General features: G+C 44.1%; 1 protein-coding gene across 2 annotated transcripts; it reads left to right on the top strand.

Moving 5' to 3' along the window:
- Positions 1–14,417: 14,417 nt before the first annotated feature.
- On the top strand, positions 14,418–60,973 carry EVA1A (eva-1 homolog A, regulator of programmed cell death). 2 transcript variants are annotated; one of them, XM_029937681.1, is made up of 4 exons: positions 14,418–14,693; positions 36,850–36,972; positions 43,481–43,651; positions 59,700–60,973. In XM_029937681.1, exons 3-4 carry the CDS (start codon positions 43,606–43,608, stop codon positions 60,071–60,073), a joined length of 420 nt encoding a protein of 139 aa, XP_029793541.1. In that variant the 5' UTR covers positions 14,418–14,693; positions 36,850–36,972; positions 43,481–43,605; the 3' UTR covers positions 60,074–60,973. The 2 variants fall into 2 exon arrangements, with proteins under 2 accessions (XP_029793541.1, XP_029793542.1); XM_029937682.1 differs by lacking the exon at positions 36,850–36,972.
- Positions 60,974–71,883: the final 10,910 nt, after the last annotated feature.

Genomic DNA, 71,883 nt, shown 5'->3' with positions numbered 1-71,883 from the left:
TGAGTTTGATCCCCACATTGGGCTCTGTGCTGACAGCTCAGAGCATGGAGTCTGCTTTTGATTCTGTGTCTCCTTCTCTCACTGTCCCTTCCTCCCTCCCACTCTATCTCTCTCTCTCAAAAAATAAGCAAACATTAAAATTTTTTAAAAAATTTAAAAACTGTTTTTACTATCTTTGGAGCAGAAGGGAGAATTTCAAGCCAAACTTACATGTACTATGCATGTTTCATTGACTGAAAATCCCCCAAAGTTCTGGCTGGAATATCTGTGATCAGCTCAGCATCACCACCACCCACTTCCACCCACAGATTCCCTGCATTGCCCAAGGAGAAACCAGGAATGACATTTCCCAGAGTTCCCTTCTCTTTATGATCCCAGGGTCTTGTTGGCCACCGGGCGGCATTTGCCGAAGCTTGGAAAGCAGGGGAGTAGGGAAGTCCATGCTCACTGGAGGCCAGTGTGAAGTTCTTGGCATCTGCGGCGTACTCTCTTATGAACTAACTTCTTGGGTACAGTAGTCAGTTGCGATTGTCAACGGTAGTCCCTAGAGAATCTCTTGCTTCAGAGTTGCTGGCTAAGATGGATGGTAGGAATTTCTCAAAGTTTTCTGATATCTGAAGCACCTTCCAAGTAAGCTCTTCAGACCCTCTTATGATGGTGATGCAGGCTGAGATCATCACAAATAGCCTCCTTGACCTTTGCTCCCTTGTCCTGCAAACATATGTGAAAGCCTCATAAGCCCTGCTTTAAAGCCTTTATTACTTAGAGTAGATGGAGGAATGTGGTAGCTAGCCCTTGAGAGAGGTCCATGACTGCTTTCTCTTGGTATTCACGACTTCATGGAGTCCATTCCAGCCTCAGTCAGGGATGGCTCTGTAACCCAGAGTCAGGTGGGAGCGATGGTGTATGACTCCTAAGACTAGGTCATAAACAGCATTGTGGCTTCTGTGTTGGCCTTTTGGGAGTCTTGCTCTGGAGAAAGCCAGTTTTCCAGTCACCAGGACACTCAAACAGCCCTCTGGAAAGGCCTACCTGTTGGGGAACTGAGACCCCCACCAATAACCAGCATCAGTCTGCCAGCTGTGCAAATGGAGTGGAGCCCCCAGTTCCAGATAAGTCCTCAGATGACTTAAACCCCAGTCAACCTCCTGAGAGACCCCGAGCTACTGCTTCTCAATTGAGCCACTTCCAAATTTCTAGTCCCTAGAAATCGTGAAAAATAATAAATGGTTATTGTTATTATAAGTCACTAAGTTTTTTTGGGGGGAGTGATTATGCAGAAAGAGATAGTTTCTAATTTCCTGACCTATCCCTTATTTAAAACTTTTCATTCTTATCTTTCTTATATTGTCTTATGTACCTACTACACAGTCACTGAATAATGCAGTTAGACTCATTGCCATTTTTTGGCTTGGATTTGACAAGCCCAGGCAGTTTGCTGTGTGTGTGTGTATGTGGGGGGGGGGTGTATTTGTTAAGTAGACTCCATACCCGATGTGGGGCTTGAACTCATGACCCTGAGATCAAGAGCTGCATGCTCTACTGACTGAGCCAGCCAGGCACCTCAGCTTCTGTATTTCAAACCAGCTGCCAGTTTCCAGCTGGAAGTGTTGTTTGTATCTCCCAAAATTAGCAGCATGCCAATTGCTTATTCTTTTTGCAGGAAGAAGATGGTAGATTTGTGGCTGGTCAGGTGTGACTTGTTGAATCCCAACTTTACTATTTTTTTTTATGCCTGTATAATCTTAAGCATAGTTCTAAAATTTTCTAAATTTTAGTTTTCTTGACTATTAAATATGAATAATAGTACCTACCACACAAGTTTAAAAGCAGGTTAAATCTTAAGAGTATATTTAAAAATTACAACCTAGTGTCTGGCACATAGTGATCATTTACTAACAGTTTTGATGATGGTGATGACAATGGCGATGACGATGGTGACACTTATGATGAAGCATACACTTGGTGTTTAGTGTTCGAGGCCTCCCGTAAGTACTTTCCTGTTTCAATTATCTATTGCTATATAACGTGCTACTCCAAATCTGTATCTAACAGCAGGGGCCATTTTATTATTTCTCACTCTTCTGTGGGTTGGCCGGGATCACTTGAGTGGATCTTCTGTTCCATGTGGCATCTGGGGGCTAGACGGGCTTGGGATATGCAAGATGGCTCACTTACATGGCGAGTCTTAATACTGTCTGTTGGCCAGGAGCTCAGTTGGGGATTTGATCAAAGAGCCTACACATGGCTTCTACATATGGCTTGAGCTTCTCACAGCATGGTGTCTGGATTCTAAGAGACAGTGTCTTAAGAGCAAAAGTTCCAAGAAGCAGGAAGAAAAAGCTGTTGATTCTTAAAGGCTAAATCCCAAACTGGCACCGCATGTTTCTGCTACCAGCTCAGATTCAAGAATAGGAGAGGGCTACCTCTCTGTAGGAATAGGGACAAAGAATTTGCCATCGTCTTCAATCAACTGTATTCCCCAATTTCCTTTCCAAATATCTCCCAAAATTCCCCTAAGGGGATCCAAAGGAGTGTAAGTCTCTTAGGATTTCCAAAATAAGTCTTGTTCTTTGCCTCTTTGTTCAGAGCAAGTCCACCCCTCTCCATAAAACTTTCCCTCAGATACCTCTACCCTCTGGGGGACCCTGGGAACTGACTGTCAGGACCAGCCATTGATTAGTGCCTCCTGCATAGATTTATGACAACACATGTGCCTGTTACTTCCACCCATTGAGTGCGGTTTTTCTACTCCTTGGCTTTCTCTGTACGCCTGGATAGGTCTTGCCATTAATCAGCGCTTAGTATTTTCTGATTTGAATGACAGGCTGTGGGGAGACAGTGGTGATAGGGAACTGGCATGTATTCACCACTTAGAGTCAAGCATGATGTGATACACACACCACTTTATACCTTTTCCACGACTGTCCTATAGGGTAAGCATCATTCCTGTCCCACAGCCGAGGAAACCGAGTACTAGCCTTACATCAAACCGAGTAAGGGGAAGAACGAGAACTGAGTGCAGGGGCCTGTTCGACGACAAAGCCCTCGTCTTTCACTGGTATTGTCCTGCCTACAACTTCCTTGAAATGAAGCTACCTGGGAAGAGGGAAAACTATGTAACTACAGACTGTGGTTTTAGAACATTTGAACCATAAACCCCCCATGGAGAGGGCATGTTCTTGCCAGCCTCTCTGCGTGCAGGCATTTACCACCGCCTGGGACCAAAGCTAAACATTAACCCCCGCCAGCTCTGCTTTTCCTTTCCGTTTGCAAACTGTCATGGCTCTCAGCGGCTTTGGTCACAGACCCTCTCTTTTATGATTCTCTTTTAAACAGCTTCTGGGCATCGTGGTGACATGTTTGGAAATACCGTGGCATATTTGTGGTGACTGAACCTCGCTGAAATGCCTGGGTCCTCAGCTCCCACAGGCGCCCTGGCTCCAGCATCACCTGGGAGCCCCGACTTTATGCCTCCGTTTGAGGAATCTCAAGGGGGTGCTTGTGGCTCCTTCTCCCCAGCCTCAGAGGGGAGAAAAAAAATGCTGGCCAGGCATTTCCAGAGGGTTTCATGGGGATCAAAGAGAGAAAAGCAAACACTGAGGGAAAATGTGCTATTGATTCTTGGAACAAAGTTACATTGGCAGCTTTCTCCTCGCCAGTAATGCTTGTTTTCCTGAAAGGATTATACACGCGTTTGCTTCCTCCCACAGGATTTAAGCACCACTCAGCTCATGACCTGCAACTTCTACCTCCCGCCCCTCCCAGCCATGCTCTCTCCCAGTTTTCTCACAGGCTGAGCAAAAATTAAAGAGATTAAAATCATCCATGAGAGAAAGTGGGTTAGTGCAGCTGCTGTAAATGCCCGTGTCAGCAATCCAAGTCAGCAGCTCAAATAAACTTGGCCATGTGAGTGGCGTCCTGGGCCACAGATGGGACGATCCCAGAGACTTTTAGGTCTCCCTCTTTGGGGCAGAAATAAGAAGGCTTAGTCTGAGTGAGGAGGGCTGGGAGAGGGAATTCACTGTTGTTTTTCATGGGCATTTCTGCTTTTAATTAAGTGATTAAATTCACCGAAGGTTGTGGCAGAATAATTTATCAAGATATTCTTTTGTATCATGTTCTTTTTTCTGTGTTCTTCTTTCCTCTGCCTCAAGAAGGTAGGAAGACCCTGCTGTGTGCTTGTTCTGGGGGGCTCTTGTCTTTGAAAACAGACTTTTTAGGAGAAGACATCCTTATTCCTATTTTTTTTGTTTTAGCTGCCTACATTCACTGAGGGGAACTGCATTGTTCTGTGCCGGGGTGGGTGGGGTGGTGAGGCGTGGAGGGGAAGGATATGGAGGTGCGGTGAGGGGGAAGGTGTGGCTTTGAGTTTCTGAGGTTGTGCATCCTGACTGGAGGCTAAGGGAGTCCCTGAATAGGGAAGAATGAACGGGATCACTGGGGTGTTCGGGAAGTGTGAACACCGGGACCCTGCTCTCCCACAGCACCCACACCGGGGGCTGCTGGAAGGTGGAGAGGGTATGTGGAAACAACCAAACATTAAGGGCTGTGGCCTTAAGAACATCTATGCCAAAAAGGTTCAAGGCCCAGGCCTCAGGAGAACCTGCCCCCTGGTTCCATGCAGGATTTGGACAATAAGCCTGGATGTGGTAACAAGTGTGGACAGAGTCCAGAGGGCCCTCTTTGCAGGCTCTTTACAGATTATATCACCAGGGACATTCCCCTGACCCTGGGGAGATGGCTTGCCCCAAAGATGACTGAGATTACATTGCCCTATGGAGACAGGCAGAAGCTCAGAACAAATTTGATTCCGTTCAACGCAAGGAAATAAGTGTGTGATGTCCCCTGCACCCTAATCATGCAGTAGCACCTACGAAGGGCCAGGCCCTGCGCCACAATCTGCAGAACCAGCCCCCACTACCCTGGCAGGAGTGGGCCTCAGGTGAGGCAGCACGGGGCAGAGCTCAAGGTGTAGACGTGCCACTGATGCTGCAGACTCAGGGGCCTCCGCCTCAGTGTGGGGGCAGGGAAGGCCTCTCAGAATTGCTCACCTTTGTTCTGAGTCTTAAAAGATGAGCTGGAATTCCTCAGGGGAAGGATGGGGGTGGCGTCGAGAACATTTTGTACAAAAGGTACAGAAGCGTGAAACAGCATTGACATGTTTGGGAGACTGTAAAGAGGCTGATGGGGTGAAGGCATGACAGGTTGCTACTGAGTGAGTGGGAGAGGCAGGCGGGGGCCCACCTGAAGGGCTTGGCATCCCAGGCTAAGGAATCTAGACTGTATCCTATGAGAGGCGGGAGACCCCTGAAGGATTTTAGTAACAAGAACAGATGTGTTTGTTATGAAGCAAAGCCAGCTGAGGAAGGTCACAGAGGAAAAGGGATCACAAAGGTAGGAGGAGATCTAGGAGATGGGGAAGGGCAGAAGTGAAGGGGAAAGGGAAGGGTGTGCTGCGGGAAGGGCCAAGAGTGGACAGACCCAAGAGTGGAGAGGTCACCGGCACAAGTTCAGGAGCAGCAGCTCGATTTTGAAATCTGAGGACTATTGATGACTTGAATGAGGGCAGTTTCAGTGGAGTGCTGGGGACAGACCCGGCTACAGTGAGTAGAGTATTGAATGGAGGTTATGAAAGTAATGATGGTAAACACACCCATTTGTTTGAGACTTTTGATTGTGAAAATAAATACAGTAAAACCTTGCTTTGCGAGCACAATTCGTTCCGGAAACATGCTTGTAATCCAAAGTACTTGCACATCAAAGCAAATTTCCCCATAAGGAATAATGGACACTTAGATCATTTGTTCCACAGCCCAAAAATATTCATATAAAACTGATTACAATGCTGTAATATAATATGAAATAATAAAGAAAATACAAAGTATAAAGAAAAATAAAATTAACCTGCACTTACCTTTGAAAACTTTCATGGCTGGTGTGAGGGAGACAAGAGGGTTATTGTGCAGGACAACTTTCACCATCACTAACAGAATCACTGCTACCTCTTGGCTCAATGGAATATTTTTCTGCATGGTGGCCATTGCATATGCTCACACGGATACTGACTATTAATAAACTCTTGTCATATTGTCATATACTGTACTGAATATAACTAGCAATAAGGCAGGAGAGGAAAGGGTCTATATCAGCCGGCAGTCTGACCTAGAATAAAGCAATGCATTCCTAAGCTTATTCTTGTATGGAAAACCAAAGGACCGCCCCTAGATGCTTTGAAGTGACAAAAAATACACTAGTGCCAGTTGAGGGCACCTTCCAACGTTCTGAAAAATCACTGATTTCTGCCAAACACCATGGCCGGAGACCAAGCATCGAACATGGGTGGGAAATGGTCACCCACAATCCCACAGAGAGAGAGAGAGCCAACCACTAGCTCAGTTGTGATCATGTGACCTACAGTGTCAAGTACTACTCGTGCAAGACATCACTCATTTATCAAGTTAAAATCCACTAGGAATGTTTGCTCATCTTGCAGAACACTTGCAGAACAAGTTACTCGCAATCCAAGGTTTTACTGAATTTAGAGAAGTATCAATAAATGGGTTTATTATGTAGAAGGTTCATTTAACAATAATGTGGGTTTTTTATTTGAGAGAGAGAGAGAGAGAGAGAGAGAGAGAGAGAGAGAGAGAGAATCTTAAGCAGGATCCACACTTAGCACAGAGCCCAATGTGGGGCTCAATCCCACAACCCTGGGATCACGAACAGAGCAGAAATCAAGAGTCAGGTGCACAATGCACTGAGCCACCCAGGTGCCCCTATTAATATGTTTTAAACGATGGAGCAGTTTCAGGCATGTTCAAGGTTGAAGGGAAGGAGACAGGGGGAAGATCAAAGACAAGGGAAAAGGAAGTAGAGCAAGGAAGGATGTTCTGGCAAGCAGGGGTTTGAAGGGCAGAGAAGACCCCCTAACCTGACCAAACTTCCTGCGTGCCCAGGGGCTTTAGGCCACTAATCTGTGTGGAAGCTCTGTCACCCTGCACATCTCATTACAAGTGAACCGTGTGCTTCTGAGACGTGCATTAAACCATTAGAAATAAAGCAAATGGGCCATATTGTAAATACATTAATCAAACTCACTAATTTAAAGAATTCCAAGTGTGGACTTTTAGGTGAAGCTAATGAATCAAGGCTTTCATTGATTATCTCTTCTTCTGTTCGGACCATAATCTTAACTCCTCGTTGGTACCCAGAGTAGATCCAAACTCCATCAGCTGTGCACAGAGAAGGCTGCCTGGCTGCTGGTTGCACAGACCAGGTGAGTAATACAAATCGCTCTAGTTTAAGCCCTAGGTTAGTGCACTCTCTTCAAGGAACTGAACAGTTTGGTACATTTTGTTGTCTGTCCTGTTTGCCCATGTCTCTCTCGGACCAACTCGCTATAATTTGTCTATGATTTTCTCAAGCGCACCCCTTTCACGGTTATAGGACACAAGTCTTGGAGGGATTTGCTATCACTGCAGGTCGTCTTGTGAGGCCACAGTGTCTAGTTCGGTGACACTGTTAGGTTGAACACTTTAAGTTTTAGACTCTGCTTTAAGCTCTAGTACTTCTTATTCCTCCAAAAATGTGACTTTTAATTTGCCACATATGAAGTGTAATTTTTTTAATGTTTATTTATGTTTGAGAGAGAGAGAGAGAGAGAGAGAGAGAGAGGCAGAGCATGAGCAGGGGAGGGGCAGAGAGAGAGGGAGACAAAGGCTCCAGGCGCTGAGCTGTCAGCACAGAGCCCAATGCAGGGCTGGAACTCATGAATTGCAAGATCATGACCTGAGCAGGTCAGATGCTTAACCAACAGAGCCAATCAGGTGCCTCTAAAGCGTAATTTTTTAAAAATGTGTACTTATTTTGAGGAAGAGGGGCAGAGAGGAAGGAGAGAGAGGATCCCAAGTAGGATCCTCAGTGTCAGCACAGAGCCCACTGTGGGGCTCCAGCACACAAACTGGGAGGTCATGACCTCAGCGGAAATCAAGAGTTGGATGCTTAACCAACCTAGCCACCCAGGTGCCCCAAAGCATAATTTTCAAATAGGTAATGAGACTAAAATTATAGTAAGATGTCTCAGTTTTATAATGAGTCCATGGTATTTTCAATATAAAAGTAGAAAGATACTTATCTTTTGGATAACTTTTTAGGGTCATATATATCATGGCTAAAAGATCTAACTTGCATTTTCTTAAAGGACAACTATTAGCAATTTCACTAGGCATGCTTCACAGTTTCATCTTTTCATCTTTTTTTAATAATTGCAACCTCTCACTTTTACAGTGGCTTGCTGTTGTTTAGAGAGAGTGTTTGTATGGATGATTTACTCAAGTTCTGTTCATGTTTATTTACCCTGTTGGCAGAGATGAAGAAAGTAAAAGAGGTGTCAGCCTGGGCACAGGAATCTCCTCATGGAAAATGGAGGGGGAAAAAAAAGATGCAAAGTTTATACTAAGCTATGTTTATGGTTTAACTGGTGGATATGTTTCGATGGCCACGAGCCATCATTAATCAGAGGTAATGTATTGGGCAGCAGCAACTGGCTAGAGAAATGTTTTGATTTCTACTCTAGTACTCCAAGTAAGATACAGGGGTTGAGCCAAGAGTATTTAGATTTCCATTCTTCTGACTGGGGCCCACGACAGAAATAAAACCATGAGAGACAAGCCTCCATTTTGAAACAGAAGAGAGGCGATGTTTAATTGCTGTTTGCTCCTCATTATCTCATCCCTTCTGGGCGCACAACATTTTAAGAAAGGTGGGAGAGGTGATTAGCACACTGGGGGAAGGGAGGACCCAGCTGTACAGCTTCTATTCCTTGGCTAGAATATGTAGCAGTCTATTAAAATTTCTTTGAAACAACTGACTGGTGTGCCCAGCACGCCCTCATATTTCTCTGTAGAGGTAAAACTTCACCTGCAGAAAAGGAAGAGAAAGCTTGGGCACATGGATATTATAATTTGGTCATCTACATCTGGAAAATAGAACTTCAGAGAGGACCTAGCCATCAACATTGATTTACTTGGTGATTAAAGGCATACATTAGCACTTGTAAAAAGTTGGTAAGAGTTGGCCTGTTTAAGTGTGTGGCGCTGCATTCTCTGACCTTCTCTGTCTGGGAGGTAGGTGTTAGTAGCTAATACTATCAAAGGAGCAGTTTCATTTCAGCAGGCTGCTGTGGAATGAATGAATTTAAATGCCATCTGGTTAATGACAGAAATCCCAGAAATCGCTTTTCTTCGCCAGGGAAGTAATGGCAAAAATGAGACAGTGGGTTAAAAAAAAAAAGAAGAACAAGAAAAGAAAGAAAAAGAAATTGTCCTGTTTCCCCAAACTAATATTTTAAACAATTACACATTTTCTTTTCAAGTTCACTTTTGTAAGATGAATAAGATGAATAAACGTGAAATGACCATGGGGCAGAGCATTGAAAAAAAAAAATTCCGGCCTCTTGATTTTCCCAGAGTGACATCATTAATGGTGACACATTGGTGTCTCTGTCTGAACATCCATTAGCCTCTCATTGGGCCATGAGGCAATTTCCTTTGTCTTTCATTATTCGGTTTACATGACTGCCTTGCTCTGTCGCTCCTGGAGATCATTTACTACTTCTGGAATTCATAAGCGCTGGACTTTTGAAGGCTTCTTATAAATAGCAATGCCATGCAGAAGGGGCAAGGATTCTGGTTTCAATCATTTGTACCTTCTTGGACCAGAATCAGATTTCCTACGCTTGACCATGTGGGGATGACCTCACTCACTCAAGGCTGAGATAAATCTAGGGATTTTTGTCAGTTTGGCATTGTCTTCACATGCTTTGGATGAGGGAGCAATTTTAGTATTTTCCTTTTCCTGCTGAGTTTTGGAAACTCTCCACTCCTAGACTGAGCTTCTTACTGTTTTATAAACTTCTCATCTCTTAGGACCTAGGTTTTGTTTCTGCATTTCCTACAAAATGGTTCTCAATCCTGACTGCATGTTTTGATTACCTGTAGAGGTTAAAAAAAAAAAAGTCCCACCCATAGAGATTCTGATTCCATTGGTCTGGTCTGACATCCAGCTTATTCTTTTTTTTTTTTTAACATTTTTTTTTAATGTTTTATTTATTTTTGATACAGAGAGAGACAGAGCATGAGAGGGGGAGGGGCAGAGAGAGAAGGAGACACAGAATCTGAAGCAGGCTCCGGGCTCTGAGCTGGCTGTCAACACAGAGCCCGACGCGGGGTTCGAACCCGTGGGATCTGACCTGAGCTGAAGCTGGAGGCTTAACCGACTGAGCCACCCAGGCGCCCCCAGCTTATTCTTACAAAACACTCCCCAAGTGAGGACTGGGTGTCATGTGTCAGTTCCCTATGGTGTCTCAACAATTCCCTGTGAAGGGCAAGTGCGGAAAATGGCAGTTAACTGACCTGCACTGGTAGATAAATGGGCTGCACAGGGATGGATGGTTTGGACTGAGGACAGACCTGTTCATAGCTCACTGCTGCAGCTCGTCATTTTGGGGTAGAAGCATAAGGGCCTGGAGGTCGCACCTTAGTTCAGCTGGTAGTTTGGCTTTAATCCGTTGTCTGCCTTTGGATGTTGTGCCTTAGTTTCCCTATAAATAAAATAGGGATAATTAAAGTCTGAGATAATATTTTTGTTTGAGTCAAAAACCAGTAGAAAAATTTGCCACCACAAACTTTTTGTAAAATGGTCACATTGCTGTCATAGAAACACGGACAGGAGTTTTGGAAGTGGAAGCAGCAGGATGTGTCTGGGGTCCTGGTCCTCTAATCTGTGGGGCCCAGTGGTGACATGGACACATGGATTCTCCTATCTGATTCTGGCATCAAGATGTTGTTGCTGAAGGAATGTCACAGTGTCCCCTCACTGATGGTTAGAACTACCATCTCCTTTGTGCTAACTGAAAGAACCTTCCCATGAGTCGGATAGGCTGTAGCCAAGGACGTCAGTGTATGGGCTGGCGGAGCCCTGTTCTGAGCACCAGGACCTTGGGGGCCCTGCACACCCCGTGGGGAGGACCAGGCCTGCTGGCAGCCACACCAGCAAGGCTGCTCACACATGAGCCCAGCTCACAGGCCTGAACCTGGACCATGGAGTGGTTACTTCAGATCCTGGTTTCCTGGGAAAGATCTTTTCCTCTTTCTAATTCCCCACCCATGGCTGTACCTAGAGCTGGAGGCTGCACCTGTGCCGCACATGGGCTCCCTCCTGCCTCTGCCCCTGCCCAGCTGATTCTCCGGATCTCAACCCCGGCTTTTGTGCTCATCTACCCCCTGCTCTTCAGGCCAGTCCAGAAGACCGTACAGGCCCAGGGGGAGCAGCTCTGCAAGGCGGCCACTGAGCATCTGCCCTGGTCTGGCAAAGGGGTCTCATGCCCCTTCCTTACGTCTGACCTAACATCTGAATCGCTGTGTCACGCTTTTCTTTCATGACGTCCTCCTAGAGATGGAAAATAAGACTTCCTCTTTTATGATAGTTGTTCTATTAAAGAAATGCTGGATCTTCTCATGCTGGGATGAATAAGATGAGACCCCAGTTACTTTCAATTTCTCTTAGTCTATAGGCTATGTCCCCTCACCACCTCTCAGGCAATGGGGTGTCAAGCCACACACCATACCTGAATAAAAAGGCAATCACAGACAGCTATTTTACAGGTGGGAAAATAAAGCATAGAGAGCTTTCATGATATGTAACTGTACAAGCGAATGGGACCTGAAGTAAAGAGTCTCTTTTCCACGGAAGGGGCAGGGTCGGGCAGGGATGGTGGTGGACATGTACCACCTAAGGAGGTTAGCTGCAGGGACAAAAGGATCTTCACTTTATAACACCTCAGTTTTCTCATTTATACAGTAGGAAAACAAGAGTACTTAATCTGTCAGGATGCTATGAGGATTAAAAGAAAGATACGTGAAAAGGAAGGGCGCGGGGCTTGGCAACAGAGTCCAGCACACCTACAACACGCGCACACCCACACACTTCACTGAAGGCCGCAGCTTCGAGCAGTCCTTTCCCAAGGCTCAGCCGTAGCCCACCGGGTCATCTGAGATAGCTTCTGGGAGCACCTGGTTCTGTAGGACCCTGGAGCAGTCACTCCAAAGCCATTCCCTCAAAGCTGGTCTCTAAGCAAAGATGTATGTTCTGGAGAATGAGCCATAAGACCCCCAACAGGGTTCTTGAGTCTCTCGTGTCGAGCTATACAACCAGACCCAGGGGTTGCCTTAGATGGCAGCTCTCGTCCCTCTATGTCTGTGGCTCCTAAAACCAGCTGCAATGCAGGGGCTCAACAGTGACCTTCACTATAATGAAATGAGGTGATCCTAAGCAGAGTATTTAGTCCAATGCCCTGTGTGTCCTAGGTAGTCAACAAATGTTAGTAGTTCTTAACAGCTGTCATTGTAAATCCAAAGCTAGGTTCATGGGTCAGAGTATTTCCAAATATCCTTTGTCCAGGTCTAGGGGCAGGCAAATGCATAGGCTCTGGATTAGGGCCAGACTATGGTAAGTCTATGTCATCTATTGGCATTAGTGTATTTAATTATGTATTCATATGTTTAGCACACGTTTACTGAACACCAATTATGTGTGTAGCCCTGTGCTCAGCACACAGTCCTCTGATCCCTCATGTACATGCATGGCCGTGCAGGGGGCTGGCACACATATTACTCCAGGAAAACCCGCTTCTTAACAACGCCTCTCCATATGCCTGCTGGTAAAGCTGAAGAGTTAGGGGGATCTCTGATCATGGCACTGTACAGGCCAGAGCATGAAATCTGGAGTTAGTCAGGTATGTATTTTACAGATAAGGAGACTGAGACCTGAGGGGGGCGTAGCACCCAAGTTCAGAGAGTAATTTAGCCGCCATCTGAGGCTAGAATTGCTTCCCTGATGAATTTAGGAAACAGGGGTCCTTTCAAGCAGACCAGTTACCTCTGTGTGGGAACGAGATAATTAGTCTTTACATTTTCATTTAGACATGAGTGTTCTTTTCTTTTCTGAAGAGGTGCATTTCAAGATTAAATGAAGTAGCTCTTGAATAAGTCTAGAACAGTGGTCCTCAATCTTGACTGTATTAGATCATCTGGAAAGCATTTCAAAAATACTGATGTTGGAGCCCCACCCCAAACCAATTAAATACGCATTTAAGGGAGGGGAACAGGGGCCTCATCATAGTTTTTAAAGCTCTCCAGTTGTTTCTAATATACAGTAGGGGCTTCATAGTTTAATATGCAGTCACTCTTGTATACAGTCAGTGATCTAGAGAGAAGTGCTTCCAAAATTGTAGTGCACATGTGATTCTCTGGAGATCTCGCTAAAATGCAGATTCTGATTCAGTAGGTCAAGTGGGACTGAAAGGTCTCTATTTCTAATAAGCTCCCAACTGATGTTAATACAGACAGTCTTGGGAACACACTTGGGTAGCAGCTCTAGAAGGCACCCTGGTATCCGTTCATCCACTGGTCACTGAGGTCTGGAAGTTCCTTCTTCCATTCATTGTCTCCTCATCTGCCCCAGGAGCTCTTGGTCCCCAGGTCTTGTCAATTCCACCCCACTGGGCCCTGCTGTTGGAATCCTTTCTTGATAGACTGGATCCAAAGTCTCTTCCCCCTTCCCCGCTACTACTCCACACTCTGACATGTTCTCTGCTAGACTGTCTCCTGATGGGGCTTTCTCATTTCTCCTAGCCTCTGCCCATGCTATTTTTAATGACCTATCTGTTAAGAGACCACAGCATCCCTGGACCTCCTCTCTGCTTGTACTAGTCACCCAGGACGACTGTCCAGAACAACATGCCCTTCTGATTATTTGTGCGTTGCCAGCGCCAAGCTCAACGCCTGTCAGGCTCTGCATAAATGGTTGCTGAATTTAACAAACAGAACCTCAACTCTGAATAAGCAAGGCAAAACAAAAACCTCAGCGCTCTTCTTCTGATAAAAAATGAACATTCCTTCGAGATTATGCATCAGGCTTTAAACTTCCATGGGGGAAAAAAAGTTGATCAAATTTAACAAAGTAAGTACTTACATCCTGTCTGGGTTAGGTGGTTTAATAGGGGCTCAAAGCAGGCGACGGGACAGGAATGAGAGGATGGATGCTGGCAAGAGCCAGGAGGTCTGCTTTCGATTCTGGACTCATCCCAGCAGGGGGAAAGGCTAGAGCTTTGGGACAGGGTGGGGACGGCGGATGGGGAACCTTCCTCAGCCCTGGAGAGGGGCGGAAGCTTGGGGAGGCAGCAGGAGTTGGGGAACATGAACTAACTTGGCGTGGAGGGAGGCGCCGCACGCCGCAGCCGTTCAGGTTTCCCGTCTTTCCAGCGCCCACATGGGCCGCTGGCTTGGGGAAGGGGGCGGGGGAGAGGGAGGGCAGGTCCGGAGCCGAGGGGGTGGAGGAGGGGGGAGACCGAAGGAAATGAGACAACCTTTTCCTCCCACTGACTCGGGTTCTTCCAGCGTCTGCGGGGCTCGGTGCGGCCGCCCGCGAGCGCCGAGGCTAGGACCCCGCGCCCCGTGCCAGCCCTGGCAGCTCCTCCACCGGGATTTCTTTCCGAGGAGTCAGTGCCAGACCAAGCCCGGGGCACCGCTTTGCCGCTTCCTCCCCTCGGTGATCGGCTCCAGGTCCCCCGGCTCAGCTCCGCGCGCCCCGAGCGCAGCCCCCGGAAGTGCGCGCCGGCGGCTCCCGCGAAGGTAAGCGGCGCCCGAGAGGGCGCCCCGGGAGCTGGGGCGCCGGGCATCCTCAGCGGGCCTGGGTGTCCCCCGAGCGCCCCCTCTTCGGAAGCACCCAGAGCACTTTTGACCTGAAGCCGCTCCTTTGTTCCTGACCCCCTGCCCAGGTGTTGTAGGCTGGGTCCCCGAGGGAACTCTGCTTCCCAGCGCTTTCTTTTTTGCTTCCTCTTCCAATTTTCCTGTTGCTTCCCCCGACCCCAGCTTCTTTTTCTCGAGCCCCAGACTCTCAGCTCTCCGCCTCTGCAGCCTGGCTTCGGAGAGCGGGTCCTTCCTTCCCAAATCTCGGCGCTTCCCTCCTCCTCCGCCTCCAGGAACGCGGGCTGACCTGGCCCGCCCGCGGCTGCGACCGGCTTTGACCCCGGGCCGGCCGGGTGCGGACCTGCCCAAAATTTCTGTGGCGCATGTTGAACTCACTGATCTCACCCCTTTTGGAGGCACCCAGTTCGCCGTGCGCTTTTGGCGACCCCCAGGACCCCGGAATCAGCGGACTGGGGAGTGGAAAGGCTGTTGGCGCCCCCTAAAGCCTCAGTGGGACGCTCTGCTGGTGGGGAAGGGCGCAGTTGGCTCCTTGCTGCTCTGTCTGGGTTCCCCACGATTTTAAGGAACGAGGGGAGCACCGGACCCCGGACGCAAGTGAGGCGTGGACGTAATGATAGCTCTCCGAAGGAGAGGAGGGCCAACCACATTGTGCTAGCTTGCCATTTTGCTCTTTTTAACTGCCTGAGTGGTCACATCGAGCCTCTGAGTAGGGACTCCGCCTATTTTGCAAATGGGCAAAATGAGATGCAGAGAGGTTCAGGACCACACAGCTGGGAAGGGGCTCAAACAGGATTTGAATACCAGTTGATTTATATTACATCTCTCACATCCAGGCCTATACTGGGTTTCTCTATCCGGAGTGAGCAGGACCGCATCACCTCCCTCCGGCTCACACCATGGAGGATCAGACTTTTTCTTTTTTGAGCAAATGCATCTTGATGGTTTTCAAATCCAAATCATTTATTTAGTTCCTACTATCCTCGAAGTTCAGTGGCAAGCCTTGACGTTTCACCGTTGACCCTCACTCTTTCAACATCTAATCCTCATCCAGTCTCTCCAAAAATATATAATTCTGCCCCAGAAGGCTGGCTTGAGTCTCTTTCCCCAGAGGCAGTTAATCTCAGTGGCTGGAGCTCCTGTCTGTAAAGTAGGGACTGGAGGGCTTAAAGCAGTTGTTCTCAACTGGGTTTCCATTTTTGCCTCTCCAGTGACATCTGGCAATGTCTGGAAACATTTTTGGCTGTCAACATGTAAGTGAGAGAGGATGCTATTCATCTGGTGGGCAGAGGTCAGGGATGCTGTTAAATAGCCTGCGATGCACAGACACCCCCCACAGCGAAGAATTATCCAGCCCCAAATGTCAGTGGTGCTGCAGTTGAGAAACCCTGGTGTAATGTATCAGTTCATGAAGAGTGCTATTATTCCCAGCTCTCATCCTCTTATCTGCTCCAGTTTGGCTGATTATACCAGCCTCTGTCCCCAGATCTCACATTCCAGTGCCAGAATTTTATTGTTAGAACCTCAGCGGGCCGTGCTACTACCCTGTCTCAATACCCTTGTCGGCTCCCCGGTGCTAACAGAAAGGATGGGAATCTGCATGTTTTACAAGCGCCAAAGGTAGATCCTGTGAATATTAAAGTTTGAGAATCGCTATCTTTCAGAATAACATCTTATCTCCAACACTGATTCATTCACCTGGCTGTTCACAGTAGAGCCTCAACTTACCTTCCCAGCCTCATCTTTTTCCACATCTTGAAGCACCTGCCTTACCACACAGTTTACTGTTTTGGTATTCTAGGTCCTGACTTTTTGGAATGCCCTTCCTCCTCCTTGGCAAATTCATCATCATTCTCTGAGACTAGAGCTCAAGTCCCCTGCCGTGTGAGGCATTCTTCTCAGTTCTGCAGCAGTTCTGTTGCTCCCAGCTGCCCCAGCTCTGGCCCTCCTCTGCCTTTTTCTTTCAATATATCTATCCTGTAGTGTTTACAGTAGGGATCCCTTTCTCACCCCACACTGGTCTCTAGGTACCGAACTAGCACAGTACCATACTTGGGTGGTTAAGCTTGCATTCAAATCCCAACTCTGCCACTTATTAACTCTGTGACCTTGACCATGAGCAAGTTGACTCAGTCTCTCAAAGCCTAATTGGTAAAAGAGGAAGGAACAGTCTGTCTTCTCTGCAGACTGGTGTAACTAACTAATGAGATAATAATTGTTCATCTTAATACTGATGGCCACCCCCCGAGCCAGGACATGGTTCAAGTTTAGCATTTTATGTTTTTACTCATTTGCTCCTCATAATGTCCCTTTAAAGTTAGAACTGGTATTGCCCTGTTTTCCAGACAAAGAAACAGGAGGTAGAGAGAGGCTGAGAAGTTTGCCCAAAGTCACACAGCTAATAGGCGGAATGGCAGTAGGGCCATGATTCACACGGACAACTAGTGGTCAGTGCTCAGTAAACATGAGCTGGGGTTAGTTGTGTGCATTAATAAGAGCCGAAGTCCACTGGCTTTTCTACCCTTACTACACCTGTGATCTAAGATTGTGCCATTATTTTTTGCATCTCTTAGTCTTCTCCTCTCCTCCTTGCCCAGAACCCATCCTCAGAGAGACAGGACACTGGGGTCAGACCACAGTGCAGAGTCAGCACCAGTGAACTTGATGCTAAATGGAGCCTTAAGTGTACCCTAAGGTTAGGGTCAAAACAGCCTTTACTGTTTGGGAAGGAGGGTGTGGAGTCAGTACACCTGCCTGGGGCAAGAGGTGCAAATTTGGGGTCAGGAACCATCTGACTCCAGCTTTGTCCTTTGCAAGCACATGCCCTTTGCAGTGTGCACCTGGCACATAAATATTGGTGAAGTCAGTCAACGAATGTGTGACAGATGGGTGAATGCCACCAGCTGGGTCTGCTACCTTACACTTGATCCAGTGTAGAGTACACTTGCTCTCCAAGCATTATAAGGACAATTTATATATTAAAGGTAAACTTGTTAAGAGAATTTAATGACCCATACGGGGTTTTGGAGAACCAGGTTTGGAACCAGTCCCTGACCTCCCATTTGAGTTATGTGTAATGTCAGATGCTGAGTTTACAGCTATTCACTTTACCCACTTGGAATCTTTTACTTCCCTGAATGCAGCCCTGCCTTTGAAAGCAGAGCCCCCTCCTTGCTGTTCCCTTGGTCACTTGCTCTGTAGGCCAGAAGGCCTTGCACAAATACCTGCACATTTGTGTCTTCTGCCTTCTTCCATAGCTGACCCCCACAGCTGTGGCTCCCCTGGGTTTGCTTGTTTTGGCAAGTCGACCCCCCAGTTTCAGTGGGATGAGGTTACCTGGTATGTGCAAGGCTTTGCATTTTGTTAGGGGATCACAGAAATACTCTGGTAAGGTTGCTTTTGAGGGTGGAGCAGGGTGAGAACCTCCCTGTCCCTCAACTCATTGGGGACCCCTCAGATCCCCTGGGGCATCACTGTCCCCCTGTGCACCACACTTACTGCCTCCGGGCATTGTCCCCTTGCCTGTGTTATGAGCTGGCTCATCTGAGGAACAGATAGATTCCCCTGGGTGCTAATGACTAGAGTAAAAGTTGGACCCAAGATCTTTGGGGGCATCACCTGCATTTTTACTGAGGCTTTTAAGATCTAGTCCAGTAGGTAAACTAGCCGAGAACAGGAATCTCAGGTCCAGTGCCAAGTTTTTTGCTCTCTGACATCACACCTTGGCCGCCACCTTGAGCATTACCTCTTAACTGACCAGCAGGCAGATTCTTAATGAAGCTGGTTCCTACTTGTATGTCTGATTCTAGGGAAAGACACCTCACCTGTTTAGGTCTTAGGCTGTGGTCCCTGTGAAATCTACCTCTGGTGTTTGCCTCTTCGTGAAAATCTGTTGCTGTAAAGGGGCATTTGGTTTAGACTAAACTAGATGGGACCTTGAAGTGTCAGAGTGGGTTTGGAATACACATGGGATAAGTAAGTAGCCAGTGTTGAGTGGCCAGAGACATGAACATGAAGAGGATGCGGTCCGTATCATTACGGTCCTAGTTCGTGATGTGTGATGGACACATGAACAGGTCATCAGAGTGTGTCAAGTGGAGTAAGAGATATGAGCAGAGACCTGGGGGCTGAAGGGCACCATCTAGTAAGGAGTCAGGAGACGTTTTAGAAAGAAGAGGATATTGGAGTTGGGTCTTAATTGAAAAGTAGGAGCTTACTGGGTTTGGGGGGTACTGGTGAGCATGGGGGTAATAGTACATGTGTGGTATGAGGCCAAGAAAGGACCTGAGAGATGCAGAGGTAGGTGATGATGAAGGCTGGTGATGAGCCTGGAGGGTGGTGATGAACTTTTCAACACTCCAGGAGCCTGTTCCTGTTTTTGGGGAGACAATGGAGTGGGCGTCTTAAGCTCAGGCTTACTGAGCTCTTCGAATGATGGCTCTCCCTCCTGTCTATACTGGTCTGTTTCCTCCGGGGCAATGGGACCTGAGCCCAGGGGCTGTGGGAGGGACACTGTCTCTAGTAAGCAAGGAAACCACAGTCACAAAGCTGCAATGGTTGTTGTGCACTGTTTTGTTTTGCTTTCAAAGCCCGGGCTGACGAACTGCTGGATGGCCTCTCCCGAGTCTGGGCTTTTGAACATTACCTTTAGAGCATCCAAAAGTCTGTATGAATTGCTGCACAATTGCTAGGTTTCTCTGGATTTAGAGAAGGAGGGAGGAAGGAAGAAAGGAGAAGGGTGGTGGTGGGTACATTGATCAGCCCTGATTTACATGAAATCCAGCACGTGGCCCTAGTAGATCTACTGCTTGGGCAACCACCTGGCTGGGGATTGCATTTGTGTTCCTAGCCCTTCTCTTTGACCCTGAGGCCTTTTGCATAAGGCTCAGCACTGGTGAATGGGTACCTGTGCTTGCTGATCAGACCACTGATAAAGGTGTTTCTGGAGGTCATTCCAAGACTTCCCTCATTTGTTTACCACTAAGTGACTCCTGCCGTGTAGGAGGCACTTGGTAAGTGATAAATGAGTGAATGAACGCCCCAGCATGAAAGTCACATCTCCCCCTCAGGATGCTCAGGGCCTGCAGGGAGAGAAAACCAGCCAGGGCAGCACAGTGTGCTAGTGACAGAGAAGACATGGGTGCCGAGGAAGACTCATTCCCTGGTCAGGGAACAGAGCCAGAGGGAAGGGTGGTCCTTTCTGAGGAAGATCAGCCCTCCAGGCAAAGTGGCCCCCTGAGTGGTGGCTGGTAGGTGATTAGAATAGTAGCCCCTGGGGCAGGTGCCACCTGGCTTTGCTTGCATTCATTACTTAGTTCCTCACTACCACCTCCTGTGGTTGGTATTGGAGGAGGAATTGGGATCCCGCCCACAGCTGATGGGCAGACCTGGGGTCCAATCAGGCCACCAGACTCTGAGCCCTTCACCACAGCCCCAGACAGTTTCAGGATGGTCATATTATCATCAAAGATGCCCTTAGGAAATCTAGTTTGCAATAAGGAAAGTACAGGCATTAGGATTGGGGGGCGGGGGTGAGTTGTGGGTGGGAATGGCCATTTCATCTTCATTTTGTCCCCTTCCATCTCCCTGCATGATGTCTGAGGCATTACCTTCTTAGGGGTTCGAAGCAGTCAGAAGCTCTCTGCTCTGGGGACCAATACCTCTGTTCGCCTCCTCTTTGATCATCTGGGCAGCTTGCGCTTTGTCCTCTGAGGTGAGATGAAGCGGAAGTGCTGTTCAACAGAGAAGTCACCGTAAACTCGGAAGAAAAGAGGCTTTTGACACAACACCTGCTGTAACTTAAGCTTCTCCCCTTTGCCCTGTACCCTCCTGCCTGTGTCATTCAGATGGTCAGTAGCCGCAGGGAACAGATGTCAGGGGATCTTGTTTCAGAACGGGACCCCTGATCAAAAGGGCTGCCTAAAGCTGTCTTCCTCTGGGCACCTCCACAAACACAGCTGACTTGTCCTTTTACTCCTTTAGTTTATTGGGAAAAGACAGGCCCCAGCAGCCCACAGGAGAGGGAAGGATGGGCAGCTTGCTGGAATATGCGTGCGTTATTTTCCTGAAACTCCTATCCTTCGTGCCACTTGGGTGAGCCCCCTCTGACAGCAGCACCCTTTCTCCCTATGGTGAGATATAATGGGGAAGCTGTGGGTGGGCAAAATGAGCACTGCAAGGGGAGTTAGCACTGCCACTTTCCTGCTATGAGGACTCGGTCCTTTCATCTCTCAGTGGGCCAGTTATGTGGGACAGGGACGTTTGGCCTGGAAATTCTCCATTATACTCTGCTGCACAGTAAAGTAGGATGCACGGTGAGGACCTCGTGGAAATGCAAAAAGCAATGACCTGGACTTTCAGAGTCTGGAAAAGACATGCATGAAAGTGAAGGGCGTCCCTGCGGATGGAAGCTTGTGTGCTCAAAGAGACAGCTTGGTGGCTCCCATGTGTTTGCTCAGCTCAGGCTGTCAGTGTTTCCTGACACCCTTTGTGCCAGGCACAGTTCTAGGCCCTGGGGACACAGAGAAGAACAAGATACTCTTGCTCAAAAACCTCAGCAGTCCAGTGTGGACACAGGACATTCAGAGATAGCTTACAGCATTTTGCTATTCATCTCTCTCATTAAAGTAAGTTCTCTGGGGGCACCTGGCTCAGTCAGTTAAGTGTCTGACTCATTTCAGCTCAGGCTATGATCTCATGGTTCATGAGATCAAGCTCTGTGTCTGTTAGCACAGAGCCTGCTTGGGATCAAGCTCTGTGTGCTGTTAGCACAGAGCCTGCTTGGGATTCTCTCTCTGTCCCTCCTCCTCATGTGTTCGCCCCCACCCCCAAAATAAATAAATAAACTTAAAAAAATAAAGTAAGTTCTCTGAATGTAAGATATAGATTGCTGGAGGCTACTTGGAACTCTGGTGTGTAGCAGGTGCTCAACCACCAACGGTGGTGCCACTCTAAAATTCTGTGCTGGAGGCAATCACTGAGTGTTGTAGGCATCCAAAGGAGAGGCGCCTACACCCAGCTTGGACAGCAGGTGAGTCAAAGAGGACACGTGTCTAGGAGGCTGAGGTGGAGGCATCCAGGCTGCTGAGAAGAGAAGAACATCAGAGGCAGAGGGAGCAGGAAGAATACCGCATAGTCAGGGGAGCAGGCATGGTGTGCTCCAAGAAAGGAAGGGAGCAGGCATGGATGGAGAGAAGGGAGGCAGATCTGTAAGTAGGCAAAGTAACCACATCAGAGAGAGTCTTGCTGAAGAATTTGGATTTTTTTTTTTTTTTTTTTTTTAAGAATTTGGATTTTATTCTGTGGGCACTGGAGGGCTCTTGCAGGGTTTCACACGGAGGAGAGACTGGATCAGAGTCTCATTGTCAAAACAGACCCTCTGGCAGTGGAGTAGATATTGTAGAGGAATAACATGGGGGGCAGGATGACCAATTAGGACTCCATCATACTTTAAAGAGTGGAAAGAGTCTGGGGTTTGGAGGTGATATCATCTTTGTAGAACAGGCTATTTATCAAACGTCTCTGAGCCTCTATCTTCTCATCTGAAAACAGGGACCCCTAATTCCTCCCTCTAGAATGCATGGTGTTCAGTATTATGTATGATGAGGTATGTGAAGTGTCTGCTTCTGTGATTGATCTGTAATCAGTATGTGATAATAGTGATGGAGATTATTTTTAGTATTATTGTTATTTACTATCATCCAGGTGAGAAATACTAAGGCTCTGAGACATTGGCCATAAAGGGTGGGGAATTGGGCACAAGCTCAAGAAATACACTGGCAATAAAGTTGACACATTCTGGTGACTGATTGCATGGGGGAGTAAGGGAAGGGCAGGAATCCTAGGATGAGTCTGGGATTTTGGCCTGGGCAACCAAGAGGAAGGATAGTGGGTCTTTGATTCATTAGGAGACTTAATGGGGAGGAGGGGGAGGAGGCAAAGGAGGAGGGGCTTGCAGGAACTTGCAGGAAAAGATGATAAGCTCAGTTGTAGACAAACTGAACTTGAAGCATCTTAGGGATGGCCAGGAAGACATGTCTAGTGAACAACTGGTTTGTAGGTTGACTTTCAGGAGAGAAGTCTTAAAGAAGGCTCAAGGGCCAACTTTTAACAAGAGGTAATGAATGGAGCCATGGTTTGGCTCAGTGCCCAAGGAGAGAGAGAGCATCTCAAGAGGAATTATGACGGCCAATGCATATTGAGTGTATATTGTGTGTTCTGAATACTGTATGTGTATAAATTCTCTCAGTAACCATTGCCAGGGAGGACTATCACTGTACCTATTTTATAAATGAATAAATGGAGGCGCCGGGGCAGCAAATCATTTGCCAGAGGTCACAGCGCAGTAGGTCATGGACTTGAGATAATATCTGCCCAGGCAGTCAGATCCAGCCCGAGCTACCTGCCTGAACCAGACTGCCTTGGAGAGTGGGTGGTCTCTGAGGGAGGGGAAGGGCGGAACCTAGTGAAGATGACAGCAAGGGGCCGGGTAGAGAGGCTGGAGGAGATGAGAGATTGGAATGTGAAAGGGGAGAGTATCCAGGAGGGAGGATTCAATAACATCAAATCATGTGGAAATCCACTAAAACAAGAAGTGTGGTGTCCATGGATTTGGGAATTAGGGAGCTATTGGTGATTGGTGAGGAGAGTTTGGAAGATGAGGTGGGTTAAAGAACAAATGTGAAATGAGGAGGTGTTGATACCAAGTATAGGCAATTCTTTCCAGAAGCTTGGCTTTGGAAGTAACAAGAGAGAGGTTTTGGGTGGCAGGAGTGTCTCAGGGCTGGAAAGACCTGTTAGCATATATGAGGAGGGATGGAGTCAGAGTGGGCCCCACAGAGGGGCCGCAAATGCACTATGCATGCTGGAAGAAGTATCTCCATGTTCATTTTTCTTTTTCACACAGATTTTTAATATTTCTCCCCATGTTCTGGATGGCTTCCATGTTGATGGTTGGAAATCATTAAAGAAGCCCTTCATAGGTGCTTCAGATCATTAGCTATTATTACGGAGGGTAGAGAAAATTTCCTTCACAATGCCCAGTGTGAAGCATCCAGTGTGGTTAAATCCAGATCAAATCAGAATCACATACAACACATCATCTATTGAATTCATCTTTGAAATATTCTCGGAGAGAGCACGTGTGCTGGGCCCCACATCACATGTGGGGAATTAGTGAGTGCTCTGGAGACACCAGGGTGGTAAGGCCAGTGGATGGCACAAAGCCTGTAGAGGAAGGAAAGGGACTCAGAGCACAGTGTGGGAACAGGGAGGGACACTTGCTTTGAAATGGATGTGAGACACATGACCTGAGTGGAGGGAAAGGAGACTGGGGACTAAAGTAAATCTGTAGAAGGAGACAGAGTGTTGTTTGGATCTTAAAGGAAATAGAAGGCACACGATAAAGCAATTTGCCAGAGTGACAACCCTAAACTTAGAATGGCCCTAGACGATTTGGTTACTGCCATTGAAGTTCTTAATAATGGAACAGATTGACATTTCCTTATAAATGCTTTGTTACTGGGCTTAAAGGACACAGGTCCAACAGACTTTGAGATCTAGAGACAGAGATAATCTCTGTGTTTTAATACATAGGTTTCTTTTGTTGTTCAGACCAGAGGTAGATACCACAGAGGGTTAAAAGCTTGACTTAAATAAGAAATTCAGCTTTGCCGTAGTTCATGGTGCTGACATCCCGGAGGCTCAAGGCTAGAATTAGGGTTCAGCTGCCAACTTCATAAATTTGCCTTGGTTGAAATGGCATCTTTTCTCTTCTTGGATACATCTCAGAGAAATGCACATACCTTCACAGAGGGCCTTTATGGATGGGGCTTCCAGAGAGACACTGTCCAGAATCAGAAAGGCCACACAGGAAATGGCCTTGGGATATATATTTTTTTCTCTGCATGAAGCAGCAACTCTGCTGAATTATTAGCTTGATCTTGAGCTTGCATTTCAGGAAAAGTGAACAGTACATCTTTCAAGAGTCACATTTCAAGCTTGAAGATTCCCTTGGTACTGGAGGACACAGCACGAGTGATCCAGAGAAGGATCATTTTAGCCTAAAATCCTTCCCTATCCTGTTAGCATATATAAGAGGAGGGATGGATTCAGAGTGGGCCCCAGAGGGGCCCAATCACCCTTTGGCTGGGTATGGGTGTGATGGACAGACAGGACGCTCTCCCTAGAGACAGAGGGAAAAAACTGCAGGAGCCTTGCCCATCCTTCCTCAACAGACAAGAACTAGAGGATGTCCTTCTTCAGGAGGGTATGGCCAGGAAATTCTATAGTTCAGTGCAGACATGGACTCAATGATATAATCCTACATGTGGCTTTATTCCAATTCTGCAGGGTCTGAATTTATCGATACAGCAAGGGGCCATGTACACGTTCCACACTGATTCCAGGAGTAAGCGTTTGTATACGTGCTCCAAATATCCACATCAGAACCATCATTGGTGCCTATGCCCATCTGGCCTTCTGGACCACAGGAGTACCTGAAGGATCTGAGAGGCAATATCTTGAATGTTCAGAAAGTAACAGCTTTGATGCCTTTGGTTCTTTCATTTGTATTTGACTTATTAGTGAAATCATTTTATTTTTCATTGGTCCAATCATTTGCTTATTCAACAAGCTGAACTACTGTGTGGCTGGCCTCAGGCTGATGTGGCTCCATGGTGATGTGGTGGTGAATCTAACAGTCTGGTGGCTGCCTTCTTAGAGCTCAAAGTTGTTAGGGGACAGACATTAGAGAGATAAAAACACAAAGAAATGCATAATTACAAGCTTTGGTAAATGCTATGCTGGGAAAGAACAGGGTACTCCAGGAGGGATGGAGAGACAAGACAGGTTAGCATGGGGGTGTCTAGTGAGGAAGACAGATATGAAGATCCATATCTAGTATCTACAACATCCCATTTATTCGTGGGTTATATATCACTTCCAAGGAAGAAGTGTCTTTGATAGGACTGAGGGAGCAATTCTAGAAGGCTTCATTAAGGGAGGAATACTGAAGAAGAGGTAGAATTTTCTATATGGAAAGGGAATAGAGGTGTTCTGGATGAAAGGAGCCTGGTGTGCTTGGAGGACACTCATTCACTGAGGATGGAGATTAAGTTGCAGGTAGGGGCATGGCGAGAGGTGAGCCAGGAAATAGCCTAGGGCCAGCTAACACAGGATTGACTTTCTCTTGAGCCAAGTCAAAGGAGGGACTGGCTAGTTACTGCAGGGAGTGTACCAGAACAAGTTACCAAGGGCCCAGCAAAACTTTTCTGTGAAGGACCAGACAGTAAATATTTTAAGCTTTGCAGGTCATACAGTCTCTGCTACAGCTATTCAGCTCTGCCACTGTCAATGGCAAAGCAGCCATAGGGCATAAGCAAATGAGTGTGTCTCTGCTGCAATAACACTGCATGTACAAAACGGGCAGTGGGCTGGATTTGCCTGTGAACTGTAGCTAACCAGCCCCTGCTCTGGAATGACAAATCTGGTGACTCCCTGGAGGTTGGACTGGAGGATGGGGAGAGAATGGAGGCAGCGAGGCCAGTTAAGAGCCATCACTTTAATTCAGGGGAACCAAATGGAAGATCATGGGGAGAAACGGTTTGTGACACACTCTGAGGTGAAAGTAACAGGACCACATGACCAGTTTGATGGGAACATGTCTTGTTGTTTCTTTAATGCTCAGTGGACCAATTGTTCCAGTGAAGAAAAAACATAAAACTTCAGACATTCTGTATGTGTGACTCAGAACCACACACATATCCTAAGAGGTCACCTGCTGGTCACAAGACACCATGCTGGGTGCATTACTTGGATTGCCTCATTGTTAAGCACAGTTTTTAAGAATATTAAGTTGTATTTCCTGTTTTTCAAACTGAAGTGTAGAAATACTAAGTCATTTGCCCAAAGTCACATAGCTGGTACATCGTGGAGCTGACATTGAACCTGGGTCTAGTGTCAAAGCCTGTGCCATTCCTAAATGTAATCTTCTCCCCTCCTTGCAGGGTGTGGCATGAAGCCCATATCCCAAAGTCTACTAGCTCCCTTCTGTCCCTTCTTTCTGTCCCTCTGAAGACCCTTTCTGCCTTTAAGGTTTTCAATTAGCCTCTGGCACAGCAAGGACTGGACGTGTGCTTTAACTGTGGAAACCGTTCGATGTGAGCTTATTCTGTGTTTGACAGGATGTGCAGCAAAACTCAGACCCAGACTTACTCTTCTAACCTGATGATTTGTGCATGTTACAGTATGGAGAAGACAGTGTGGCATTAAGTTATGGATTAGGAAATCCCTGAATTTAAGTGCTTAGATTAGAATGTTGTCTGATTCACTGCCTGATATAGATACCCAGGAGGTGTTTGTCAGATTGACATAATAGTATCAGATAAGGGAAATATCAGATAAGGTTTAAAGTATCAGATAAGGTTTTAAGTATGAAAGTATAAAGTATAAAAGTATAAAGTATTAAGTATAAAGTATCAGATAAGGTTTTAAGTATAAGATTTAAACCCTGGAGGTCAAGATTAGCCTCTGAAAGGACAGACCTGACCAGGTGTGGTCAAGGACATCAATTCAGTTACCATCTCCATCAGGTTGTCTAGAAACCCCACTGATCATTAATTTAGTATCTGTCCAGATTCAGCTAGAGACAGTCTGCATTGACTATTTTAAACAGGGCTTTAGAGACAGAGAAATATCCAAGAACAGCTAAATTAGGTCATGGATTCAGCAGTCCTTTTAGTGAGACTTAGTGGCCAGAATTGGGTCACATGGTAAACGGAATGGCAGAGAGACCACCGTGATTGATGTGGATCACTTGCATGGCCCCGTCACGCGTTGGGCCCCGGCAGATGGACACAGACAAAAGTGGGGCTCCTGCAGCAAGCAGGAAGGGGAAATGCCTTTTGGGGGGATAAACACAGGTGTCTGCCACAGCTATTGATCTACTTTTCACCACCAGGCTTATAGTTTGCTAGGACTGCCACAACCAAGTACTATAAACCGAATGGCCTAGAACACTGATAATTACAGGTAAAAACAGATAATAAATGTGAGACAAATTTATTGTCTCACAGTTCTGGAGGCCAGAAAAGGTATCAACAGGGCACGGCTCCCTTGGAAGACACCAGAAAAGCATCCATTCCAGGTTTCTCCCCTGCTTCTAGTGGCCAGGTAGTGTCTGCTATGCTCACCCCTCTGCTATGCTGACCCTAGGGGTCAGTGGCCATGTAGGAAGCTGGTTCTCCTTGGACAAGCAAAACTGCCTCCATGGCCTTCTCTGTGTCTCTGTTTCCAAAGCTTCTCCCTTTCCCAATTTTAGGAGCAAGGGACATGCCATTTCTGCTACAATGATAATTCAACAATTATCTTTTTGAGCCCCAAGTTTGTACCTGGGGCTCTGCTGAAGCACATCAACTCTCCTCTAGTTCATGCCCTTCGTATCAAGAAGATCTGTTCTTTAATCCCTTCCTGCTAAATACATTGGGATTCTTCTGTGTGATTAAAAAAATTTTTTACCATTAAAACTCTTTAAGGGAGGGGTGCCTGCCTGGCTGAGTCAGTTAAGTGACTGACTCTTGATTTCAGCTTAGATCATGATCTCACAGTTTGTGGGATTGAGCCCCGAGTCAGGCCTCACAGTGACAGTGCGGAACCTGCTTGGGATTCTCTCTCTCCCTCTGCCCCTCCCCCACGCATTCTCTTGCTCTCAAAATAAACAAACATTAAAAGAAACTCTTTAAGTGAAATCTTATATGGCATATCAATGAGTGAAATGGAAAAAAACCCTAATGTTTTGTTGTATATGTAACTTTCTGTGATAATTCTAGCTTATAACAGTTAATTAATGAAAACAATGAGATTGTCATGATGAACATGAAAATTTGAAATGGAGTGTTTGAAATCGCAGGCACAGCCTCCAAGCATTCTCGCTATTAATGCGTCCCTGTGCTTTGTATTAGCACCATGGGCTTGTGAAAATCATGACTGCCAGGCATTGGTTGTGATAACACTTTTAAGCAGGATCTCTCACAGGGTCAGGTTATTCTGATTAAAATGACCCAGAACCTTGAAAGAGGAATACAGGAAAAATTGCTTTTCATGTTGACTCACCAACACTATGTAAAAACTGTTTGCATTCCTTAATTACAAAGGATCCGATTGAAAGGAATAGATGAACAGGTTCTTCAACCTATTTATATCTTTGTTTGGCAGAAAACACTTCCCCGAAACATAGTGTATCATTATGAAACATTATGTTATTAAAATTATTTTCAGAGACTCCAGTGCCTGATTCTCTCTAGTAATCACTTAAAACCTTTAACACAGAACAAAAAGAAATAAAAAGAAAGGAAGGAAGGAAGAATAGAAAGAAAGGAAAAGATTAATTTAATTTGGCAGGTGGAGTCCAAGCTTCAGTTGTCATTTTCACTTCATCAGCTATAGGAGGGATGGTAACAGCATGGCCCTGCATTGCTGAGTTTGTATTTTAAAAGCTTGCTGAGCACTCTAAAAGTTTTTTTTAATTGTTTGTTTGTTTTTTAGAGAGAGAGAGAGACAGAGGGCAAGCAGGGGAGGGGCAGAGAGAGAGGAAGGCAGAGAATCCAAAGCAGGCTCCAGGCTCCGAGCTGTGAGCACAGAGCCTAACATGGGGCTTGAACTTATGAACCTCGAGATCATCGCTTGTGCCGAAGTTGGGTGGTCAACTGACTGAGCCACCCACGTGCCCCCCTAAAAGCCTGCCGAGCACTCTGAGAATAGAACAAGCACTAAAGCACTGAAGCAGTAGGTGGTGCAGCACGGCGTGTGGTCAGTTGTTACCATAAGGTTCACTCTTAGATGTCTGTGAGCAAGCACCCCACGGTTCCCCTGAGGCTTGCCTGGCATGGCCCACGGGAGCCAGCGTGGCCGTAGCGCATCTACACGTCTAGTTTGACAGCCTGAGGAGGCTTGCGGAGGTCTGAATTGTTAAAAGACATTTTTTTGGAACTGCAGCTTTCCTAATTCATTACACGTGTTCAAACACAGGCACGGGTTTGGCAGGAGAACCTGTGTTCCGAAGTAGGCACGAGTGTAGTAACCTGGAGCGCATGGGGTCTGCGATGTTCACATTTGGCCTATCACACGCTTGACTGTATCTGCTTCTGGTTTGAACAACATTTTTAAAAAAGTAATTTGATTCAAACATTTGTAGATGCTTCAAAACACTGAGGTTGGGCTCTAGTGTGTCAGGGTAAGGTGTAAGACAGCTGTGGTTTCAGGGAAGCTGCCCAGCTGGCTTGGGAGGGCCTCCCTGTTAGAACCGGGCTCCGGAATGTTCACCTTCCAGATGCTCAAGGCTTGTGTTGACTTGAAGTGCGCTGGCAAGGCGCAGGCCCTGTGTGGCTGTGGGACTAGCTCCCCCTGGCGAAGAGCCATCAGGAAGGGCTCAGGTGGAAGCTTCCGGCCCCCAAGGACAGATGGAAGTGGTTCCTGCTAAGGAAGGCTGGTGCACCCCCTACCTAGATATTCTCGTTCCTGCAACTCCCCTAGGGACTGAATGGGCCTTGCAGACTCCCTGCACTCAGGGGTTTTGGTCCACCCTTCTGATTTATCCTCTGGTTTTAATAATTGTAGTGAACGGAGAAGCCAGCTTGGGACCAGGAGGTCCACACAGAAGAGTCAGATGACTGAGAATGCTTCTTGTTCTCATTTGTGTGTTCCTCAGCGGGGCGTTATTTCTGTGAGTTCCCCACATTTGCGGATGCCTCAGATAGACTGGACTTGGGGGAGGTGCCGCTGGTGGCGGACCAACGCCTCTGTGTGAGCAGTACTGCTTAGGAATAACATGGCAAGTGCATCGCCCTTTTAAAGAATGGCCTTCGTTAAGGATCCACTAGTCTGCTTGCATGTCCAGCCCTACTTGCAATTCTAAAGAGAAAGCCACACAGGATTCGGTCAAAGTTATTCAAGCACATGTTGGTGTGGCTGACCAACAGGGCTGGAATTCTTTTCAGGCCAGTGTGGTAGGAATGCTGTGATTCTGTCTGACCACTTCCTGCCAGTCCACATGACAGTTTCTTCTTTCTGCAACTGACACTGGCAGGCTAGTTCCCTCCAAGTTCAGCCACGGACCTTTCTCTCTACATTTGGTGCGCTGCATCCGGAGTCCACACACCTGCAGTTCTCACTCCAGGATCACAGCATGACTCCAGTCTTGCTTTCTCCTTTTCCAGTGGTATTCCCCCAAACTTCTTTACATTTCTTACAAGCTAGACAGACTCCACATTCCCAGGTCTTCCTACACCTCCTCCATGAAGGAGAATATGACATAAGGCCCCTCTTTTTAAAAAGCTTACAGCCTAGTGCAAAATATAACAAAAGCACACACTTTTACTACACGCAGAAGATTGCACACGGGTTACAGGAGTCCAAAAGAGAGAACAGTTATGTGTCCAGGGGCAGATCAAAGAACATTCTTGCAGGAGGTGATGTGACATGGGTCTTGAAGGACGGGTAGGACTCAGAAATGCAATAAGGTAAGTACAATATGTAACATAATGTACAATAAAGTACATTCAGCAGAGTGAAACCCAGAGGGAGAACCGGTTGGGAAGTATATGAAGAGAGTGATTCTATTTGCTTGACATTGGGTTGTGTTGGAAGGAATCCTACTCTGTAGGGGACGATTTTAGGACAGAGGAGGGGTATTATTAGAACAGTTTCCTAGTGCTCACCCTGGCACCAGTATATGATGTTGGGGTGGCTAGGGAAGAAAAGGGAGGCTTTTCTGAGTTAGGCAAGTGGCAGGGAGCACAGAGAGGCAGAAGGGATTGGAGGCAGAATTTTCAGGGCAAGGGAGAGGAAGGGCTCGTGATAACCCTCAAGTTTGAACCTGAGTGATTGGGAGGCTCAGGATATTATGAACACTGTAGAGAAAAGAGGAAACGGGTGGGTGGGGGAATGAATTTAGGACATGCTGGGCTGGAGAGATCTCTGGCAAATCCAAGTGGAGACTCCCATTCCCCCTTGTCCCTTGTCCAACCTCAGTATTCTGGACTTCTCTTTCAGGCCACCCCTCCCAGCTAGGACCAGCCCTGCTTTGGCACTCAGGCTTATCTGGCTTGAGGTACTAAATACTGGCACCCTGATGGGCCAACCTAGGGCTGATGATGAGAACCTTGTTGTTCATCTCCAAACCCTCACAGGACCAGCCTTCACTAGTTGCCTTTGCAAACTCCTATTCTCTTTCTTGTTTCTCACTCATATGGGCCTTCTTGGGCCAGAACCCCCTGTCCCCAGGCTGGTGCCAGGGCCCTGATATCCAGGGACAGATTCCAGAGGCTGAAAGCTAACCTTTAAAGATAACTTCCTAGGCTTTCTGTTTGTCCCGCCAGCCTAGGGGACACCTTGTGGCTTCCAGCCAGTGACCATTTTAAAGGTGCATAGGACCAGTTCAACTCTGCTGTCTGCAAGACCCAGTCCTCATGGCATGTGTTGTCCTTAGTGATGGGTCCAGGCCTTCTCTCTGCCCCCAGGTGCTACTTCAAGTCCAACACCACACCTCACCAAGTGACTTCCAGGAGATGGGAGGGGTCCAGCAGGTACATAGCAAACCACACTGCACCTTGGTCCTGCTTCCCTCTGTCCCACCCTGATTATCCTCCCACACCTGGATGTCTGACCTTCATGCTACATGGAGGTCTCTGCGCTGCTGGTGCTGATGTTTCCTGTCTTGGTCGTTTCTGCCTCTGGTTGCACCTGGGTTCTGTGCAGTGCCATCATCCCGTTCCATGGAAGCTTCCTTTGTGTTTGTGGTTTGGGGCCTGCAGAAATAAATTGAAACTGGGGAGGGAGCTGGGAGCATCCAGAGCCTCTGTGACTGATTTAGTCAAGCATCTTCAGTTACTTTCTTCTCATTCTGAAGACTTCACATAATTAAAACCATTCCTGGCCAACACTAAATAAATTTTGCACATGCTGCTTGAATTACTGTGCAGTCTTACCCCAATGTGGCTTTCTACGAGATTAATATGTCACTGAAACTATTCCTCTGGGTGGGAGGAAGCCAGCAGCTGTGGAAATTCAACATTTGCTTTATACACTGAAACTTTAGGACAGGGCTGCTTTTCACATTTCTAGGATATGTAGCTCATTTGGAAAAAAAAAAAAAGGCATTCTTGGCAGAGTCCATGTGGCATGAGCCAGATATCCCAGCTTGTGTTGCTATATATTTAGATATAAAGTGATGAGAAAATGTGGTTCTAAATGCTTATAACACTGGTGCATAAAAGTTGGAATTACTATTTATTGAACACCTATTATATGCCAGGCGTTTACATGCTCTGTATCCGCACAAACACTCAGAAGTGCACCAGACCTGGGCCTATTTACCTTCTGATCCCAGTTCTGTCCTGGAGAGCAGGAGCCAACGTGCAGACTGCCTTTCTTAGCCTCAAGGGTGCTCTGGCTTCCTGCTGTGTTTGGCCCACGGAGGCACCACTGGGATGTTAGCGGGAAGAGGAAAGGAGGAAGCCAGTGTTTCCTCCCTCCCTCTCTCAAGCATCTCCTCTAGAAGCGGCCACATTTCTGTGATTCCAGATTCCTCCTGCTGACCCTGGCTCTTGGGTGACACTGCCTCCTCCCTTTGTTCCTTCAACTCTCTGCTGCCCATTGTTATTAATCTCCTGATTGCCTCAGGGTCTCACCCTGTAAAACCTTACTCCAGCTAATTTCGCCTTTTAAAAGTCATGTCAATTTGAGGGGTTCCTGGGTGGCTCAGTTGATTAAGTGTCTAACTCTTGATGTCAGCTCAGGTCATGATCTCTCAGTTCATGAGTTCAAGCCCCACATCAGGCTATTTGCTGATAGTGCAGGGCCTGCTTGGGATTCCCTCTCTCCCTCTCTCTCTGCCCCTCCCCTGCTCGCTCTCTCAAAAGAAATAAACTTTAAAAGTTATGTCAACTTCAGAAGTTCTTTAAACCCTCAACTTTGTCATCTGTTATGTCAGGCTTCACCCTTTAGCCTCTCACCTTCCACTTGCATTTCTATTTTTATTGTTGTAATCAATTCCCTGCATTAAATTCTTTCTGTTGCAAATACTTGGAAGAGTTTTGTTTCTCTGCTTAGTTGCTGACCAATGGATTGAGATAGGAATCAGCCTCATTTTAATGATAAGGTCAACTAACTTGCCCAGTCTTAAAGGCAGGGGATGGTGGAGCTCAGGTTTAAATTCAGGCCTGATCAATCCTGAGGCTTATGAGGTTTTCCCTACATTAGCCCGTGTTCTGCCCATTGGTGCTGCATGCACCAAGTCTAATATATCCTGCCTAATCCCTTCATATTCTGGAAGAAGGAAACTCTTACCATCTCCTTCTCTAAGACTTCCCCAGATGAAATTCTCTTTCCCTCAACTGTTGCTCATAAGAAAGAATTTTGAATTTCCCCAATACCTTGGCTGAGTCTTTTGGATTCATGCTTCTTAAACTTCAATGTGATAATTATGATTCAAGATGAATCTGGAGACAGTTTCAGATTTACATGTAATTGTAAGAAATAATACAGAGAGCTTCTGTTCCATTGAATCAGTTTCCCTAATGATAAAATTTTGCAAGACTATAATACAATGACCACAGCCAGGATGTTGACACTGATACAGTCAAAATGCAGAACATTCCCATCATCACAAGCCTACCCCTGTTGCCCTTTTATAGCTACACTCATCTCCCTTCTGAGCCCACTGCCTCCTTAGCCCCTGAAACCACTAATTCATTCCCCATTTCTATAATTTGACACTGCAAGAATTTTACATAAGTAAAATTGTACAATACACAACCTTCTGACATTGAGTTTTTTCACTCAGCATAATTTTTTTTAAAAGACGTTATTTATTTATTTTTTTAACGTTTTATTTTTGATACAGAGAGAGACAGAGCATGAGAGGGGGAGGGGCAGAGGGAGAAGGAGGCACAGAACCAGAAGCAGGCTCCAGGTTCTGAGCTAGCTGTCAGCACAGAGCCTGACGCGGGGCTCGAACCCACGAACCTGAGTTCGGACCTGAGCTGAAGTCAGACGCTTAACCAACTGAGCCACCCAGGCGCCCCTCAGCATAATTTTTTGAAGATTCATCCAGGTTGTGCATGAGTTAAAAATTTTGTTTTGTTTTGTTTTTTTGGTTGTATCCCATGTATGTGCCACATTATGTTTAAATGCTCACTCATTGAAGGAAATTTGGGTTGTTTCCAATTTGAGGCTATTGCAAACACACCTGCTATAAATACCTGTGTGGATTTTTGTGTGAACCTAAGTCTTTAGGTCTCTGAGATAAGTGCTGAGGGGCAGTGCAGTTGCTGGGTATACGTATGTCTAGTTTTTTAAAGAGACTGCTAAATTGTTTTCCATAGTAGCTGTTTCATTTTACATTTCCATGAACAATGTATGAGTGATCCATTTTTCAACATCCTTATCAACATTTGGTGTTGTCACTATTTTTGAAAATTCTTTATATGTTCTAATACTATTCCTTTTGACAGATAATTTGCAAATTCCACTCCTCCCCACACTGACTCTATAGTTTGTCTTTTCATCCTCTTAACACAGAGGAAATTTTAATGGTTTAAATTAAAACTTTAATTTTGATGGTGTCCAAGTTATCAATTTTCCCTGTTTTGAAATGTAATTTTGGTGTCAAGCCTAAGAATCCTCTGCCTCATCCTTGATTCCAGGGGTGACAGAAGTAGGGAGATAGAAGGTACTGCTTGGAGAGTGAGATTTCCGAGTGTGAGGCAGTCACCCATAGTCACTATGGAAGGGCCTGGGAACAAAGAGCGGAATGAAGACATGGTCCCTGCTCTTAAGGAGCTCACAGCCCAGATCTCAGAGGTGGCGCCTTTCCAGATGTGTCCCTGGAAATGGCTTGCTGCAGTGGGCTGGAGGGGAAGTTTGTAGAGCAACGGAAGCCAAGTGGCTGGCAGGCTAGAATGTTGGATGTGTCACAGAGTTTATCAGTCCTGTAGAGAAAAGCAGGTTTCTCTCTCCCTGGTGATTTCTCTGGGACCACGTGTATCCTCTTCCCATCCTGTGGTGTGGGAGCCCTTTTTCCATTCAAGCCTTTGCATCTCAGACTCCATGTAGCCACGCTGGGGTCAGCTCTTGCATGGTTTTCACCGGTGTAGAGGGGAGGGTGAGTGGGCATCCAAGACCTGCTTCTACACCTTGGTGCCTGCATCTCTAAAGAGCTATCAGTTCTATGCTTCAAGTTTCCTTTATTTTCTTGCCCTTAATTTCTTCGTAAGGCAAATGGAGATAGGAAGGTGCTACAAATCCTCTGTGAGGCTGAGGCAGCTGGGCTAAGTATCTATGAGAGGTACATAAACAAGCAGGAGTCACACGTGGCAGAAGTGGTGTGGACACCGAATGTGTGTGTGTGTGTGTGTGTGTGTGGTGTGTACGTGGGGAGCAGAGGGACTGCTCAGTGCTCTAGGAGCTCTGGGACAGACTCCAGTTTTTCTGCACATTTTTCAGTGAAGCTGGCAACATAAAGAAGCTGTGTGGGATCTAGTCCTTTCAGGGGCTCCCGCTGGCCTCCCTCGCTGGGCTTTGAGATTTCTGGCTGTGGGAAGTCACACATCAGCATTTCCAGGTTTTTCGTGCCTACACAGAGTTGCGTGAGGCTTCATTTCATGGCCCATCTGGGCACTGCTATCTGGGAACTGAATTTCCTCCCTTCCTGTTTCAGGGAGATGCTGGCCTGCAGATTTCACTGATGGGGGGCCATGTGGACACATCCCACTCTGGCTGTTTTGTGGGCTTTGGCTGACAGGAGGAAAGAGGAAACAAGCATCTGTGATCTTTTGCCCCTTGCTTCCCTTTCTATGAACTTGGGAGTTTCGTTTCTCTGGCTGTCTGGTTCAAATTCCCCATTAAACTCCAGCAATAGGCTTTGTCTTCTCTGGAGGTGCTATTCCATCTTTTCAGAGGTCCAGGTAAACATCATCCGGGCTTCTCTGTGAGGTGCATGACTACACTAGGTCTAAGGCATGATGTGGTCTCCTGAGCACGTGATGGCTTTTCTGATGTTTTTTGTGCCATTTCTCTTTTCTTTCAGAACCTAAGAAGCCAAGTGAGGCCAACCAAATTTCAGGACCTCTACTGCTTGATGCCAGTGTCACCAGGGATGAACAGTTTTTGCCAGATAATCCTTTGTTCCTGACAGCACATCTCTCCCCAGGTAGCCAAGGGGATAATGAGCTTTTACACTCGTTACACTATGTAACGAGAGAGTCACCTGCATGGGGACTCACATAACAGGGCCTCCTCACTGTTGCTACTAAAGTGTAAGATGAAATGTATCATCACCTGGCACATTACATTTTACAAATTCAGTGATTCCAATCAGTATAACTGAGTAGACTCAAGGGTCCAGAGAATATGATTTTGTATCACTGGAAATGAGGTTGCCTCTAAAATGGAAGCCAGTGCAAATAGTGTATGATGCATATAGTTAGCCATTTAGTCTATGAGATGGTGCTCATAGACAGGCTGTCATCTTCATCAAGAGACTAGCATGTGTTTAGAGAGACAAAATCATGAGATGGAAGTGATGGGCAGAAGCTGTGGTTTTTCAGTTGTGTCGCAGTTCGCCAGTAATTAGGAGAAGGAGCTTTGGGTCAGGGAAGAGAAAAGCTGTCAGAGAGTAAGAATTGTAAGAATTGGTGGGTTCTGCCCAAAGGGAGTGTGCTGTAATGCTGGTTGACTGGTCCTAGAGTGTCCTCTATGCACGATTCCCCCAGTGGAATCTGTGTGGGGTTAATCTGATGGGTTATCACCAGGAGAAAGCCTTGCCTTTGAAAATATGCAGCCCTTTGATTGCAGTTTGCCTTTGCCAAGATAATTGCCAGGATCCACTTGTCTAGAAGAGGACCTGATTTAGCTCTTGTGCCAGTTGACTCTCCAGTTACAAATTAATAAACTGCTATTGGTTGATGTGTTCGCTTGAGGGCTTGGTTAATGTGAGCTATTCTCCCAGAACCCATTCACTCCTGGTTACTCAGAATATTGAGTTGCTGGCCCAGACCTTGCACTCATGTCCTGATCAAGGCCCGCCAAGCAACTCCTCTCAATGTCTCACTACAATTGGGACAACCAAAAATGTTTCCACATATTGCCGAAAGTCCCCTGGGGGGCAAACTGCCCAAAGGTGAGACTCATTGATTCTAGGAACTAACCAGTTGTAAGGGACTTCCCTTACACAAATTGTGCTTGAGGATGGATGAATGCCTCATACTTCTTACCTTTGTATTGGTAGGTGTATTGATCAGGGTTCTCCAGAGAAACAGAACCAGTATGGTATATATGTATCCTATTCATAGGTGGTGTGTGTGTGTGTGTGTGTGTGTGTGTGTGTGTGTGTGTGTGAGAGAGAGAGAGAGAGAGAGAGAGAAAGAGAGAGAGAAAGAGAAAGAGAGAAAGAGAGAGATTATGGAGGCTGAGATGGATCTGCCATCTTCTAGCTGGAGACCCAGGAGAGCCTGTTGTATCATTCTGTTAAAGTATGGAGGTCTGAAAGCCAATGGTGAAAGTGCAGTCTGAGGTTGGAGAAGATGAGATGAGATGTCTCCATTCAAACAGTAAGGCAGGAAAAGAGGGGCAAATTTTTCCTCCCTCCACTTTCATTCCATTAAGCCCCAAACATGCTGGATAATGCCCACCCATATTGGGGAGGGCAGTTTACTTTTAAGAGTCCACAGATTCAAATGTTAACCTCATCTGAAACAACCTTCACAGACACACCTAGAAATAATGTTTTATCTGGGTACCCCACCGCCAGTCAGGTTGACTCATAAAATTAAGCATCACAGTAGGAGATGCAGAAAAGTTTTAATGATAAGGCAAATCACCAGTGGGGGATGATCAGAGCTACCTGGACTGTTCCATCACCGTTAAGGGAAGGTCAGGGAGCAGGGTTTGGGTGTAGAGTTTGGCTCTGGGGTTCATCGCTTCTCTAACTTCTGCAGACCTTGTCTCATTGGCAGCTGTTGAGCAGAATCTCCTCTGCCAAGTCCTGCCCTCTGTCTCAGTGCCCTCACTAAAGTGCCCTGTGACCACCAGGAGAACTGTCCGTGTGCAAGGCCAGTGAGAACTCACACTTGTATCCTGCATCAGATTTATAAAGGAGGCACTCAGTGTCTCCTGGGCTTGTGCTGCTAATAGTGTCTTAGTGTTCAGGTTGATGGGGATCACAGAAGTCAGGTAGAGCACTTTGTAAACTCTACTGGGCATTTTATAAAATTAGAATTTGATTCCAAAGGTCTTGGGTGGTGTCCAAGATTATGAGATCCAACAAGTTCCTAAGTGATGTTAATGCTGCTCGTCCTTGAAGCATACTTTAAGTAGTAAGATTCTAGACCAGAGGTCTGCAAACTATGGCCCATGGACCAAGTTGGGTCCACCACTTATTTTTGCAAACAAAGTTCTATTGGAAGACAACCACACTTGTCTATGTACATATTGTCTATGGTGGCTTTCATACCATAATGGCAAAGTTGAATAGTTGGAACAGAGTCTCTCTGGTCCTTGAATCCTGAAATACTCTCTGGTCCTTACAGTAAAGATGCACTGACTCCTGCTCTAGGCTGACTTGTGCCACATAGATGATGGAGGATCTTCCTGGTTGCTCTTTGGATGGGCCATCCAGAGGTTGTCTTTCCTTACCCTGAGCCTGCCTTTTTCATCCATCTTCCTCTTGCCTTCAGCCCCTGCAGCCCTCTCCATTGGTGCCTGGGGCATGAGGAGACTTGTAGGAAGAATTTCTGTGCCTCCACCTTGCATGTGATCCTATCATGGTGCTGAGAAAGTGCTCTCTTTGCTCGGCATCCCACTCAGAGCCAGTCAGCCCTGGTATTCCTTTGGTGTTCTACGTGGCGGAGAAACACCCTCAGAGACTTATGCATACAAAACTCATGCCTAAATGCTCTTTTTGTTTTTCAGCCAGCCAGTATTTACTGTGAGGCCCCTTTCATCAGGCACCATGCTAGATGCTTAGATAACAAGGATACATCAGATGCCTTTTCAGTCTAGAAGAAAACCTGTAAACTGATCATTCCAATTACAGTATCATAGATGCAATATTAGAAGAATATTTGGAGACTTTGATAGCCAAAGAGAAGGGTCTGAGTGATTAGGAGCTTTACTGCAGTGGACCTTTTTTTTCTCCTCAGTCATGAATATTTATTGAACTTTACACAAACATATTCTTGACTGTAATGATGTGATATATTTTTCCTCTAAATCTCTAAATGTGATAGATTATAATTATTTACTGTCCAATATTTTAATAAGTGAAATTACATCGTTTACTTATAATTAAACTATCTTCATAATGTGATATAAATTAGAATTTAATTGACTTCAATTTTAGTATCAGTATTAAATAATTCTGCTACCATTCCTGTTAATGTAAAACCAAATTAGATTGCAGGATTCTTTAACTGGAGTAACTTTCAAAATTCACTGTTGTACCTTACTAACACCTTATTACTGTTATTTTGAAATTGTTGTAAAATATATGTAACACAAAATTTACCAGCTTAACAATTTTAAACTTACAGTTCAATGGCATTAAGTGCATTTACATTGTTGTGCAACCATCTGTTTCCAGAATACTTTTCATCTTGCAAAACTGAAACTTTGTACCCTGTGCCCACTAAACAGTAACTTCCAATTCTTCCCTTCCCCCAGCCACTGACAGCTGCCATTCTACTTTCTGTCTCTGTGAATAAGATTACTTTAGTTACTTCATTTTTGTGGACTCCTACAGCATTTTGGCTCATTACAGTTGTGACTGATTTATTTCACTTAGCCTAATGTCCTCGGGGTTCATCCATGTTGCAGTATGTGTCAGAATCTCCTTTCTTTTAAGTCTGTAACATTCCATTGTATGTATATACCATATTTTGTTTATCCATTCCTTCCATTCTTCCTTCCTCCCTCCCTCCCTTTCTCTCTCCTAAACTAGCCATTCCTAATGGGTGTGAGGTGGTATCTCATTGTAGTTTTGATTGGTGTTTCCCTAGTGATTAGTGATGTTGGGCATCTTTTCATGAGCTTATTGATCATGTGTGTATCTTCTTTGGGGAAATGTCTATTCAGATCATTTACCCATTTTTTAATCAAGTTGTTTGATTTTTTTTTGTTTTTGAGTTTCTAGGGTTTGATTATATTATCTGCATAGTACTCCCCAATCAGATATATTATTTGAAAAAATTTTTCTCCCATTTTATGGGTTGCCTTTGCACTTTGCTGATTGTGTCCACTGATGCACAGTAGTTTTAAGTTTTGATGTAGCCCAATTTATCTATTTTAACTGTTGCCTGTGCTTTCAGCATCTATATAAGAAATCACTGTCAAATCCAGTGTTATAAAACTTTTCTCCTATGTATTTTCTTAAAAGTTTTATAATTTTAGTTCTTCCATTTAGGTCTTTGACCCATTTCTAGTTAAATTTTTAATATGGTATAAGGTAAGGGTTGAACTTCATTCTTTTGCATGTGGATATTCAGTTTTCTCAGTACCATTTGTTGAAAAGACTGTTCTTTCCTTATTGAATGGTCTTGGCATCCCTGTTGAAAGTCATCTGACCATGTACGTAAAGGTTTATTTTTGCACTCTCTATTCTATTCCACTGGTCCATATGTCTGTCTTCATTTCAGTCGCACAGTGTTCTGATTATTGTAGCTTTATAATAGATTTTGAAATCAGAAGGTATGAGACTTCCAACACAGTTCTTTTTTCCAGATTCTTTTGGCTACTTGAGATTCCCTGAGAGTCCATATGAACTTTAGCATGGATTTTTCTATTTCTGAAAAAAAAGTCATTTGGATTTTGAGACTGCTATAGGACTTTTGAAGGAAAATTTGCCAGACAGATAAGGGTAGGAGGGAGCATTGTAGGCAAAAGGAAAAGCATGATCAAATGCATGAAAAGATAAAAGAGCTTGATATGTTTGGGGAACTAAACATAAGCTGGTAATATTTGAGCATCAGGCATGTCTACATTTCAGTGTGTGAGTGCGAGTGTAGACTTGAGGAGGAGATGAATTAGGAGCTAGAGTAGGAGTCAGATATCGTGGAAGTATCTGTGTATTGTGCTAAGAAGTTTGATGGAGATTAGTTGAAGGCTTGGGCTGTGGAGTGAAGTGACTAGGTTTGTACTTTATATAAAGATGGCCCAGCTGGTGAGAGTGTGCACTAGATTGGTCAGGCAGAAGGTGTTAGCGGAAGGATTAGGTGGAGCAAAACTCCCAGAAATGAAATAGCGGGACTTGTACTATGGTGGGATTAGTGGGGAAAGACAGGAGAGCATGGATCGCAAATCGTTTTGCATCACTACAGACTCAGATGTTTCCCAGTGCCTTCACTTTCTTCATGGGTCCTGAAGTCCTCAGATCTGCAGAACAGTCTCTGAACTCAGAGTGGTGGTTCAAACTGTTCATTTGTATCATTTAGTTGTGACCTTTTAAGAACTCCAGTGTCTGTTGACTGAGGTCCAGGGCTCTGGCTCAGAGGTGCAGGGTCCCTCAGCAGTAGCTGGCCCCTCTCAGAGCCCCTGAAGCTCCAGCTCCTCATCCTGCCACTCTTGGGCTTCTGGCTGCTCCAACAACCTGTGGTTATTTCTGTCTTACCTGTGCATTGGTCTTTCTTTCCTTGCTTTGGCTTTCCCTGAGCCCACTGGAATCCACCAGAATGTGAGCTGTCTTCTCTCTTGTGACCCATTCCATCCACCTGTGGAAATGCAGCTCCCCAGGCCCTGTTGTGTGGTCCATGTTACTGAGGCCATGACCCACCCCCCTATGAACCTGTTTCTTCTCCAAGGACTGGAGTCCTCTGCTTCTTTAGCTTTCCCCAATCTGACATCCCTCCACCCACTGTGACTCAGTTCCCCGCCCTCGGCTAGAGCAGCATCGAATAGGAGTTGTCAGGGTCTTTGCTGAGTGAACTGGGTGAGGAGAACGCCAGGTCTGAGCTGCAGCAGCAGCAGCTGTGGAGAGGATGTGCTCCATCAGCCAGAGACTGAGCCACTTAACACTGAGATCCCAAGTCCCGGCTCTGACCCCTGGTGGGACCGTTCTGCTGGTTGGCGGCATGTGTGTTTGGTTGGCCCTTTCCTGGCCACAGGTGGAGCCAAGGAACTAGGGGCAGGGAGTGGGCTCAAGCTCCCAAGTTCTTGTGGGCATTTTAGAACTGGAACCACTGTGGTAGTTCTGGGACAGTCAGCTCTGACCCTTTGCCAAAGACACACATTTGGTGACCTGTAAAATGAGGCAAACTGATCAAAGTACACAAGGGCTGTCAGTGCAGGAGAAAGCAGAGCCAGGCAAGGAGTGGGCTGCCACTTGGGGCTACAATGAGCTTTTGAAGTAATGATGGGCTGTGCTTCCAAGGCGAGCCAGACAGAATGCAATAAAAAGCTGCAGGAAAGGCGAGGGGGAAGTGTTACAAGGGAATTGGGGAGGAGATGGGGAAGAGCAAGGGGAAGGTCCAGGACAAACACAAATGTAAGGAGTTGCTGCTTCCTTGAGAGCCAAGAAGCTCGCAGAGCCAAGGAGGACAAGACCCAGATCCCTGGCTGGGAAGGCTGGCCGGCATTGAGGGGGCTTTGTTGTTGAGCCCAGGCCACCTGGAACACGACCTCAGAAGAGCAGAATGTGTCCTCATTGCTTACTTTGTGTTTCCAAACAGAAGAGAAGCGAGGGAGGTGCCACCTCCATCCAGCTGAAGCATTTCCAGGAGGCTTCCCTCTGGATGCCACGTCAAGGCTGCCCTTCGGCCGGAGCACAGCGCTGGTGATTGCCGAGTGCGTGGACATGGCTTTGCTCAGCAACATCCTAGCAGCCTATTCCTTTGTCTCAGGTAGCTGTCCTGTCTCGGCTGGGCCAGGGCTGAGGGCTGGGATATCTCCTGAGTGGCCATCAATGGCCTTACACTCAGGAGAGAAATGCTACGCAGCCAAAGCGAAGGGATTCTGCTGTGCCGAATTTTGAGATGAAAGATCTTCTGGTTTGAAAGTTACGCTTGATATTCTCTGATTTGGCAGGTGGTTTCAGGATGGGGGATGGGCTCTCAGTGTTATCTTGCTAAAAATATTTGGTTTCCTTGGGGCTCAAGGGAGTGAATGAAGTAGCCTGGGGCTATTGTTACTTGTCATTATGCACTGGACTCCAGGTGAGAGAGGCTCGTGGAGTATCCTCAGCCTGCTTCTTTCTGCGCGGCGGCTCTCAGCCCTACCCAGGTGTGGGGGCGTGGGGGGAGGGGCATTTGCTTGCGGGGTTGTATGAGGCATCCGATAACCTCCTTAGAGACGTGGAGACATGAAGTATGTAAGTCTGAGAGAGTCTGTTATTTGCCCCTCCCTTGATTCAGAGCTGTACTCTTAGGAAGATGGCTTACTGTTTCCTCAAGATGCTTTCTTGAGAATAGATGCTGTTCATATGAGAAGCTATTTAAAAATATATGAAAATATGGGGCGCCTGGGTGGCTCAGTCGGTTAAGCGTCCGACTTTGGCTCAGGTCATGACCTCATGGTTCATGGATTCGAGCCCCGCGTCTGGCTCTGTGCTGACAGCTTAGAGCCTGGAGCCTGCTTTGGATTCTGTGTCTCCCTCTCTCTCTGACCCTCCCCTGCTCATGCTGTCTCTCTCTCTCAATAAATAAAACATTAAGAAAATTAAAAATATGTGAAAATATACCTCCATGAAAATGCTCAATGGTTTGAGTGACCAGATGAATTTTCTATTGCTTGAATTTTATTTTTTGATAGTTTGCTTTCGCTTTGTTTTGTTTTGCCTCTTGTCTCAGGATGTTGTATAAAAAGGAGGTTCTGATCAGAGTTCCTCTACTCAGAGGAGCAATTTTGCTTTCTGGTTCTCCGGCCAGGGTTGATATGCGATGACCTCAGAGTTCAGAGGTAAAACCTGACATTTCTATTTACAGTGGCAAATCTGAGCCAGGGTTGAGGATGGAGGAAGCTCATGGCTTCTCTTTGAGAGAGGATCTTGGATGACGCGCAACCTAAGTTTAGAAAGGAGGACTTCTCAGTGTTGGCAAGATGCAGCACTTAGCCTGCACATGCCTCAAGGCCAGAGTTCTCCCGTCCTGGGTCATCAGTCAGCCCTCACCTCCCCAAGGAAGTCTCGTGCCCACAGCCTCCTTCCCAGGGCACCACGCACCAGAGGAATCTCAGCTTCCTCTGTCTTCAAGGCTGTACTGGGGAGCAAGGGCACTCGAGTTGGAAAAGAGATGTTTGAAAGTCTGGTATCGTGTTTCATAAGCAATTGAATGATGATTCTCTCAACTCCATAGTGAAGACAAACCCAAAGTGAAGTGGGTGGTGGCAGAGAGGACCTGGCGGTTCCAAGGCCTCAAAGGCACTTGCAAACCAGCTGTTTCAAAGAAGTATCTCAGGTGAGAGAATAGAAGCCACCGGACTTTGGATCTGTGCTTGGCACAGGAGGCACCTGGCAGTTTTCCATTTTGGCCGGCATGATCCGGAGTTGTGACCACTGAACGTGGTAACTCATTGAATGGTCTGGTGTTTACTGTGTGTCTTGTGATTTTCTGAGGCTGAAGGAGTGCATGGCCCTGTTTTCTTCTCCCCTCCAACCTTCCTCCTTCCAACCACATATTCTGGAATTAAATACTGATCAAGAGACAGGAAGATAGTGCTTCTTTTAAGTAAAGATGGACTGAAATAAAAGGAGAATGCAAGGAAATGGAAAGTAAAGTGGCCAAAATAAAACGTGTTCAATCTAGTAAATAGATGGCTGAAAATTAATTCTGAGTGTGATGGGGGAACAATCCCTGTAAAGAAAATGAATTAAGAAAACTTAAAATATGAAGGTGAATTTCACAGATAGAAAAATAATTGTTTTAAAAGGAGAAAACAAACCAGTGGATTGGAGGCAATAATGAAAAGTATGTTAGAAGAAAATTGTGAAGAATGTCCTCATCTTGCAGCTCTCTCATGCTCTCATTCAGCTGCATCTGGTCTTCGACCACACAGGAGCCCCTGGTCCCTCCTAATTTCTTCCAGAGCATCAGTTGACTCTCATTTTGTCTGTGTGGTCTATCATTTCAGCAACATATTTGCTAATGCACATGACTCCCTTATTCTTTGTCCAGCTTCTGATTAAAACAACAGGCAAAACACTAACTCTAAGCAAACCTTACTTTCTCTCCTTTCTCCTTCTGGGGTGAAGTAACCAAATGCTGCTACAACTTTGTAGTTTGAGGTCATTGGAAATCAAGGTATCAAACCTCTGCTGAGACTGAAGCATTATCTTGTTCCCATTCTTCACACTAGCCACTTCAAACCCTGCCATTTCTAGTAATTTTAAATACCTATTTATCAAAATGTAACCTGATTAAATGGCAAATGCAAAGAGAAAACTGCAGCATTAATGAAGAAGGGCTAAAGTTTATAGTGTATAGTTTTTACAAATCAATAAAAGAGCAGTGTCTCAAAGAATAGTAGACAAAGAACAAAGATCAGCAGTTTGCCAAAGAAACAATACAAGTTGCTGATAAAACACACACAGTTTGAGTTCTAGCAATTGAACAAATGCAAAATAAAAACAATGAGGTTAATATTTTTCTTTTATAAAATTCTCAAAGATGTGAGTGATTATATAGTTTTAGTTTTTGGAGACAGTGTGGGGAAGTGAGTACTCCCACAGTGTTACATAATTGTAAATTGCTACAACCTCTCTAGACAATGATTTGGGAACATCTGTCAAAAGCCTTAGAAACATGAATATCATTTAGCCAGCAGTTCCACAGCTAGGAATTTATCCTAAAGACATAACTAGGCACATGGGCAAACATTTTGCTATGAGAACAACTGATCTCAGAACTGTTTATAACAGTAAAAAATCATAAAAATGGGTAAATATTAATTGAAACAGAAAGATGTTCTATTGAGTGAATAAAGCCTGTTACCACATAGTATATGTAGTATAATCCTATATATATTTGTATATTCACATTTTACTGCAAATTATATCTGGATGCTGGGATTTTATGAGTGTATTTGTGTATTTTTAATTTTCTTTTGCTTAGCTGTATGTTTGTTCTATTGATTATCACTTTTGTAATAAGTAATATTATTTTATTGGAATTTAAGATTTAGAACTATATCATACATATATTTTAAAAATTACTACTCCCTTATTCTTTTCTGATTTCTAGACCTATGTATAAAATGCCCCGAACGTTACCACTTGGGTGTGCCATAAGCATTTCAAGTTCAACCTGGCCTGCAATGGAATATTGTCCTTCTTTTTTAAATTGTTCTTTCTTTTCTGTACCATCCAGGGCATCACTTACACCAGAAGTATAATTTCCAGTCTTTGGTGTACCTGATTCACTGCCCATTTACAACTGCTTAGGGTCCATCCTTTTGCCCCTCACTGTTCTCATATATGTCCCCTTATTTTATTCCCCATCATTGAATTGATCCAAGTCCCATTCAGTTTTTGCTTATCTTGTTATAATGACATTTTCCATGTCTGCCTGCCTCCAATCTTGCTTCACAGACTGTGTTTTATAGCAAAATGATCTTTCTGAACTGTAGATGTGATGATGTAATTCTTTTTATTTTTTAGAATACTTTAGAATACTTTACTCATAATCTCTGGGATGAAGTCCAAGCACTTTTTATGTTTTAATAGTTTTCAGCTGCAAATAATATAAAACCTCAACTTGGTGGCCTAAACATATAAGAGTTATCTTACCTTCATAAGAAGTTTGGAGGTAGGTGGTCCATTGGCTCAAAGATGTAGGGACCAATATCTCTGTGATTCGCATGTTCTTTCTTTTATGGCTGCAAAGTGGCTGCTGTCACTGTTGGCCTCATTCAGGATAGTTGAAAAAATGAAGGATTTTCCAGTAGATCTCTTCTCATATTTCATTGGCCAAAACTTTGTTAAATGATCCCATCTAGCTGAAAAAAATGACAAAGCTTTTTCAACCTTTAGACCAGTGATTCATAACCAGGCGTGATTTTGCCCTACAGGGGACTTCAGGAAATGTCTGGAAACACTTTTGGTTGTCACACTGGGGTGGGGTGGGACTACTACTGGCATCTATCAGTGAAGAAACATCCTACGATGCACAAGCAACCCCCACAACAAAGAATTAACTGGTCCAAGAGGTCGGTGGTGCTGAGGTTGAAAAGACAGGCTCCAGAGACAAGTAAGGGAGAAGAGATTTGGGGTAGTGTGAGCTCTCCAACCCGAAGTTTCTTATGTGGTTTACCAGGGCTTTTAGTGCCTGAACTTGACTTCTCTGTGCTGTCATTTCACTGGAGAACTCCCTGACCAACACTCCAATTATTCTAAACCACTTGCTGGGCCTTTTCTCACTGCTTTGCCTTTTGCAGTCATTTCCTTCTCCAAGAATTCTTCCCTTCAGTCCTGGGCTGGCTAGCTCCCTTGCAGTCTTCAGAGTCTGCCATCTACTCTCTTTGCTCCCGCACCGACTTGGGTGCCCATCCATGTGCTCCTCACGCATGTTTTGTTTCCCTCTATCTCAGCACTTGGATTGGAGGAGTTAACATTTCTTGTTTCAACTCTGTGCAGGCAACCTCTTGGGATCATACTATAATAATTTATGATGAGGATAATAATCTCATTAATAGTAATAACCTCATGAATAACTTCTAATAGGGTTGTTGGAAAGATTAAATGGAATGATTGCTCTTTAATTTAATGTTTTGAATTGATAATACATTCTCCTGCTCACTCTTCCATTTCCCTTGGTTTTCTCCTTAAAAGTCACCTTCTGGTCATTCCACCTGCCTGTTCCCCTCCAGCACGCATATGACACTTCCCACCCTCCTTCCTATTTTTATTGTGTTCTTCTCCTTGTCACCTTATTACCATCTAACATACAACCTCTTTTGTTTATCTTGTTTACTTAATATCTCTCCTAATAGCCTACAAGCTCCCAGGAGCACTAGAGTTTTTGTTTCTTTCTTCAGCCTCTAGAATAGAGTCTGGCACCTATTAGATGCTCAACAAATCAGTGAATCAACATGGCTCAATGATCAAACAATATAAAAAGACATATAGTGAGAAGTCTTACTACCCCTCCATCCAGTCCCTAAGTTTGACCTATCATCAGGCTTCTCGGCACCCTTCCAGGGTTCTTTGTGCACAGGGAAGGAAATATGAACATACAGTCTGATTCTCTCCCCTTTTACACACAGGTAGCATATCATACATACTGTTTTGTACTCTGCTTTTTTCAGCAAGCAACGTATCATAAATATGTGTGGTAGCAGTGTCTAGAGAGCTTCCTTATTCTTTTAGACAACTATATACTGTTCTTATGTACAGATGCACCATAATTTAACCAGTCCTCTGCTGATGGTCCGTGGGAGTGGTTCAGATCTTTTCAAACAGAGCAACAGAGTTGCAATAAATAAATAAATAAATAAATACATGTTCAAGTACATTTGTAGAATAAGCTCCCCAAAGTGGAACTGTTGGATCAAAGTGTGTATAAATTATCAAGTAAGGTAAATATTATCAAAGTGCCACTTAAGAAGAAGTTTTACCAGGGGCACCTGAGTGGCTCAGTCAGTTGAGCATTCGACTTTGGCTTTGGTCATGACCTCATAGTTCATGAGTTTGAGTCCTGTGTCGGACTCTGTGTTGACAGCTCAGAGACTAGAGCCTGCTTCAGATTCTGTGTCTCCCTCTCTCTCTGTTCCTCCCCCTCTCACACACACTCACTCTCTCTAAAAAATAAGTAAAGATTAAAAAAATTTTTTTAAAGGAGTCTTACCAATTTACTTTTTTAAATTTTTTTTAATGTTATATTTATTTTTGAGAGAGAGAGACAGCATGAGCAGGGGAGGTTAGAGAGAGAGGGAGACACAGAATTCGAAGACAGACCCCAAGCTCTGAGCTAGCTGTCAGCACAGAGCCTGACGTGAGCCCACAAAATATGAGATCATGACTTGAGCTGAAGTCAGATGCTTAACTGACTGAGCCACCCAATGCCCCATCAACTTACTCTTTTTAAGATGCATAAGAATTTCCTGCAACAGTATTTTCCAACTGTTGGATTTTTGACAATCTGATAAATGAAAAATAATACCTAAATATCATTTAATTTCTGTTTCTCTAGGTCATAGGTCAGCAAATCTTTTCTGTAAAGGGTCAGATAAATATTGTTGGCTTTGTGGGCGATACAGCCTCTGTTCTAACTATTCAACTCCTGCGTTGTTAGCATGAAAGCAGACAGAGATAAAACACAGATGAAGAGGCATGGCTGTGTGCCAATAACAAAACAGGTGGCGGTCAGGTTTGGCTTCTGAGCCCGAGGGTGTCAATTCCTGCTCCAGGTGAGCATCCTTTCATATACTGGAGGGCCATTTGTATTTCTTTTTCTGTGCACTGTTCCTACCTTTTGTCCATTTTCTTTATTGGTTGGTCTTTTTTCTTCATGCTCTTTCTAGATGCTCTTTATATACTAGCCCTTTGTCGCTGTTACATATTTCAAACATTTTTCATGATTTTGGCATTTGTCTTCTAACTTTGTTTACAATAATTTTTTTTCAATGCAGAAGTTTTGGGGGATCATTTATTTTTTTCATGTAACTAATATTCTTTTAATATGTAACTATAAGTACAGTGGTGTGGACTGTGTAGCAGTTCGCCAGAATTTGAATCCTTTTTCCTATCAGACTACCTTGAGAAAGGTTGTCTTTTAACAGTGAAGGGACCTACCTCACCAGAACTCAATTGATCGTCACAGATTTGGGGCTTGAAGAAAACAGCACAGTTTCTGTTTTGTGTTATTCCCCTTTGTTCTGGAAATCCTGTGAGAGTTGAGAACGTTTGTGTCTTTAGCCTGGAACTAGCAGTAAATTTTTGTGAAATAAAGTAACCTTTTATTGACTTATAATATTTGAACAAATCTTAACAATTGGAATATACCCTCCTAGAGAAGGTTTGTTAAAAGTAGTACTTTCATTCATAGCCAATGGCAAAAAAATTTAATATACTACTTTTGAAAATCCACTTGTTTAAATTTTTTTTATGTTTTTATTTATTTTTGAGAGACAGAGAGAGACAGCATGAGCGGGGGAGGGTTAGAGAGAGAGGGAGACACAGAATCTGAAGCAGGCTCCAGGCTCTGAGCTGTCAGCATAGAGTCCAACGTGAGGCTTGAACCCATGAACCGTGAGATCATGACCTGAGCCGAAGCTGGATGCTTAACCAACTGAGCCACCCAGGCGCCCCTAATGAAAAGTCACTTGGTAATATGTGTCAAGAGGTATAAAAATATGTATCCCCTTGAATACAAAGATTCCTTTTCTGGTGGGGCACCTGGGTGGCTCAGTCAGTTAAGCATCTGACTTTGGCTTAGGTTATGATTTTGGGGTTCGTGAGTTCGAGCCCTGCATTGGACTCTGTGCTGACAGCTCAGAGCCTGGAGCCTGCTTCAGATTCTGTGTCTCCCTCTATCTCTTTTCCTTCCCCCGCTCACACTCTGTCTGTCTCTCTCTCTCAAAAATAAATAAACATTAAAAAAAAGCATACTTAAAAAAATGATTCCTTTTCTGAGAATGAATTCTAGTGAACACATGAAACAAATAAGCAGAAAAGGACGTAGTGTTACATGCAGAAGTACTCTGATTATACACTTTTCCAAACCCATAGAATATACAACCCCTAGAGTGAACACTAATGTCAACTATGGACCTTGTGCGATTATGATGTGTCAGTTTTGGTTCATCAACTGTAACAAACGTACCACTCTGGTAGGGGATGTAAATAATGGGAGAGGCCATGGGTGTGTGGGGTTGGAGAGTATTCTTTGTCTTTTCCTCTTAATTTTGTTGTGAATCTAAAAGTGCTCTAAAATGTCTAAAAGCAAACAAAAAAACCATGCAGATAAAAATATATAAACTATATAAATAGTCTATAATGAAGTACACATAAATAAATACATACATATTCATCTGACAGGAAAAAAGAACAGAAGAAAATTCACTTAACTATATTACCCAGTGTGTAGTGATATTCAGGTTGTGAGCTTATGGCGATTTTATGAATTTTTTTCCCATTCCCTACTCTTTTAATGCTATATACACACGTTCATATACATTTATATGTATGCACACATATATAGACTTACAAACATCTATATACATGTTTATCCACATATAAGAAATTGATTAACTGGACTTTTAGAAACTGTATTCATGGTTTAATTCAATAAGTATTTGTGAGATACACACAATGGGCAAGACAATGTGCTGGATGCTCTGGAAATTCAAAGTGAATCATGTGGATTCCGTCCTCAAATTTCTCACTGTTGTATGGGAAAAGTGGCAGTTATATAACTAATTATAATACAACTACATAAAGTGCTGCCTAGATTGGAGGGGCTAATTAATCACACTCTTCCTTCCAGACTCAAGGAGCCAAAAATGCATCACTGCAGCAGTGGTTAAGCCAGAACAGAGAATGTTCTGGGCCTTCTGCCTAGTTGCCCATAGTCCTGGTGTGATAGGACCGCAGGTCTTTCCTGCTGCAGTTGAAGAAAGTTGAGCAGAGTGGATTAGGGTGATGGGTAAAGGAACGGAAGGCCTTTTTTGGGGGGACTTATAGCCGGGATGGGTGGTGAAGGAAGTCAAAAGAGGCAAAAGCACAGAAGTATACTCACTCCAGAGCCCGCCTAGCGGGGCAGGGATTCTCCAGTATTCCCTCTTCCTGAGGAAGAACGAGTCAGGGATGGAAGAAGGAGGGCAGCTTTGTCCAGCATTTCAGAGACGGCAGAGTGTTAGTGGGAGTCTTCACTTCTCTATGGGCAGGGACAGAATCTCTCTCATAAAGAGGAATCCTTGCAATGCCTTAAGAGTTCAGAGAAGAGACTATGCGGAATACTCCGATACTAGAAAAGCCCTATTACTCTCTTTAAAACCTATTTGTAAAAAAATTTTTTCTTTCCAGTCAAGGGATTGCAAGCTTTGAGGCCAACAAGAAAAGTCCAGGCGGGAGAACCAGTTACACTTCCGGGGAGACCAGCTGATCTGGCCTGGGCTGCTTCTGCTCTTCTGCAGAGTTTGCTGGGCATGGTCTGACCTCTGAGGGTGCAAATGAAATTAGTCCCAGGACCTCCACCGAGAGCCTCTTCCTGCTCATGAAAACAATGACCCTGCAGGAAGCAAGATACAGCAATACATTTATTTTTATTTACTGAGGGAAAACAACCGACAGTAGCCCTCCCCACTGTACTTCCTGGGCAATTAACAGCCGTCTGGATCTGGCCAAGACCAGGGAGGATCACTGGCCAAGAGGAAGTGACCTGGAGCAGAGATGAGAAAAAACAACCACGATAGAGCTACGGTTTCGATTTTTGCAGAAGCATGATGAAGAAAACCAAAACAAAGTATATGAGCTGTGAAAATCAACCCTGAGTCACCTCCTCAGGAACCAGTGAGGCCCAGTAAACTCCCTGGCCCTCTCTCACTGCTTTTGCTGGGCTTCTCTGGGAATCCTTGTCTGAGACTGCTGTAGGCAAAAGAGTATGTTTTCTGGTTGGAGTAGCAGGACAGGATGCACTAGTTCAGCTGGGTAGAGGGGAGGATAGTGGTTCCCAAGATAAAGTGGAGTCACCATCTTCAAAGTTAACCTGTGTAACTTTGGGGGCTGTGCAGGAAGGGTGTGAAAACCATGGAGACATACATTCACAGGGAAGAAAGAGAGAGATGAGAAAAGGAGGGAAGGGAAGGGAGAAAAGGAAAGAGGGAGGAAAATAGATTAGATGGATGGAGGGATGGATGGGAAGGAGGGAGAGAATTCAGAAGGAAGGGAGGGAGAGAGGGAGGAAGAACAGAAATAGAGTAAATTATTATTTATTGAATGCCTAACTTTGCCAAGATCATGGATAATCCCTTTATGCTGGTCAACTGTAATACCTTTACCCCTCACCACAATTCAGCAGGGTAGGTAAATGGTGTTTAAGAAATGACTTAGAGGAGGCTTCAAATTGATGCAGTTCTGCCCAGTGGTTCTCCATCTTGGTAAAAGCGTGGATTTGGGTATCTTTCCTAGAAAGCCTTCTTAGATCCCCATATCTGAACTTTAGCTTTTATACTTAACCGTTGTGTTTCTTTTTTTTTTTAATGTTTTTATTTATTTTTTGATACAGAGAGAGACATAGTATGAGACGGGGAGGGGCAGAGAGAGAAGGAGACACAGAACCGGACGCAGGCTCCAGGCTCTGAGCTAGCTGTCAGCACAGAGCCTGATGCGGGGCTCGAACCCACAAACGTGAGATCTGACCTGAGCTGAAGTCGGAGGCTTAACCAACTGAGCCACCCAGGCGCCCCTTAACCATTGTGTTTCTAGAGATCCCTCTTTATGCTTCTATAATAGCTGTTCCCTTTGGTACTGGAATCGTTGGATCTGCTTCCTTGCTAGACTGCTCAAGGCAAGAGCTGCCTCAGTCCTGTGTCTGCTGGATATTAACTAGACAGTGTTCAGTTTCATCCTCCTTCACTGAACATGTATTTATTTATATCAGGCAGTTAATTTTTATGAGATATAATTGACATAACATTGTATAGATTTAAGGTGACAAGGTGTTGACTTGATATATTTTTATATTGCAGTGATTATCATCATAACATTTGCTACCATGTGTTTCACATCTTCTAATTATTATCTCTTTTTTTTTTTTTTTTTGGTGAGAACAGTTAAGTTCTCTTAGCAACTCTGAAGCCTATAATACAATACTGTTTTCTATAATTCACTATGCTGTGCATTAAATCTCCAGGACTTACTCATCTAGTGGTTGCAAATTTATAGCCTTAAACAACACAGTTCCTATTCTTTCATTCTCCAGCCCTTGTTAACTATAACTATTCCCTCTGTTTTTGTGATGAGGGCCTTTTTAGATACCATATATTAGTGATAACTTACAGTATTTGTCTCACTTTGTCTAACTTATCTCAATTAGCATAATGTACTTATGGTCACAATGCATTTTCTTTATCCATTCATCTGTTGATGGACACTCAGGTTGTTTCCATGTCTTGGTTATGAATAATGCTGCTGCAAACATAGGAATGCAGACACCTCTTAAAGATAGTGATTTCACCTCCTTCTGTTTTCCTCATCATTTCAACAGATGTAGAAAATGCATTGGCAAAATACAACACCCTTTCATGATAAAATCCTCAACAAATTGGGTATAAAAGGAACATAACTAAGTATGATAAAGGCCATGTATGACAAACTCATAGCTAACATCATGGTCATTGGTAAAGTATTGAAAGCTTTTTAACTGCATACAAAAGATCTGCCGTTTTATTCTTTATAGCTTTATGTCACCATTTACCTCTTTTTTATGTTGTGTGTTCATTAACAGATTATAATAGTTATAGTTATTTTTAAAACTATTTTCCTTTAACCTTATGCTGTCATTTAGTGGTTAATACACAATTCTGTTGCAGAATTAGAATCTTAAAAATCGGACTGCATATTTACCTTTACCTTGCGATACTTTCAAATATTTTCATGTCACTAATTAGCACCTTTTCACTTCAGCTTGATGAACTCCTTTCAGCATTTCTTGTAAGGCATGATAGCCTCAGCTTTTGTTTCTCTAAGAAATTCTATATTTGTCCTTCATATCTAAAGGATAACTTTGCCATATAGAGTATTCTTGGCTGGCAATTTTTTCTTTCAGCACTTGGACTATGTCATTCTACTCTCTCCTGGCCTGTGGAGTTTCTGCTGAGAAATCCACTAATAGCCTAATGTGTGTTCCTTTATAAGTTATAGTCTTTTGCACTCTAGATGTGTTTAGGATTTTTTTTCTTTGATTTTTCACAATTTCATTATAATGTGTCTTGTAGGCTTTTTTCCTTTGAGATAATAGGGTGATCTAATAGCTTCATGAACTTGGATGTCAAAGTCTCTTCTCAGTTTTGGAAGTTCTCAGCTATATTTTAAACAGTTTTATACAGAGGGAGAAAGAAAGAAAGAGAGCACATAAGCAAGGGGAGGGGCCGAGAGAGAGAGAAAGAGAGAGGGAATCCCAAGCATATTCCATGTTTAGCATGGAGCCTCATGTGGGGCTTGATTCCATGACCTTTGGTTTATTACCTGAGCCAAACTTGAGTTGGATGCCCAAGTGACTGAACCACCCAGGCACCCCTCAGCTATTATTTTAAAAATAATCTTTCTGGCCCCTTCCTCCTCTCTTCTCCTTCTGGAACTCTGATTATGCTAGTATTTGTACGTCTGACTGGTTCCCATAGGTTGTATAGGCTTTCTTCACATTGTCATTTTTTTCTTTGTTTGTCTCTGATTGGGTTATTTGAAAATCACTGTTTTCTAGGTCACTTATTTTTTCTTCCATTTGATCTACTCTGCTGCAGATTCTCTCCATTGCATTTTTCACTTCAATCATTGATTTCTTTAGCTCCAGAACTTCTGGCTGGTTCTTTTTTAAGGTTTCTATCTCATTGCTAAATTTCTCATTTTGTTCATGTATTTTTTTTCCTGATTTCATCAAATTGTCTTCTGTGTTTCTTTGCAGCTCATTGTTTCCTCAGAACAGTTATTTTGAATTCTTTATCTGCTAGATCATAAGATTTCATGTCTTTGAAATCTTTATTGAAGGACTATTATCCTTTGGTGATGATATGTTTCTTGACTCTTCATGTTCCTTGTTTTTGTGTTGCTGCTTTGTCTTTGAAGTGAAAGACACTTCCTCAGCTCTCCACTAGTTGTCAGATGGGGTATATTGTTGGTTGATCCTGTTGTATCTGGACTTGGCATTTATACACCTGCTCCACACTTCTTGCTCCCTCTTGTGGCAAAATTCTTTAAGCTTTTATGTCTTTTCTGGATCTTACAGCTCACCTGGCTGGCTACTAGAAACCTCTCTTTTGTTTTCCAGAAGGTGGTGCTACAGGTCAAGTTTGAGGTTTCTGTCTTGTTCATAGATCCTAGTCTGTTTTTCTGATAGCACTCTAGTTTTTACCCAGCTTGCTTTTGCTGCCAATCTTGGAGCCTGATAAGGAGCCACCTTAGAGTGAGGGAAAGTGTAGGTGTAGCATTTGGGGCATGAGGGGTGTCTACCAGCTGGTGGAGAGATCCTTGGCTGAGGTTCTCCCAGAGACCTGTGGCTGGACTTTCTCCAGATAACCTGAGTGCAGTCAGCATGGACCGTGTCTCTTTAATCCCCTTTAATATTCTTATCTGTCTCTTTCCCAGTTCCTTCCTTCCCCAAGTCATGGGGGTCCCACTTTAGTACTCTGGATGTTTCTGGAGGGAAGTAGGTTTTCCCTGCTGCATCCAGTGCAGCTGGGGTAACCGGCCACTTGCACATATTCTCCCTTCCCCCCAGAGAGTGATGTCACTGGACTGTTCAGTTTTGTGCTGTGTCAACTTGGAGGGGAGGGACATGCTGGAAAAGTTCTTCAAACTCCTTCTATCTGTTTGTTTGTTTGTGTCCTTCAGTGATGTGCTGGAATTGTTTCATCCAAGTCAGCACTTGTCAAAAATTTCCCCAAACACAGCTGGGAAGGGTTGGGGTTGGGGTTGCTAGTTCCAAAGCCCAAACCAGAGTCTGTCTGTGGTCTATTATGGGATGATCAGGTGGGCGAGGCTCCTCCCAGTTTCTTGGACCTTGTTGTTGGATCACAGGACTCCCACAGAGATACTTTTGTTTGGGGATGGGTGCTTAATTAGCCGTTAAAAACAAGAGACACAAAAAGTAGGGATATGTTATGCTGCCATGATATTGATGTCACTTCCTTTCACCACATTTACATTGTTTTGCTGACTACTCTTGCATCTGCTGTTAGTGTCCTCTATTTTCTTCTCTTTGTACCTCTAATTTATATCTATTTTATTCACATCACTGTCTTTTTGGTAGGAGTTTCAGGGAGAAGGAGGTATCATAAACACATGTGTTCAATATGCTGTGTTTAGACTGATAAGAGCCTTTTTTGGGTACAATTTAGGATGCGTAAAACGTCAAAATGCCTATGTCCTTTGATGCAATTATTCTACCTCTAGATAACTAACCTTTACAAATAATTCTGCATGTGTAGAAAGAGATGTGTACAAGGACACAAGCATGTGGATTCTATCCTTGCTCATAATAGTAAAAAATTGTGAACCACTTATATTGATAGTAGCAAGAAAATGGTTAAATAAACTTTGATATGTCCACCCTACAGAACACTGTGCAACAGTCAAAAAGAATTCTGTTGACATATCTGGAAATCTCTCTAAGAAATATTCTTAAATTTAAAAATACATAGTATGTATGATTACATTACATTAAACAATTATATTATCTAAAAAATTACATTATCTACATTATCTAAAAAACAATTACATTTTCACTTACAAGTGAATATAGATATGGAAAACTAATTTGCTGATGGCAACCTTGGGTCACGTTGCATTGACCACACCCTGTGACTCAAGTCCCAGCATGCCCCTCTGTTCTCATAGCTGCCTAGAAATGGATGGTTATTCACCCAAAGGCTCTCATCCTATTCAGCACATCATACAGGGATTATCACTGGGCTCACTAAGCATACTGCACATCAACAGAATGGTTGTTTTCTTTCCTCACTAAGGAGAAGTTCAAATTTCTCCCCCACAAGTTAACCTGATGAGGTTATTACAAACTACCTACTTGGCCTTTCGATCTGTGCTTGTATAAGTTATCTATTGCTATATAGCAAATTACCTCAAAACTGAAAACAATACACATTTATTATCTTGTTGTTTCTGTGGGTCAGGAATCTGAGACTGGCTTACTGCGAGACCAGGGCTGCACCACCAGGAGGGCGTGGTTCACGTCCACGCTCACTCCCATGGCCGCTGGCATGACTCAGTTCCTTGCAGGCATTCAGCTAGAGGCTACTCTTAGTTCCTGCTCTACAGAGCAGCTCACGACATGGCAGCTGTCTCCATCAGAACAACGAGTGAGCAAAGAGAGAGAGCATAAGCACATTGGAAGTCAGCCTCTTCCATTGCTTAATCTTAGACTCATCCATCACTTTTGCCATATTCTATTTGTTAGAAATCCTTGACTGGGTCCAGCCCATTAGGCCCAGCCCTCAAAGGGAAGGGCTTGTATAAGAGTCTGAATATTAAGAGGTGGGGAGGGGGGAGGGACATGTTGGAAGCTACCTACATTTGTTGACTAGGCCCGTGATGGTATAGTTAGAATAAAGGAGGCAGCTATTCTTGGTTTTATTTATAAATTTGTGGTGGTGGTGGTGGTGGTGTTAGTGGAGGAGGAGGAGGAAGAAATTCAGAAGCCAAGAATTTTCCCTTAGAGGCAAAACTGGGCTTTAAGCACAATACATCTCTCTCTCTTTTTGAGAAAAAGAGAAACAAAAGAGATTGCACATGCCCCTGATTTGGGGAGAGGGTTAGATGGAGAGAAAGAGAATCTTAAGCAGGCTCCACGCGTAGTGCAGACCGCTGGATATCAGGACTGTGAGATCATGACCTGAGCAGAAAATCAAGAGTCAGACAGGCTTAACCAATTGAGCCACCCAGGTGCCCCTAGACACATTCATCTCTTAAGCAAATGACACCTAAGTACAGTTGTGCTTATAATAGGTGCTAAATAATACTTCTCTTCTATCTTTTGACTTTGAAATTATCTCAAATGTGAAGTTGCAAGAATATAGGAAAAGAATCCCATTCACCCTATTCCCAGATTCAATATTTGTTAATAATCATGTTTTGAATACAGTATGCGGCTTGTCACATAGGAAGGCAATATTTGTAACCATTGGAACTTCGAGGTGTGGGGAGCGGTGTGCAAGGTGGGCGAGAGCCCTATTTGCTCTCCGCATCTGGAGTCGACGTCTCTCAAATGCCTCTGCTTCCTCCTGCAGAAAACCCCGAGCGAGCAGCTCTGTACTTTGTCTCCGGCGTGTGCATCGGGCTGGTCCTCACCCTGGCCGCGTTGGTGATGAGGATCTCTTGCCACACAGACTGCAGGCAGCGTCCGCGGAAGAAGTTCCTGCAGGACCGAGACAGCAGTAGCGACAGCAGCGACAGCGAGGACGGTAGCTCGGACACGGCGTCTGACATCTCCATCAGGAGGCACCGCCGCTTTGAGAGGACTTTGAACAAGAACGTGTTCACGTCGGCGGAGGAGCTGGAGCGCGCCCAGCGGCTGGAGGAGCGCGAACGCATCATCAGGGAGATCTGGATGAACGGCCAGCCGGAGGTTCCCGGGACCAGGAGCCTGAACCGCTACTACTAGTGGCGGATCGGATACCGCCCGCCTCCGGAAGCTACCGGGAGGGGCGGGGTCCGCAGGGCGGGTGGTACAGGGCTGAACCAGTTCTGCTGAAGTCCTGGGGGCGGAGATAAGCAGGACACGCCGGTCTTCTAGACTGGAGGACTGATCTTACCCTTTAGACTACATTTATGAAGAAGTAGAAAACCCAAGTCAGTTCGTCAACCTTTCCAGGTCTTGGAATGGTGCTGAAAACCCTCTCCAACAATGTGGGTGGAGATTAGAGAAACGGGACTGTGGTTTCTCTTGATTTCTGAGGATCTCAGAAGTTTCTGCAGACTTCATTGCTTTGTGTTATTCCTTTACAAAAGGAAGATTATCATGGCATGAAGGCTAGGAATAGCAGGGTGAACTTAACCCAGTAAATGGAATTTTCTAAATGACTCCATGCTATGGAGGTGATTCTCATCCAGATAGCATGATCTATGCTTATTATTTAAGGCTGATTTTTAAAAATCTTGTGTTGCAATGGCAACCTTGTCCATTTTAACTGGCACCTCAGGGATTAAAATCCTATTTTTTAGTATAGTTCCCACCTCATTCATGAAAATGGAAAGAATTAATGTATTATGGGAGATGTGTCAGTGAACTAGAAAATACCAAAACCTCAAAGGATGAAGGGTTTTATTTTAAATAGTTTATAAAATATATATTAACACGCATATTTGAAGATGCCGCATAAGGATAAAAGATGTGTCCCACCCCCGTTGGAGAAAAGAAATTTTGTTTTGACTCTAGAGAATCATGAGTTTAGACATTTTGTTAAAAAATAAGTTTGGATTTTCAAGAAAAGAATGGGAATGGGAGATGAATAAAGCCAAAATCAGGATGAGATAAAAAATAATAAATGCTATGTAAAATCTTTTTTTGTTTCATGTCCATCTCTGTGTTTATACTTACCCTAAGTCATTTTAGAGTTGGCTATGCTCTTTTGCCAGGGTCTTTGAATAATTGGAGTATTAGGAGAAGTGGAGAAATTGGAGAATAAAGAAATGGCCCTTGTGTGACTAATTTGTGGGGCTCGATCCCATGAACCATGAGATCATGACCTGAGCTGAAACCAAGAGTTGGATGCTTCACAGACTGAACCACCCAGGTGCCCCATAACTAGGGACATTTCAATTGTTATATGTTGGATTTTACAGTTACAGTGTAGCTGAGTGGTGGTTAAGCAGATAGAAGATAAACTTAACCTAAGGTTAGAAATAAGATGGTGGCACCATATGGAGAGGGGAAGTTGGTAGGGAAGAAAGAGAGCACAGCTGAACCACATTTAGAAGTGGGTGATTGAGAAGGAAGCAGCATCCTCCAGCCTGATAGACAGGAAGAGTGAGTTATCGCTCTGTTGGCTCCTTTCTCTTGACGTGCGGTGGGTTCCTCAGCCTGTCCGAATGCTCCTGAGCCTTCCTACTGAGAACATCTCTATTGGCATCTATTTGTGTCATCACCGTGCCTGAAAGGATGGTCTGGAGACTTCCTCCGCTGGGCTGTCTATGGCTTTAGCAATGCACTGTCTGTGACAGGGACTTGGTGGGCTGTCTTAAGAAGTGACCAATCACAAATCTCTGTTTGCCCAGGGGACAATACAGTTAGCTTGAAACCTTGATGGCTGGTCTGATGATATCATTTTGGGTTGCCTTGTTGGCTAGTATCAACTGCCAAAAATCTTGTTAAATCAATGTCCTTGAGTCTGGGTTCCCACCCTTGTGATTTCAGTCCCTAGGCAGTAACTATTGCCTGGGCTTTAGATTAACATCATCCATCTTGGTCTCTGTCTCTTAGGAAAGTGAAACATTGAGGTGTCTTCATCCCCAGGATTTATCCAAAGCTGGTAGCAGGGAAGGGTATGACCCTCAGTAGTGGGAAGCTGCAGTAGTGGGGGTGTTTGGGAAGGTTCAGGGTCATCTGGTTTTCTTAGTCCAATATCCTGATGCCTTTCCACTAAGTTCATAAAGTTCCCATTTTCAGGGTTGTGGGGACTTTGCCAAAGGCAGGAAATACTAGAAAACAGTTTAACCCACTCCCTCACTTTCATATGCCCAGAATTCCAGCTTTTCAGCCAAAGATAAGGGAGACCTTGCATTCCTTATCCTGACCAAAGAAGTTCCACATTTAGGCCTGTCACTCCTGGTTCCAGTTTCTGCAGTAGGCCACTTTCATTTGCAGTAGACTGATATCCAACTTAAGAGCATTTATTGGTTCATAAAGCTGGGAAAGGTGAGGTTGGCTCTGGCTTCCGGGATGATGGGGTCCAGCTGCTGAAATGTGATCAAAAGTTTGCTCTTTCTCAGCTCTCACCTCTGCTTCTCTCTATTGCTGGTCACATTTTCTACTTCAGAAGAAACTGTGACATATGTAGATCGATGTAGTGTGTTGGATTAATTGCTACTGACCAAGCTTCCATAGAGCCCACAGGTAGTGTGTGTGTGTGTGTGTGTGTGTGTGTGTGTGTGTGTGTGTGTACACAGTTTCCGTTTACTAAGCTCAGAAGACAGCACGGCAAGGATGCTTCTGATGTACTGATGTAGCTTCCCAGGTCTTCCACGTTTCCTCAGAGAAACACTGGCTGATGGTTAAACATCTGACATGTTAGTAAGTATAGTCACCCTAGGAAGCTCCCACCAACTTCCTTTAAGAGTCTCTTCCTGCACTGTGAGGCACAGGAAATCATTATCAACTCATGGCACATCTGAACCCCCTTGGCTGAACTTTCACTACTGGCAGGGAATGCATGCACCCCAGGCACTTTTGGATTTAACATCATCCCAATATACAGACACAAGATGAAAGAAACCTCTTGCTTCAAGGTTCCAAATGAAAATCACAGGGAAGGACTACTTGGCCTGGCTTGTGTAGTGTGCGTTCTTGGAGTTTTACCATTATATATAAGTCGTTAGGGATACCTGGTTGACTCAGTTGGTTCAATGTCTGACTTAATTTTGGCTCAGGTTGTGATCCCAGAATCATGGGGTCGAGCCCTGTGTCAGTCTCTGCAGTGTGTGGAGCCTGCTTAGGATTCTCTCTCTTTCCTTTTTTCTCTCTCTTTCTGGCCCTCTTCCTCTGGCCCTCTCTCTGGCTTTCACACACACTCTCTCTCTTAAAAAACGAAAGTGATTTTCTCAGGATCATGAGACTGAGCCCCACGTCAGACTACAAGCTGGGCATGGAGCCTACTTAAGATTCTCTCTCTCTCCCTCTGCCCTTTTACCACTTTTGTGAGCTCTCTCTGTCTCAAAATAAATAAATAAATAAATAAATAAATAAATAAATAAATAAGATAATTGAAAAAAACATATTTAAGCCTTTAATCCATTTTTAGTTAATCTTTGTGAGTGGTATATAATGGGGCTCAATTTCATTCTTTTGCATGTAAATATCCCATTTTCTCAGCACGATTTATTGAAGACACTTTTTCCTATTGAGTATTCTTGGCTCCCTTGTCAAATATTATTTAGCTATCTATGTGTGGGCTTATTTCTAGACTCTTGATTCTGTTCCATTGGTCTATGTGTCTGTTTTTGTGCTAGTACCATACTATTTAGATTTGTAATATGATTTGAAACCAGGAAGTATGATGCTTCCTGCTTGTACTTCTTGCTCAAGTCTGATTTGGTTATTTGGGGTCTTTTGTGGTTCCATATGAATTTTATGATTTTTTTCTATTTCTGTAAAAAATGCCTTTGGAATTTTGATAGGTGCTGCATTGAATGTATAGATGGCTTTGGGTAGGATAGACATTTTAATAGTATTAATTTTTCCAATCCATGAACATGGGATATTTTTCCATTTATTTGTGTCTTCTTTAATATTTTTCATTAAAGTCTTACAGTTTTCTAAGTATAAATCTTTCACCTATGTGGTTAGATTTATTCCTTAGTCTTTAATGTGTTTAATGTAAATGGGATTCTTTATTTCTTTTTCAGATGGCTCACTGTTAGTGTAGAGAAACACAACTGATTTTTGTACTTTGATATTGTATCTTGCAACTTTACTGAATTTGTTTTTTAGTTCTAAGAGTTTTTTGGTGAAGTCTTCTAGGTTTCCAGCATGTGACCTGCAGACAGACACAATTACACCTCTTTCTTTCTTATCTGGATGCATTTTTTTTTTCTTTTTCTTTCCTAATTTCTCTGGCTAGGATTTCTAGTACTTTGTTGAATAGGAGGGCTGGAAGTAGGCACCCTTAACTTATTCCTGATCTTAGAGGAAAAGGTTTTTTTAAGTTTATTTATTTATTTTGCAAGAGAGAGAGAGCACAGGGGAGGAACAGAGAGAGAGAGGGAGAGTGAGATTCCCTAAGCAGGCTCTGTGCTGTCAGTGGGCAGCCCTATTTGGGGCTCAAACTCACAAACAGTGAGATCATGACCTGAGCCGAACTCAAGAGTCAGCTGCTTAATGAACTGAGCCACCCAGGTCCCCATTAAAGGAAAAGTTTTTCGCTTTTCACTGTTGAGTATGATATTAGCTTTGGCTTGTCATATATGGCCTTTTTAAGTATTTATTGAGAGTTTTTATCATGAAAGGATATCTTCTTTTTAGGTTTATATTTGAGAGAGAGAGAGAAAGAGAGAGAGCGCGCACAAGTGAGCACGAGCTGGGGAGGAGCAGAGAGAGAGGAAGAGAGAAAGAATCCCAAGCAGGCTCTGCACTGAGAGATGACGAGGACTTGATCTGTCAAACTAGAACCGTGAAATCATGACCTGAGCCTAAATCAAGAGTCAGATGCTTAACCAACCTATCCAACCAGGAGCCCCATGGAAGGATATTTTTAAATTAGTGTGCTTTAATTGGAGTTACTTTATATTCGTTGAGGATATCCTTTCATCTCTCTTCACAATCATTCCTCAGACTCAAAGTTAACTTATTCCTACCTTTCCTCTTGTTATGCTAATATTTTCACATCTATTTGTTTCTCATGGTACTTCTTCTCTTTTATTCTAATGTTTTATTTACACGCATACATTGCTGACATTCACTGTGTTGAAGTAAAAGGACGGTGCTTCCTGCCTGTCACCAGAGCTTTTCACAACAGCGTCAGCATTTTTCTTATCAGAGTGGCTGTTCTGATAGAGGCAGCTAGTCTCACTCTTCTAATCAGCTTTGGGCAGAACAAAATTAGCCTCGTTTATTATGTCTTTCTTCATCTCCTCAGCCTATATTGAGATAGCACAAATTGAAAAATGGACTCCTCTTAAAAACTATGGTCAAAAAAAATTGTGGGCAGAAAGGGGTGTCAATCTTATAAATGACTGCCAGCCCAAGTCAGTCTGTATAGATCAGGGTACTTTATTTCTTTGCCCTAAATATTGGACTTAATATTGAAGAAATGTATAACCAGTAAATATCAGGCTTCAGGTTTAAGAATCTCCCTAGCTCTACTTGAAAATCTGTATCATGGGGCCCCGGGGTGGCTCAGTCGGTTAAGGCTCCGGCTTCAGCTCAGGTCAGATCTCACGTTCGTGGGTTCGAGCCCTGTGTCAGGCTCTGTGCTGACAGCTAGCTCAGAGCCTGGAGTCTGCTTCCGGTTCTGTGTCTCCTTCTCTCTCTGCCCCTCTGCCTCTCATGCTCTGTCTCTCTCTGTATCAAAAATAAATAAAACATTAAAAAAAATTAAAAAAAAAGAAAATCTGCATCATGACCTCACTTATCATTAATTGTAGACTTGAAGATTCATTAATTTTTCTTTATGTTTTAAATATATGAATTGCTCTTTCACCCTGGGATAAGAATATCTTCCTTACATTTTCCAGACAGAGTCAAATATTCCTTGGTGTCCCCACTGTTCCTTGCACACTCACACTCTGATTTTTAAGCATCTGCCTTTGTGCCCTAGCTTTTAAGCCCCTGGCAGCCTCTGTATTCTCACTTCTGTATTCTCAGTGTGCATGCAGGACCTGTATCTCGGTAGCTTCTCATCAGTTTCGAATTAATGAAATAACACAAAACCTCAGAGAATGGGAAACAGGGCTAATGGCAGTGTGTGGAGCTTCAAAAGCCTTAACAGTGATGAAAATGATTTTAAGTTTATGAAGTTCTGCCTTATCTGCTTTCATTTACTCTTTCTTCTACTGTTAGCCGTTCTCTTGTCTCTTTCAACCATTGGATCTCTCCCATCTTCTTTATATTAACCCAGCTGTGACCAGGTGGGAGGGCTTTCCAGGCACTTTGCAAGTTTAATCTAGCACTGAGAGTCTTACAAAATCCTTACAGGTTTATAAGGAAGGGGTATACCTTCTTGAAATCGCAATGGCTATTCTTAACCTCATTGATGACTAGTTTTCCAGTTTCCCAGCCTTGAAACAAATAAAGGGAAACTTTTAAATTAGGCTTAACCAGTGGAGGTGTGCCTTCTGTGCCCCCCAAATAGTCACCTCATCTATCCTTTATTATCCCTACTTTCAAGATCATCTTGGCCTCCCTTGATCTGAGGCACTTGACCCTCAGTTGCATTTTAAAAATCTCCTTTCTAAAGGAAAAACCATCATTTGGCTCCTGAGAGAGGGAACTGCCATAAGAAAGTCGCTTTTCCTAGCTCTCTGCTCCTTTTTGGTTTCTTTCTTTCATCAGTGGGCAGAGATCAGGGCCTAAAAGTGGTATTGATGAAATTAATCAATATTAGTTAGTGGGAGCCCTTCCAGCTCCCATCTGGAGAACACAGGAATTTCTGAGACTCTAAGAATAAAGATTTCTCTGGGTCCAAGGCCAGGCCCCATATTTGGGAGTCTGCTCAGACTCGGAATTGTGCAATATCTCCACATAGTCAAAAAGACCAGTTGATGAACTAAAATCCACCCCATGTACTCCCCAAAATTTGTGTTTTATCTATAGTCTCCAGTCTTTTCATGGAGAGTATTTGATACCTTACACTGCATTATAACACCAAGTCTCACATATGTCTTTGGAATGGAAAAACTGTTATTACTCAGTGTACTATCTGGATATCCCCTAGTGAATTCCTTGAATGGGAAGAATGCATTTCTGAACCAGGAACTTCTGATAAAAAGGAGAGATACATAAATAAAAGATATTTTCTCTTTATGGCATCACTGGTATTTTGCAGAATTAGACTTACATATCCAGGACTCGAGGGGCTATTCCTACCTGTTTGAACATGCCTCCAAGTAGGCAATTTATCAGTGTGTATTGAAGAGTACCCAGGATATCTGTAAGTGACAGAGGCAAAATAAAGTAGAAGTTATTTAACTGAATCACATGAGCTTCTAAGGAAGCACTCTATAGGAGACTGTAAAGCAGAATTTTACAAACTGTAGCTTCTGGGCCAAATCCAGCCTACCACCTGTTTTTGTACCATTTATAAGCTAAGAATGGTTTTCACATCTTAAAATAATTATATTTTGAATGGTATGTATGCACCTACGGAGTATCCCCGATTTTGCCTGACCCACAAAGCTGACCCATAAAGACTACCTAATGGTAAATTTACCATTTAGCTCTTTATGGAAGAAGTTTGCTGACACCTTCTGTAGAGTAATGATCTGGGAATATCAGTGGAGAATAGATGCAGACTTCTATTCCCTCCCCAACGGTGGCAGGTTGAATAATGATTCCCTAAAGGTATCTATGTCCAGATTCTTGGAACCTGTGAATATGTTACCTTACATGACAAAGGGGACATTATAGCTATGATTAAATTAAGGGGCTAATTGAGATAGGAGATCATTCTGTATTTTTGGGGGGTAGGCCCAATGTAGTCACAGGGTCCTTATCAGAGGGAGGCAGCAGGGTCTAAGTCAGCGAAGATAAGTGATGAAGAAGCAGAGTTTTCAAGGATATGACCAAGAACCAGTTCTTCCCTGGACTCTCCAGATGGAATCAGCCTTGTCAATCCCTTGATTTTAGACATAAGGCTCTCTTTGGACTTCAGAACTCCAAAACAATAAGATAATAAACTTGTGTTGTTTTAAGCCACTAAGTCGATAGTAGTTTGTTACAGCAGCAGCAATAGGAAAATGATATGTCTATCAGTCCTGTGCCCCTTGTGTTGTAGAAGACTTATATTCACTATAGAGGCTCAGACAATATACAGCATGCCTGTAGACAAGCTGGGTAAGAGGAAGAGGTGGAGTTGAAGAGGAAGTTTAGAGTGTAGAACATGCAGCTGATTGCAGATTGATGGTTTTAGAGAGCATTTGGAAAAGGCACCCAAGGAAGAGCTCGATTGTAATCAGTTAGGGAAGGAAGAACTGCAGAGAGGAATGTAGCTGAAAGTCAGGGGGAGGCAAATGATTGGCAGACCTGGGAGAGGAGACGTAGTTGCATTAGCTAGCCTCAGGTTTCAACTGGCCTCCACCCAGGTATCTGACATTCAATGATGTCTCCATTGGCAGAAGAAGAGAAAGGACGGAGGCCCTTAAAATGATAAGGGTGTGTTTTTTGTCAGCCATATAAACTCTGTTACTTCTTTTCTAATCAGAATATTTATCTCTACCTGTCTCTTACGTTCAGATCAAGTCTCCTCTCTCCAAGAATCCATCTGTTCATTATGGTTTCTGTAATTTGCAGACGGTGGTATCCTTGGCAACCAGTCATTTGTTGCAGATACAGCCCTTAGAGTTCAAAATCAGGTCCTTATTTCAAAAACTATTCACTAAACAAAAAACTATTCATCAAACACACCAATATCTGTTAAGATAACGTTCCTCAAAATTATATTCTGCATCTTACCAATTACCACTCCTTGGAACTACAGGTCCAAAGACCCATAGACACTTTGGGGAGCACCTCCTTAAATCAATAAAACCGAATACAAAACACAGCTTGAAACCGAAATTTGGAGTGAGTTCCTGGTATGTTCCAGAACTTCGAGAAGCTACCTGTACATACAATTCCTGAGGCTTTTTCAGAAATTTGGGTTCATACTAAAATAGACCCTACAATTCAAATTTATTTATGAAAAGTATAAGTGTAAAAGCATGAAAATCCAAAGCTACTTTTGGAGGGTCTACCCAAATATCTGAGCAGTTTTTAAACTTTTCTGAACCGACTTGCATGTGGGTGCAATGACCCACAGTGTCCCCTTTCCCAAGACGTCTGTAGCCCACAATCACAAGTTCTTTCCAGGTGAAGGGGACCATCAGCCAGGATTTCTCTAGGGACCAGGAAGGTGGTAAATGCTACTAAAGGCCCCCTTGACATGCAGGATGCCCAACTCTACTCTTTTGCCTACCCTAAAAGTGTGAAAAACTTTTAAGAATGCTAAGGTTCTGGTGTACCTGGCTGGCTCAGTCAGTTGAGCATCTGACTTGTGCTTAGGTCACGACCTTGTGGTCCATGGGTTCAAGTCCCAGGTTGGGCTCTGTGCTGACAGCTCAGAGCCTGAAGTCTGCTTCAGATTCTGTGTCTCCCTCTTTCTCTGTCCCTCCCCCGCTCACGCTTTCTTTCTCTCTCTCTCTCAAAATAAATAAACATTAAAAAAAAAAAAGAATACTGAGGTTCCCTTGTTGGCTTTGAAACAGAGCTGCAAGGATCAGCCTCAACATATTGCAAATAAATAGGCAGATGATTTGTTAATTGAGTTTAACTCCTCTTATATACTGAGTGCTAAAAGGGTATTTGGCAGGTAGTTTCTTGTTTGTCTGTCTCCTCCACTAGATTCTGAGTTTTATGAGGTCAATAAACCTGTCTTTTCAGTATTTCTAGAACAATGTCATGCCTTTGTATGTGCTCAGTAAACATACATTGAATGAATAGCTGAATGTTAAGTTTTTAGCATCCCAAAGCTCTTTTGAAGTTCAGAGGCAATTTTGGCATTGCTACTATTGCTATACAAGGTGGCAATACTAATTGTGCTGTTGTTATTTTCTGCCATGCTACTTGAGCTGCCAGTGGGGGGAATCTGTTCTTTTGGAAAAAATGAACACATAAATAAAATAACCTCTGATTATATCTGGAGATAGTATTAATATGAGGAAAACCTATGAAAGAGTAGAATGTTAATAAAGCACTTTTTTTTTTAACCCCTGAGATTCTGTGAGTTCTCGAGTTTCCACTGTATCATTTCAGGAAGTGTTTACCGTGTACTTACTATGTTCAACACACCAAGAGAATTGTGTCCTTAAGCTCAGTCTGCAGAGGAGGCAAGAAAGTACATGATGGATTCTTTACAAAGTATAATATGATAAACATAAGACTGAAAGACACAAAGTGCTAGAACTTTCCAGTGGCAAGGGAAAAGAGCCATAGAGCTGCCTCTGTTTCTCTAAAGCATTCAGTCTCTGGAAGAATAAAGTCTCTATGACACAAGAAGGCCAATTGAATACACATTCAAAGTAGGTACATGTCCATTAGCTATCTTTTCTTAAAGCAGAATGCCTCCTAGTTGGTTGGGGAACAGCAAGTACACATAGTATTTGCCTTCTTCTACAGGAAGCGCAGCCTTAACAGTACATTCTAGTCACCAGTAATGCTTACTCCACATCTTGTTGGTGCTTCATGCACCAGAATAGTGGATTATTTTTTCTTAACCAAAGCCTTTTGTGGTTAAGGAAAGTATTATCAGATATAAAAGAAACTTATAAGATATAAACCTATTATCCAAGATTAGCAGAAACGGCTCATCTAATCTAGGCTTTCTGTCTATTAAAAGTCATTTAAAATGACTACACAGGGGCACCTGGGTGGCTCAGTCGATTAAGGGGCAAGTTTGGCTCAGGTCATGATCCTGTGGTTCACAGGTTCAAGCCCTGTGTCACGCTCTGTGCTGACAGCTCAATACTTGGAGCCTGCTTCAGATTGTGTCTCCTTTTCTCTCTGCCTCTCACTAATTTGTGCTCTGTCCCCCCTGCCCCCCCCAAAGTAAATTAACATCAAAAACAATTTTAAATTACTACATAACAATTCCTTTCTGAATATCCATAGAGGTCTTGGAGTTGGGGCTGCAAACTGGTGAGGACAATGATAAAGGAGAGGAAGGACAGCATCCTGGTTGTAGGAAACAGTCAGAGAAAGTTTTAGAGGCAGAATGAGGTGCAGTGGGTCCATTTAGCTAGAGGCATGAGACATACTTAGGGAAGAGGTGGGGATTAAATCCTAAAGGGTAGGTTAGATTCTAGGTTCTAGAGAGTTGGACTTTGAGAACTGGCTAATAAGACTGGCCATTTGTATTTAAGCAATGGAAAACAAGGAAAGATGTATGAACCAGAGAGTTATACAATCAATGCATGCTTCAAAAAAAATTAATCTGGATTGGAGAAGGTAGAGTCTTGGGAAAAGGGGTTGAGGCAGAAGACTTTGCAATAGTTTGGTTATAGAATCAAGAAGATCTAACAACTGATTAAATGTTGATGGGAGACAAAGGAGAGAAAGAAGAAGTCCAAGAGGGATCTGAGGGTTGAAATCTGAATTATTTAATCTTGTAACATCATGAAAATAGTAATAGTACGATTAATTGTATTTAAGAAATACAATTTAGTTTATATAATGTTTTTACATATATTAACTCTTTTTAACAGAAAGAGTCAGTGAAGAAAACTTGGTTTGGGGGGAGTAGACTACAGTTGACATCTGTTGCTTTTGCCTATATCCAACATACTTTCTCCTTTTTCTCAATTTTTCTATAAAAGACTACAGTTCATGTGACTGAAGCCAGTCCATAGCTTCTAAGGACCTAGATCAATAATTATCATATTTCCACATTTCAGTCATGTGATTGGTTATAGGATGGTCAGTGTCCCAAATTAACCCAATGAAATCAATTGTAGAATTTTTGATGGAATGTAGGGAAAGAGAAGTTCTTTATTTCTCTAGGTTTACTA

The sequence above is a fragment of the Suricata suricatta genome, chromosome 4 (assembly GCF_006229205.1).
Source record: "Suricata suricatta isolate VVHF042 chromosome 4, meerkat_22Aug2017_6uvM2_HiC, whole genome shotgun sequence".
Lineage (NCBI taxonomy): Eukaryota > Metazoa > Chordata > Mammalia > Carnivora > Herpestidae > Suricata > Suricata suricatta.
Note: the sequence above shows the minus strand (reverse complement) of the source record. Positions and strands in the feature narration are given on the sequence as shown.

Excerpts from the sequence above, each read along its gene's own strand:
- EVA1A (XM_029937682.1), top strand. The coding sequence starts at position 43,606 with ATGGCTTTGCTCAGCAACATCCTAGCAGCCTATTCCTTTGTCTCAG. Across the intron at positions 43,652-59,699 it reads AGCCTATTCCTTTGTCTCAG|AAAACCCCGAGCGAGCAGCT; the intron begins GTAGCTGTCCTG and ends TTCCTCCTGCAG.